Genomic DNA, 72,089 nt, shown 5'->3' on the forward strand with positions numbered 1-72,089 from the left:
CCCCTCATTGGTTCCTTTTCATTGTAGACATCAGTGCCCTGGATGGAGGACACTGGCTCCAGCTGGGTCACGGCTAGTGTCATGGCTCTTAGAGAGCACTGGGCCCTAGGCATGGCTGAGCCCAGGTGGCCCTCAGTGAGCAGAACAGGGCGGGGGATGGGGGGAAACCATGGATACCATGTGGCAGCAGAGGACTAGTTCATGAAGTAAGTTCATGTAACATACACCTTCTTCACACAGCCAGAGGTCCCCAGATTTCCCTGGGATGTGTGTGAGAGGGGCTGGACTTTCCTAGGAGCAGGAGGAGATCCAGGCACAGAAAGACCATATTGGGTGACTCACTGTCATGCTATTTTCCATGCCAGGCTTCTGTTGTCTGGGAAATGTGCCTTCTCCTAGCTGGCTGACTCCTGATCTCTGGGTCCAGGCTTGCTTTCTCTCCTGGTATCCATACCTCCCGGGCATCTTGGCTCTGGATATTCAGGAGCTCAAGCCCAACATGTCCCATAGTGAGCTCTTCTTCCTCTGCCAACCTCTCTCTGTCCTTTCAGTCTCCAGAACAATACCATCACCCAGCCAGCTGCTGGCCAGACCCTGGAGTGAAACTTGACTCCCTCTTTCCTTTTGTCTGTCACACCCAATTAATCATCTGGCTCTATGTGCCACCTCCTAAACACCTCGATTCCCTCTCCTTGTTTCCATCCTTGCTGCCCGGGCAGAGTTCTAGGGTGACCCCTGGCAGACTACCCTCCCACCCTCCTCACTCCACAGTGCCCAGAGTGAAATTCCTAGTCTTCCTAGTGCTATCACCACCCTGCTCACCATTTTTCAGTGGCTCCCCATCACCTTCAGGGATGAAGCTCTCCCTCACTGCACACCATATGAGGCCTTGTGTGGCCAGCGTGGCCTCCCTCTGCAGCACTTCCCATGGCAGCCACTCTGAACACTACTGGGATGGGGTGGGCTGGAGTGGGGGCAGTTATTCCCAAGGTCTTCTGTTTCTATAGACTGGAAGGAGTTTCAGACTCCCCAGAGGGAATGGTTTAGAAGACTTACAGCCCTCCCCTCTGTTCTTCTGGGGCTGGGGTTGGGCCATTTGTTGACTTGGGAGAAAAACAACACTTTCAGCCAGGTATCTTCCCTTTCCTGTCCTGCAGAAAGGTGCATGTGGGCATGTTTTCCAATGTTTGTTGACTGAGGTGGGCTTTGCTTTGGGAAGGGGGAGGCCTGTGGTTTGGGGTGGGAGGAATTCACTTTATGGAGGACCCTTAGAAAGCCTACTCATTCCGGAGTGCTATTTATTATTCCCCTAAAACACTTGCTAAATTAGGCACTCTCAAACCCTCATGCTTCAGCCTCTGCCCTTCCCTCCCTGAAAGGTCCTGTCCCTCTTCACTGTGAATTTCTTTCTTGTGTGTAATCTCACTCAGGTTCTGCATGAGCTGTGGTGGTCACCCCCAACCCCTTTCTCCAGGCCAACTCCAGGATCCTTCCTCTTGTTTCCACCATACTTTGTTAATCCTTCCATCCTTACAAGTTCCTAATTCTACTGCAATGTCTGTATGTCTAATGCAAGTTTTTAAAATTTCTGTTACCTCTTTTTCATCTTTGTAGCTCTTGTTCCTAGCACAGGCAGGGTCTGGCATGTTGTATTTTGCTTGGTAAAAGTTTGCTGAATAATTTAGTTCAATATTTGGTATAAATTATGTTCTAGGCAATCTAAGCATTGGGATACAAGAATGAATAAGATGGGGGCCCCTGGAGGTGTATGGTTCAGTGGAAAAAGCACCCATACTTGCAGTTAAATAATTATCAAATACGCTAAATCCTAAACCAAATCTATGAAAGATGCAGTTCCTATATGGTTAAGTACTGGATCTGGAGTTATGACCCAGGTTTTTCTTTCTTTTTTTTTAAGTTTACGTATTTGTTTTTAAGAGGGAGAGCACAAGAACAAGAGCGTGCACACAGGGGATGGGCAGAGAGAGAGAGGGAGACACAGAATCTGAAGCAGGCTCCATAAGCACAAAGCCCAACAGGGGGCTCAAACCCAGGAACCACGAGATCATGACCTGAGCCAAAGTCAGATGCTTAACTGAGCTACCCAGGTGCCCCAGGACTCAGATTTAAATCCTAGCTCCACAACCTCTGTTTTCACAGCTGTGAAATGGGAGCAACAGTACCTCTCTCAATAGACTAAGGATAAAAGGAGATAAAATATGCAGAAACATCCTGAGGGGTTCCTGGGCCCATAACGGATGTCCAGTTAGAGTTTGCAGAATTGTCTCTGCTGCATGATGTGGGAGCCTAGTGTTGGGCAGACTTCATGGAGGAGTGACACTGGCACTGGTCTCAGAGACAGCGCTCTAAGTTGCATTTCTAGAGAGAAGTGTCTCTGCGAGGGGGGCTGTCACTCTGTGAAGCCTCAGGCAAGGCAGTTTCCAGGGGAGAAGTGAGTGCACAGGAACAGTAATGAGATCTGGGGTAATGTGTCCCCAGTCTGCCTCTGAAGTTGCTGAGTTAGGCCCAGGCCCAAAGGGCTCTGTTTTGCTCCAGGGAACTTGTGGCTGAAGGAACAGGCCTGGGCAGGGCCGGGTGAAGGGACTTTGTGCCCAGTTGTTTCCTGGGAGCAGCTCAAAGTCCTGCCCTGCTAGGCCCCTCCCCTTCCTCCCACCCCTGCAGGCAGCAGCCTCCTCCCTCCCCACCACCCCGGGAGCCTCAGCCCAGATTCCTAAAGTGAGTTCCAGCTAGGATTTACGGTGGGGATGTTTTTGGCCTGGGTTTTTGCCTGGGTTTTTTTTTGTTTTTTTGTTTTTGTTTTCTTGTTTTTTTGTTTTTTTGGTTTTTTTTTGATCCAGCCCCCGAAGCAAAGAATTCCTGACTGGAAAGGTGGTTTCAGCCCGGGGTTAAATCCCAGTTCTTTGAGTTTGTAGCCTCGAGCGAGTAGTCTTGCCTGGTTAAGCCCAGGCACTAGTCTGTAAAATGGAGAGACTACCACCAACCTCCCAGGATTGTTACCAGAATTAAGAAAAGCTGTGTTTTCTTACTTTGCACAAAGACCTTCTTACCGAACATTTATTATTCTCAGGGGTCATTTGTGAGAGTGAAAGAAATGAACTAGAGACTCACCTCTGATCTAATCAAGCTTGGAGTTGCACAGAAATCAGTTTCCCAAATGTTCATGCCGCCCAGAGATCTGCACTATGGATTCTGATCCTGCAGGCCTGGGGTGGGAGCCGTATGTCTGTTTTTCTAACAAACTCCCAGCTAACAAGGGCTTCTCACCTCCTTCAGGGTTCTCTACCCTCTTCCTCATTGGCCTGGCTGTCTCCAGCCTTCCCCAACGCCCAAGTGGACCACTCATGGTTGCCAGACAAATCTTACTGAGGCGAAGGAGGAAATTTCTGATGTACAGCCATGAACGATGGCAGAATTAGGGCATCTTTGTCTCAGGAGTGGATGGGCTTTTATCTAGCAAAACATTTCGGAGGCTGCTTGGGCATGGGAGGTGAATCACCCAAGGCTTGTTTTTAAGGAGACCTTAAGTGGTGTGAGGCAGAGCAAGAAAGGTGGCTATTTTTTTTTAATGTTTTATTTTTGAGAGGGGGGTGCGGACAGAGGATCTGAAGTGGGCTCTGTGCTGATAGCGGAGAGCCTGATGTGGGGCTGGAACTCATGAACCTCAAGATTATGACCTGAGCCGGAGTCAGATGCTTAGCCAACCAAGCCGCCCAGGTACCCTGAAAGGTGGCTATTTCAAATGTGACCTTTCTCCAAGTGGGGGATGGTTGCTGTTAGGCTTTTTGCTGGGACTCAGTTTCTCTGAGAAAAAGGCTGAACAGGTTTCTGGAATTCCTGGATGATTGGCAGTGAAGAAAACCTGTTCTAGGAGAAAGGCCAGATGCAAGGCCCAGAGTCAAATCTTTCTGCCCCCTCCCTGTTGAACTCCAGTGCCTCTCGGTGGGAGGAGGAGGAGAAAGCTTGGTTTAGTTCCTTAGCCTTTTAGAAACGATGATCACATAGGCATTCAAACAGATCAAGGCCTGCATTAAAAAGCTGGCGGATGTGGGGCGCCTGGGTGGTGCAGTCGGTTAAGCGTCCGACTTCAGCCAGGTCACGATCTGGAGGTCCGGGAGTTCGAGCCCTGCGTCAGGCTCTGGGCTGATGGCTCAGAGCCTGGAGCCTGTTTCCGATTCTGTGTCTCCCTCTCTCTCTGCCCCTCCCCCGTTCATGCTCTGTCTCTCTCTGTCCCAAAAATAAATAAAAAACGTTGAAAAAAAAATTAAAAAAAAAAAAAAGCTGGCGGCCGTATCCACAGTGTGCTTGGAGATACTCTGGAGAAAAGAAGAAAATGGGCAGGCAGGTGCTGGGGAATAGCGTAGGTGTCTCTGTGGTGTGGTTCCCAGCATTGCCAGGTTCTGGATCCCACACAGGCCTTCCCCTCAGCTGGGACGACTTCCCTGTTTTCTGTTATCTGTAGTGTCACCTAACAAGAAGAACTGTGCTGCCTTCACATAGTTCAAATGTCAAGAAATATAAAATTGAGATTTAGTAAACTGCACAACACTGAAGGAGGAGTTGTGCCTGGGCAAGGAGGGGGGTGGCGCCTGGAGTTGTAGCCAAAGATTCCGCCACCAGGGGTTGGAGTGGTTGATTTCTAAGGTCAGATTCTAAGAGCAGATCCGGAGGAACGTAATTTTCTAGCTGACGAATGAGAAAATGCAGATGGCAATTACTGCATATAAACTGCATTCAGGACACTGGGGCCCCTGTGAAGCTTTATGCACTTTTTTGGTCTCCTTGTATAAAAGAGATGATTGGCGTGAGCCTGGCTGGTCTGTTAGCTAAACACAGATGTGTGCTTGCAGCTGCAGCTAGACTTCCCGGGGCCGTCAGGAAGAAATTGCGTATTGTGCATTAGTGAGAGACTAATCAAGGAGAGGAAGCTGACGGTCCACCAGTGGTGGCTCTGATTCCACTCTAACAACATGGACATAAGATAAGGAAATGCTTTAAAACACGGGAGGGCCTGGAGTTAATCTGGCAAATTATTTTACACCCATGGTGGCTCTGTGAAAAAAACAAACGAACAAAAAACCAATACAAAACCCAACCAAACCCATTTCACAATCTTCTTCTTCCATTTATTTATTAATTTACTTCCAGAAAGTAATGGAGGCAACTTATAATTAAAAACACATATATAGCGGTGCCTGGGTGGCCCAGGTTTAGCATCCAACTTCGGCTCAGGTCATGATCTTATGGTCTGTGAGTGCAAGCCTCGTGTCGGGCTCTGTTCTGACAGCTCAGAGCCTGGAGCCTGTTTCAGATCCTGTGCCTCCCTCTCTCTCTCTGCCCCTCTCCTGCTTGTACTCTGTCTGCCTTTCTCTCTCTCAAAAATAAAATAAACACTAAAAAAAAAAAAAACCACATATATGAACTGGATAGCTTAAATAGAGAGGAAACAGGGAGAAAATTCTGCCCAGAACCTAAGGTAAGGATTTTAGACATTACTTGCTTGTTTTCTCCACCTTATATATGTGACCCTGAAGAAGTTGCATTTCCCATGGCTCCCTCCCAAAAGAAGTTACGAAAAATTTCTCAAGGAGTTCAAAGCTGGAGCCTGGATCAGCTCTCAGGAGCTTTCAGAGCCCAGGGAGAGAGTTCAGGACCATCCTTTTTGATTCTGTGGCCCAATGCTGTGCTGCCTTCTCCTTGCCCAGAAAGGTCACTGCCCCATGTTTGTTCTTGACCACAGATCCTGTGAAAGTCCCTGTCCTGGTCTCAGCTCACAAGATGGAAGTCCATTTGAGAGGCAGCCTTGGCAAGTACAGGGAGGACAGGTGCTGCACCTGACAATAGGTCTTGAGGACAGGCCCTTGGCTGGTGCTTGCACCTGGACCAATTCCCCTCTGAATGCTCATCTGAGTTGGGGGTGTAGCACTAGCAACGCAGGGAGAAGCCAAGGTGGGAGAGACAGGAGGCTGGAGAGTGGACAGGGCACTGAAGGTCATGGTGAACATGGAACTCTGTGTTTTAAGCAGGGAATTGACCTGGGCAGATTTGATCCTCATACTCACATAGCACTGGGTCCCCAGGTACTGTGATGGATGACAGTCCTCAATGCTCCCGTGGTCCCTGTCATTCTTCAGGCCTGCTCTCTGAGATTCTGTCATATTGTAAATCTTTAAGTTCCTCTAAGGGGCTTCATTCTTTCCCATCCCTAGGCCTTTCCATGGGTTTCCCCTCCTATGAATATGAACCCACAACCTTCACTTGGCTGATGACTTCTCCTTCCTTAGGGAATATGTCCTTGATGCTTTGCCCTGGGACAGGTGACCCATGGCACCTTGTAGTTTCCCTTTGAAATATTCTCCTCACTTGAATTACATGGATAGGGTGGATAGTGCCTATTTTTGTGGTCTAGCAGCCTATTTTGCATGTGTAGCTACTGTACCTTTGTTTTATTTTGGGGTACCACCTCACCTCCACTCTCAACCTATGTGCTTTGGGTAATGTTGACCCCTACCCTGGGCTCTGAGAGTGGAGCATTTGACCTAGACTAGACCGATCAGTATAGTCCATCCCCCTTGGTTTCAGTGATTGGCTCAGGAATGGGCAGGTGACCTAAATAAGCCTATCGGGGCTAAGGGCACTCAATTCCCGAATATTTGAGTTTTGGGGATCATTGACTCACTCACTTCTAATGGCCTAAGGTGGTAATCATATGAACCTCAGGTTGCCTGGGCCACCATTAATTGTCTGAGAATTGAACCAATTGAGAGGGAGCAGAGCCAAGATGGCTCCTAGTGACATCATTTAAGCTCTGAATCAAGCTGTTCCTAAAGCCAACTCTATCCTTCTAGGCTTCAGGTATAGGAGTCAGTCAATTCTCTTTTTAAAGATAAACCTGTTTGGGTTGGATTTACTGTCAGTTGCAGTTGAAATAATATAAATGAAAACTTTGGTCTATGTTGTCTTCCTTTTGCCCTGAGTGCAGGGACTACATCTGTGTCTCCAGGGCCTAGTTTAGTGTTTGGCCCATAGGAATGTTCAACAAATGAATCAAAGAATAAAGAAAGGGGTCTCAGAGCTTCTCCAACTCCACTCCTCTTCCTTTCAGACTTGAAAATGAGGCAGTAGGTTGTGGTTCTCTCTGGGTGATGATCTTATTACAAACTCCCATTGGAACTAATTTTCATTAGAGCAGGGAACATGGACTACAAGAAAGCAGCTGCTTATAAGTCATGTCCAAAGCGGTTTTGGGGAAGATCTGTTGCTCAATGAGATTGTTAGAATGTGTCAAGTTCTACTGTCAAGATTTCTCTGGATTACAATTCTGAGAATTCTTTTAAGAATTCTCCATTAACACATATCTGTATCTGCTTATATGAGTACAAAGAAACTCTGAAAAGGTATAGAAATGGTTATCTGCAGAGTCAAGATGGGAATTGGCTCAATGGAAAGTAGGCATAGGAATGAAAATTTTTATATTGTTTGAATTTGAGCCATATGAATTGAGCCTTTCCAAAAACTAAGAAAAAAAAAAAAAAAAGAATATCCATGAGTGCAGAACCACTAGGAGCCATTATCAGCTTTTAACAGCTGGGATGGGTAACATTTATTTATCACTTGTTTTTCAAGTGGGAGAGCTGGTTTCGGTGGAGGAGGCCACGATAGTCTGGATAGGAGTGGTTTGTCTTGGTTGAGGGAGGGGAGGTAGAAAGAGGGATGAAGAACCTGGGGAACCATCTGGTGAGGTCCAACCTAAGCAGGCCGCCCATCTGACTAGGTGAGAGTTAGGAGAATTAGATCAAAGGGAGGGGTAGGGCATCAAAAATACTCTTTCCTAGGGGCCTACCTGCCTCTGGCTGGACTTGATAATTTCCAAGACTCCTCTTATCTAAAAAAGTTCCTGATGCTATTATCTGTATGTCTGTAGGCAGGTCCTCTCAACTTTCTGAGATTGTTAACTTATCTATAAAATGAAGGGGCTGGATGTCTGATGTCCTTTTCAGTTCTGATGCTCTCATTCTAAAATGCTGTCTTCTCTTCTAGCAATCTGTTCTAAAGCCCTGCCCCATCCAGAAAAGACACAGGTTATAATCAGGGAATAATACATGTATCTTCAGGACATGCTTATAAAATGTTTTTTTAGCGTTTATTTATTTTGAGAGAGAGAGTGAGCTGGGGGAGGAGCAGAGAGCAAGGGAGAGAGAGAGTCCCAAGCAGGCTCCGCTCAAACTCACAAACGATGAGATCATGCATGACCTGAGCTGAAATCAAGAGTTGAACCCTTAAGTGACTGAGCCACCCAGGCAACCCTAGGACATGCCAAGCTTAACCACTGAAGAGCGTTTGGGATTTATAGTATCTAGCAAGGACATTCACAGTTCCTTCCTGTATGTAAATGTTGCTCATGGAGGTTAAGTGGATAAGTGAGCATGTGAGCTGACTGTGCTGTTGACACGCTGCCCGCCATGCTCACCCTGCACCTCTGAGTTTCGCTTGCAGACCCTCTAATGCCCTCCTGATGCAGCAGACTCCTTCATTGGCTAGCGGACTTTTGCAGAGCCAAAAACCTGTGCTGGTGACCATAACCCTAGAGAGGCTGCTGTCCCTCACCTCTGAGAGAATGGAGAAGGCCCTTACCTTAGAAGCGTAGCAGAGGTAGTTGCTATGGTTGTCTGTCAGTGGCCAGGGGGCACCAAAGAGGGTACAGGTAGCATTTGGGGATGACTGGAAGACTGATGTAGGGTGATGGTGGAAAACCCAGGCTGGTTTGTGAGACTGGAAGATGGATGTGGACCCTTTGGCACAAGGTCTGTTAAGGGATGGAAAGACAGGAGGCCCAGAGGGCACATTCACCAAGTGCTCAGGTTTATATTTCGTTATTACAGCCATAAATATAGGCACAGAGATATAGGGACAGGACTGGAAGGTGTCTGGCAGCTTCTGGCCTCCAGCTCTTATGGTAAAGCGAGAACAGCAGGAGCTGTTCACAGGTAGGAGAACAGAGCAGGGGTAAAGACGTCAATCAAGGCATGCAGGACCTACTGCCTATAATGTGCTGTTAAAAATAAAAGGAGGGGGTGCACCTGGGTCTCTCAGTTGGTTAAGCATCTGACTTCAGCTCAGGTCATGATCTCATAGTTCACGGGTTCGAGCCCTGTGTCAGGCTCCTACAGCTCAGAGCTCAGAGCCTGCTTCAGATTCTGTGTCTTCCTCTCTCTCTCCCCTCTCCTGTTCGTGCTTTGTCTCTCTCTGTTTCTCAAAAATAAGTAAACGTTAAAAAATATTTAAAAAAATTAAGAATCTGCAACTTACACTAAAAAATTAAATAAAAAACATAATTAAAAAGTATATACACACATACATTTTATATATCATATATAATATATATGTGATTAAATTCTGTAATAATCTTGTGTGGCTTGTACTTTTGTGTTAATATAGTAATTTGCTCAATGTAATAATTTAAATGATATCAGAATTTTTGTGACCTTGTTTTGAGCGTTCATTTTCTGACTGACTGGGAAGCATAGCATATACAGGCAGGCCAGGCTCTTCTCTGCCAGGAGGCCCTGTGGGGGAAACCGCTGTCCCCACTGAGCCCTCCTCTGCAGATGGTGGGCTTGAGTTTGCCATGTTTGTCTTTGTTAAAAAAAAAAAAAAAAAAAAGTCAGTAAATATCCCTATTCATCCATCCATCCAGGAGGATGGGCACCAGATGAACAATGTTTACCTCTTGGAATGGTGGTGGGATGTCTGCATTTTTATACATTGTATTTCAATACCCAAAAACGTGAGAGTTACAAATGATTTCTTTTTCTTTTTTGTTTTTCTGTACATTTAAATAAGCAAAATTAAAAATAAAGCCAGATCCCGGTATTCTGGGAATATTTGTGCTGAATAATCATGCTCTAAGGTCATGAAGATAATGGTTTCCCGGTCTCAGAAGGCTAGTCAGCACAAACTTGTTCACCCCTGCAGTCTCCTCAATGGCCTCTGCCAAGCCTGTCATCTGGATTTCCCATCTTTTGTTGGTGGTGAGGAATCATTTCATTGCTCCTCTCTAACTTTCGGCCCACTTAGATTCCTTGAAGTACTTAAGGAGTCTTTTTTTTAATTAAAAAATTTTTTAAAAATGTTTATTTATTTTTGAGAGAGAGAGAGAGAGAGAGAGAGAGCGCACAAGTGGGGGAGGGACAGAGAGAGAGGGAGACAGAATCTGAAGCAGGCTCCAGGCTCTGAGCCCCAAGCTGTCAGCACAGAGCCTGACGTGGGGCTTGAACCCATGAACCTTGAGATCATAACCTGAGCTGAAGTTGGATGCTTAACTGACTGAGCCACCCAGATGCCCCAGGGAGTCAATTTTTTTAAGTGAATTATTTACATTGTTCCAATTTTCTTCTAGAGGTGGGGCCACAAGTTCAAGATGACAAGGGCTTCCATGTAGAGAGGGCTGTTAAACTTCCTTGGTAAAACATCTAGTGTTTAGTGCCCACTCTTTTCTCCTAAAAACAGACAGATGGTTTAGACTACAGAGGATTTCTAAATTCGGCCAGAGAAAAAACACTGAACTCCACCACTGCAGGATATCATTAACCACAGCAGGCAGACTGATGAAAAATGGAACGGATGATGTTTTAGAACAGTGTTATGGGTGCTTTTTCCAGACCACAGCCCAACAAAGAAATTTTATCCCATTCTCAGTGCAGGTCTGCCCCCTATTGGCTAGATTCTCAATTTATTAGTTTCATGGCTTTTCTTAAATCCCTAAGTCCCCAGAGTAAAATTTGTGTCTTTCTTCTCCACTGTAACTAGCTGTAGCTCCATAAAGACTTCTTCAGGACCGACCTCCTTCCTTTGCTGGGTTCTTCAGGCCTCAGGCATGGCCAGAGTTGGGTTCAGGATGTGACCCTATGACTCAACAGCTGACCTGAAATTACAGTAAGAATTTTAGACTATAAAAGGGGAAGTTTAAGCAAAGTGCTTTCCTTTCTCCTTGCCTGGGAGAAGTATATGTTTCTAGAACAATTACTGGCACATAGATTAGCAGTTTCCATTTGGTCACATTATAACCAATGATGAACAAATGGCAGGGGGTGTCCTGTGCTGAATTTCACTAGGTTGTGAAATTGCCTATGTGTACCAAGTCTGCCTGTAGATGTCTGTATTTTGATGTTTGGTATTCACCAGTCAGACACTGAACATAAAAGAACTCATTATTACAGTTCCTTAAGAAATAACCCACTTTTGGGGCGCCTGGGTGGATCAGTTGGTTAAGCGTCCAACTTCGGCTCAGGTCATGATCTCACAGTCCGTGAGTTTGAGCCCTGCGTCGGGCTCTGTGCTGACAGCTCAGAGCCTGGAGCCTGTTTCAGATTCTGTGTCTCCCTCTCTCTGACCCTCCCCTGTTCATGCTCTGTCTCTCTCTGTCTCAAAAATAAATAAACGTTAAAAAAAAAAAAAAGAAATAACCCACTTTTTACCAACTCTACTCCTGGATATGACCAGCAACTCTGGGCCTGCTTGCTGCTAACCCAGCATAGTGCAGGTGGGCACTTTAAGTTAAACACACGTGTGATTTGAGGCTTCCTTTAAGTGGGTCATTTTGGGTTTCCGTATAAGAGGAAGCTTGGTGGTGGTGATACATGTTTAAGGCAAAATAGGAAGAATGCCAAAGGAAAAATACCTATCTAGAATTGTGGCAGAAAGTAGTGTTTAAGGTATGCACTTTTACATTGACAGAACTCAGCAAAGAATTCACACTTACTAAGCACTTACTATGCGCCAGGTGCTAAAAGCTAAAAGCTAAAAGCTTTCCATTGATTATTTCATTCGTTTCCTCCCACTAATTCTGTGAGGTAAGCGTTCTTACAACCTCTGTTCCACTAGTCAGGAAGAAGAGTCTCAGGGAGGATAAGTGACCTGCAGAACATCACATGCCCTGAAGTTGCACGTGACGAGATTCAAATCCAGGCAGTCTGACTACGGGTCTGTGCTCCTAACCTCACCTACTATAGCAGCTTATTTAGGGTTCAAGCTCCTGATTATCGGGGGCAAAGGCATAAGGGGCATCTGGCTTCTTCACTGAGGACATGGTGCATAGCTCCGTTCATGGACACATCTATGCCTTTACAGGCGGGGTCATGCAAATCCTTTCCTTCTCAGTCCCTGGGTTTATCACTGGACCTGGCATATTTCTGAATAAATTTGTGCTTGTAATTAGATTAAATATCCAACATTCTTCCATAAAAGCCAAGTGCAAAGTAAGCGGTCGAGGGAAACCAAGGCCAGAGATAAGGGACTTGGAAGACATTTGTTGGATCCTTCCGGGCACCAGATGTTGAGGCTGAAAATGATCATAATATGATATGCCTCCATCTACTGGGAAAAAACCTTGTTTAATCACCCATCCCTCAATAAAAATGTAAAAATAAGGCAGTACATTCTTTGAGAGCAGATCTTTTATAATTCTCCCCACACATCTTGTGGATGTCAATTAAAAAAATCTTCAGTGTAAGAACTTACGATGGCTTCTAAGTTATGTAAAATTTCTCTATTGACTTAAAATTCTTTGCTATCTACTTTCTAGAGTCCCGGTTTCTACTTAATATTAGTAGCAAGGGCTGCTCTTTGCAGTGGAAGATGGTGCCAGTGACTCACTTTCTGGAGGGCCACATGCTCGGAGTGTCTTCTCCTCGTGGGAAGGATTTGCATCCTTTACATTTGGAGGTTGATGTTCTTCCCCATGTAAGGTGAATAGGTCATCGTGGGACTCAAACCTTAAACTCAGCATTGACACCACACTGTTTCCATGGACTAAGAAAAACACTAATGACAATATATGTTGAACCCTAAATGAAATACCTATTTTAGAATGATTATACCATGAAAAAGATTCATGAACATTTAATCCCAGAAGGGATGTTGAAAATCACCTACTGTAGTCACCAGGGGCACCCAGGTGGCTCAGTTGGTTGAGCATTTGACTTCAGCTCAGGTCATGATCTCGTGGGTTCGTGAGTTTGAGCCCCACTTGGGGCTCGCTGCTCTCAGCCTGTCAGGGCAAAGCCTCTGTCCCCCTCACTCTGCCTCTCCCCTGCTTGTACTCTCCCCCCAAATAAATAAATATTAAAAAAAAAAATCACCTACTGTAAGCTTATATTTTTATACTGGCAGTAAGAGCTTTTAACAAATAACTCTTTTTTACTTTATTTACTTAAGGATTTTTTTAAAGCATTTATTCATTTTTGAGGGACTGAGACAGAGCACGAGTGGGGGAGGGGCAGAGAGAGAGAGGGAGACACAGAATCTGAAGCAGGTTCCAGGCTCCATGCTGTCAGCACAGGGCCCAACATGGGGCTCGAACTTGTGAACCGTGAGATCATGACCTGAGCTGAAGTCGGACACTCAACTGACTGAGCCACCCAAATACTTCTTTTTTTTTTTTTAAATGGGTGAGAACAATAAGCACCCAGAGGAATGTGATGTGCCCAAGATCCTATTGCTACTAGTAATCAACCCTGACTGCACAATGGAGTAACTGGGAGAGTTCTTTAAAAATACTGATGCTTGGGCCACACTGTAGACAGATGAATCAGAATTTCTGGGCCTCCACCCTGGGTACCGGCACTTTTTAAAAAGCTCCCAGGTGTCTTACTCTGAAGCCAAGAGTTGAGAACCACTGAGCTAGGCAAGAACCTAGAGTAATCAAATCCACTGTAGTCTGTCATTCCTCATCCCTGAGCCCATGACAGACTTGCTTAGTGGATCATGGAATGCTTTCCTGCTGTGCCTCACCTGGCCTCCTCCTCATACTGTTCCTGGAAGCTACCACCTGCCCATCGGCATTGGGTGACAACCTGAGACCTAGCTATTTCTGGGCACTCACGGTATCTTGCTTCCTCTAAACAAAATTCTAGAAAATATCTGAAGGTATTATTCTGGTCAAACCAGGATCGTATATTCTCATAGTCCAGCGTGTTCATCTGTTTGTCCCTCAGGGCTCCGCTAGGGCATACCAGGGTGAAGGCCCTGGATTACTCAACTAAGGTTCTGCTCTAGCTCATCCTGTGGAAAACAATTTTCCCTTTCCCTCCACACACAGATGCAGTTGGGTTGATCTAGGTTTTTAAAAAATTATTTATTTTTTATTTATCTTAGGGAGAGAGAGAGAGAGAGAGCGTGAGTCGGGGGGGAGGTGCAGGGGGGAGAGAGAATCCTAAGCAGGCTCCATGCTCAGTGCAGAAACCAATGCAGGGCTTGATTCCCATGACCCTGGGACCATGACCTGAGCAGAAATCAACAGTTGGATGTTCAATCGACTGAGCCACACAGGCACCCCAGGTTGATCGAGGTTTGAATCCTACTCTGCTATTTACAACCCATATGATTTTGGGCAAGTTCTTTATGTGTCAGTTTCCTCAACCCTTAGTAAGAATAATGATGAAACTGTCTCATGGGTTCATTCTTCTTGCCTCTCTTCTGGTATTGGTCTCTAGCAAATTGAGGCCTTCTTTATCTATCTGAACCCTCTGGGCTCCTTGATAACAGCTTGTTCTGACGAACATATTCTTGACAAGAAAGGATTGGTGCTTAGGCCTCACTCCCTAGTACTCCAAGAGCCTATAATGGCCTTCTGAAGACAATGACTATGTTTCAACACATTTTTTTCTTGGGGACTTTGTACTCCCCTAGCCAGAGATAAGCTTCGAAATTTCCTAACAATCTGGATTATTTGAATTGATTCTATTCAAAACTGAGAGCAAAGGATGCAGACTTTTGATCTGGATGCAGGAAACAGCAGTCCAGCAGCCTGGGTCACCACTCAGGGCCATGAGAGAGTCATGCAGACACTGCCTTGTTTCTAATTGGAACCAGAGTTTCATTTAGATCCTTGAGGCAGGCCAATCCCCCAGGGCTCTGATCCCTATTGTTTTTCGGTTGAAGTGTGAAGTTCCTTCCAGCCTCTGCTTTCAACACTGCTCCATTCTTGGCCAACTCTGTTCACCACGAGTTCTGGAACTCCCGTTCTATGTAAACTCCACATGCTCTCCCTCTGCCTTCACTGAACATAGCTTTCCTGGGAATGCCTCCTTAAGGTTCTTTCATTGTCAGGGTGTGGGATATCATTCTTAACCCTCTGAGCTCAACAGGTGAGGATGTGCAGTCCTCTTGGAGGGAGGGGAAAGAGTAATTGTGAACAAGAGCACCACACACACTCATGTCCCTTAGAAAAAGTGTTTGTCAGCTTTCTCTCTCAGCTGCTTCTCCCTGTTAGTTCAATTTCTATTCCATGGGACTGTAAAGGACAGGTTTCCTCATTCAACCCTACTTGCCTGGGTAGCCTCAGATCTTACTGCTGCATTCCTCCACCCACATTCACTACAAAAACATCAAACCATATCAATTTACTTGTAATTCTTCAAACACGTCAAGACAGCTTGAGAATAATCTTCTCCAAGGAGGAAGAACCTTCTTCTCTCCCAACCTGATTTAAATGCCCGTCCTCTGTAAGGACCCTGTTTACTTCTGAGAGCAGTCATGGTCTCTGTAGTAAGTGGTTCACTTGTTTCCCCCACTGACTGAAAGCTCTAAGAGGATGCATAGTGTCTTTTTGAAACCCATGTTTTTCTGACCCTAGAATCTGGGTACTTATCCACTACAAGTACTGCACCTCTCAGTGTATGGATGGTACAACACTGGGTATCCAACTCTTATTTTATACATGGGCAAAGACACAGTGGCTTCCCCATGGTGCCCCAGGAAGTTAGTGGCACAGCTGTCTCAGACAGTTCCTCATATACCAGTGAGAGATCATTCAAGACTTTAAAGAACTTGAAATCTAATCTTCAGGATGACTACAGTAAGCCACAAAAAATACAAGGCATTATATGAGAAAAAGAAAGTTTGAAAGCAGATGAAAGGGGGAGAAATCATACCTTCAGGCTGGCATGGGGTGTGGGTAAGGAGGATACAAAGGATTTGTAGAACAGCTCTCAACCTTTTTGGTCTCAAGACCCTTTTACACTCTTAAAAATTATGTGAACCCCAAAGAGCTTGCTTTTTGCAGTTATATCTATTGATATTTATATTAGAAATTAAAACTGAGAACATTATTAAAAACTATTTAAAAGTAACGAACAATTATGTTATTATATTTTTATGAAAATAACTATATTTTACAAAACAAATATAGTTAGAAGAGTGGAAATTTGGATTAATGGATGGCTCAGTTGGTTAAGCATTCGACTCTTAATTTTGGCTCAGGTCATGATCTTACAGTCATGGGTTCAAGCCCTGTGTCGGGCTCTGCACTGATAGCGCAAAGTCTACTTGGGATTCTGTCTCCCTCTCTCTTTTTCTCAAGATAAATAAACTTAAAAAAAAAAAAAGTGGCATTTAATGTTTCTGCCAATCCCTTTAACTCTGGCTTACTAGAAGACAGCTAGGGTCTCATATCTACCACTGCCTTCAGTCTCTTGAGATCTTGTTTTGGTTGAAGACTTAGACGAAAATTCAGCCTCATGTAGACATGTATTTGGAAAAGGGAAGAGTATTTTAAGAGCCTTTTCAGGTAACTGTGGCTCTTCTTCAATACTACATCAAAACTCGAAAAGTGCTAGTTTCTTAAAAGCCAGTTACCCTGTGGAAACGGAAATCCTATCGAACTTTTAGTACTCTCTTACATTAAAATCCATTGGTCTATCTTGTATCTTATTTGTATGTATGTATGTATGTATGTATATATGTATGTATGTATGTGTGTATGTTTATCTTTGAGACAGAGAGAGCATGAGCGGGGGAGGGGCAGAGAGAGAGGGAGACAGAATCCGAAGCAGGCTCCAGGCTCTGAGCTGTCAGCACAGAGCCCGACGCGGAGCTCAAACCTACTGTGAGATCATGACCTGAACCAAAGTCGGAGGCTTAACTGACTGAGCCACCCAGGTGCCCCATATCTTTCATTTTAAATGCATAGTTTTGTGATATCATGCGTTGGCCATTTAGCAATGTTGATTTGCTGAATTATACAGATTTTCCAAATATTTTCACATTTCATTACATAGTATGGAAAAAAAATCACTTGTCTATATCACCACTAGTCTCGTCAGGAAAGTCTTTAAGTATTCAGGATGATGTCATACAGTGCTCAATACCTTTTCCAGAATTCTTATTTTTGCTTTGAAGACTTGAATTTTATCATTGGCAAGAAACACTGTCAGTTATTTTTTGGAGGTGACTCACTCAGTTTATTTTTGAGAAAACATATGCCAAATATTCAAGTCTGATTTTGCAGTGTTCTTTCACGCAAAAATGAATTCGATGGAAAAAGTGGTTTGTTCAGCTCACAACTCAATTGCACCAGTGCTTTTGGTGAACTCCCCATTTAGTCACACAGTGTATTAAAAAGATACGTTCTTGAAGACCAAGATTAATAATTTTTACTGCCTTTCCCAAGGACATTCTTAAGTAAAACTGGCTTTTTCTACTGCATATGCCTGTGCCACTCACTACTTTATATCACGCTCAATAAGGTGTCAGGAGGTGGGCCTACATTTGCACCGTCAGTATGAATGTCAACACAAGGAAAAGGGAAGTTAATGTCTTCGCGTTATGAAAATAGGTTTGACCGTGTGGACCCTCCCCTGAGAGTGGACAAGGCTCTGACAACTATAAAAGGTACAGACTTTGAAAAATGAGTCAGATTTTGATAGGATAAGATGAAGGAGAGTAGGAACATCAAGAGGCTGTAAAACGTGAGGCGTATCTAAGGAATAGTGGGTAGGATATATGTCTGGTTGGAAGAGGAGGGAAGCAGAGGCAGATAAGCTGAGGAGACACCCTGAAAGGCCCAGATGCCTTCATGACAGTTATTTAGGTTTAAACCCGACAGGAAGAGGAGGCTAGGGTGAGTGGTGTTTTTCTTTTGTTTCTGAAAGCTTTAGTTTCAAGTTATGTAAAAATAAAGCTTGCCATGTTTACATTTGCTAGTTATGAAATAAAAATGAAAGCATAGTTGTTTTCCTCATAAGTAATGTTAGGGAATGAAAAATAAACATGTGGTCAAACGCTTTGCTGTACAAAACATGCTGCACTATTTGATTTAGACAGTATTATTTTCAGAAGGAAAAAGAATGAGAACATTTATTAAGCACTTATTGTGAACTAAACACAATGCTAGTCACTTTTTGTATAATTTAATCCTTACAACAAGCTTATAAAAGAGAGATCATTCATACAGATGAGGCAAAAAAACCCCAGAGAGTTGAGTAACTTTCCAAGGGACATGACTCAACTCTGATTTAGTAACATTTCATATTGTCACCTATTATTTCAACACATTTGGGGAGAGTTTGAAAACAAATTAACAACCACATACACATCAATATATCCATATATCCATTCAATCTTTCAAAATAGGGTATAAAATGGTGTCACAAACCCAAATAAATACATTAAATCTTTAAAAAGATGCATATTTTGAATTTTTCTTCCCTTCAAAAACTGTTTTTTAAACAATAGGTAAAGCTGTATTACTAGTAGTGTGTTGGCTGACGGAAGTTTTGTTAAAATGTAGCATACGAGGGGTGCCTGGCTGGTCAGTTGGTAGAGCATGCGACTCTTGACTCTTGACCTCTTGACTCTTGATCTCAGAGTTGTGAGTTTGAGCCCCATAGTGAGTTTGAGCGTGGGGATTGCTTAAAAATAAAATCTTAAAAAAATAAAAAAGTAACAACAGAGAAAAGTCAGCATTTGAAAGTTACTGCTAAGCTTTACCATAGGACTTACTGGATGCAAACACCTTTTTATTCCATATTTTAAAATATCACAGAGAAAAGGAGGGAAAGCAATTCAAAATCATAGTCTGATGCAATCTTCTTTGGCCCAAGAGAAAAAAGACGCTGAGTTCACAGACGTCAACAAGGGTGTAGACGTATACCACCATACCAACATGGCTTGTTCTTGTACTTGGACCTGCTCCTTTGAATGTCAATGCTCCAGAAGCTCCCTGCACAGTGTGGTTGTGTTTGCAGCCTGTGTGAGGAGGCACTTTGGAACCAGTCTCCTGGTGAGCAGCACACAGAAACCTGGAGCCAGTGGAGCCCACACCTAACCTGGAGCCCAGAAGGCCGTGAAGACAGTACCATTTCCTCAGTGGTGGACTGCTGCAGTAAGAATGTCTTTCCCCTGTCATTTGAGCTGCCCTCCCATGGGAATCCCAGCACTCCCATCAGGGATCCCGCCCCTACAGTTCCTGGCTTTCCTCCACCTGTACCTCCAGGGACTCCAATGAGTCCTGTACCAATGAACATTATGGCTGCTGCTGCTCCAAAGGTCTTAGTACCCACTGTGTCTATGGTTGGAAAGCATTTGGGAATAAGAAAGGATTATCCAGGCTTAAAGACTAAAGAAAATGATGAAAACTGTGATCCCACCACTACAGTTTTTTTGGTAACACTTCTGAGTAAGCCTTGGACATGCTTATAAGACAACTCCTTGCTAAATGTGGCTTGGTTTTGAGCTGGAAGAGAGTACAAGGTGAATCTGGAAAACTTCAAGCCTTCAGATTCTGTGAGTATAAGGAGCCTGAATCTATCCCTATGGCATTCAGGTTATGGCATGATCTGCAGATTGGATGGTAGAAGCTACTTGTTAAAGTAGATGCAAAGACAAAGGCACAACTGGATGAGTGGAAAACAAAGAAGAAAGCTTCTGATGGAAATGCCAGGCCAGAAACTCACTAACGATAAGAAGCCTCAGATGAAGAAGCAAAGAGATCAAATGGGCCTTTGGGCGTTTGAACTTTTAATACTGAATACTCCAGTGAACTAAATGCCCCCCTCACAAGAATTTGACTCTCACCCCATGAAGAAGAAAAGAAGCACATTTTCCTCAGACTTCCAGTGGCTCCACTAATCCCTTACCCACTCACCACTAAGGAGGATATAAATGCTATAGAAATGTTAGAAGACAAGAGACCTGAGATCAGTAAATTCAGACACACACACAAGAAACTGGGAGAAAGGAAAAAAGGAAATGGAGAGACAGGAAATTGACAAAGGACAGAGAGAAGGAGAGAAGGAATGTGAAGGGGAGCAAGAAAGGTGAGAGTGGGCATGAAAAAGGGAGAGAACGTGAATGAGGAGAGGAGAAGGAATGGGCGAACAGGATAGGGACCGTGACTATGATTGGGAGAGGAGCTCACATAGGAATAAGCATTGGAGTTGATCAGGAGAAAAGAGCAGAGATCCTGAAAGGCAATGGGGAGAAAGAATGTAGAGAGAGAAAGGAAGTGGGAGTGCAGGGGGAGAAGACAAGAAGCAGGACTGTGAAGAGGGTGAAGATGCAGATGAATGAAGAAAACCTGAAAACTTTGAGAGAAAGAAGCTTCTTACCAAGAGTGCCTTAAGAATTGGGAATGCAGAGACTGGAAGAAAACCCAGGAGTATGAGAAAGAGGCTGAAAGAGAAGAGAGAAGAGAAATGGCAAAAGAAACTGAATGCCTAACGGAATTCTTGGAAGATTATGATGGTAAAGATGACCGAGTATTACAGAGGAGCTTCCTTCAGAAAAGGGTGCATGATAGGGAAAAGGAAATGGAAGCAGATGAACGGGATTGAGGAGAGAGAAGGAAGAACTAGAGGAAATCAGGCAGGGCCTTCTGGCTGAAGGGCGCCAGGACCCAGATGCAGAGCTCCAGAGGACGCAATGAGAGGGTGAGAGGGCGCAGACAAGTACAAGAAAAGCAAGAACCGGAACCAGAGGAAGGAGAAAAGCAAGAACAAGAAGAAAAATGAGAAGAACCCATGAAAGAGGAAGAGCCAGAGCAAAAGCCTGGTCTCAAACTCACTCTGAGGCCATCAGTTCTGCCCCATCTGTTCCCTCTGCCAGTGGCAATGCAACCCCCAAAAGTCTTGGGGATGAGTCTCCCTGTGATATTATTATTGCTCATGAAGACTCCCCAGATCAACAACAACCTGAAGAACATAGGCCAAACAATAGGGCTAAGTCTTTTTTTTTTTTTTTTAGTATTAATGTTTACTTATTGGGGGGGGGGGGAGGGGCAGAGAGAGAGGGAGACACAGAATCGAAAGCAGGTTCCAGGCTCTGAGCGGCCAGCACAGAGCCCCACGCGGGGCTCAAACTCACAAACCATGAGATAATGAAATGAGCTGAGGTTGGATGCCTACCCAACTGAGCCAGACAGGTACCCATGAGTAGGGCTAAGTCTTAAATGGGGTACTTCCAACAGTCTGGTCAGTCTAATTCTGTGAAGGGAGAGAAACTCCCCATAGATGGTGTCTTAAACAAATTTGAGGATGAAGTCAGTGATGATATACTATGAAAAAGGAAACTTGGATTACCGTGAGGATGACAAAATGCTGCCCAAGGGCATGGTAAACACTGAAGAAAAGCACAAACGTATAAGAGTCTCACTGAGAAGATCCTTACAACCAAACCTGAGCTCTCTGCGTATCTCCCAGGTTGGTCTATTGTGGATTCTCTATTGACAGAAGGACAGATTAGACCATTGATTAATAAGAAAATCATAGAAGGGGCACCTGGGTGGTTCACTCAGTTGAGTGTCTGGCTCTTGGTTTCGCCCCAGGTCATGATCCCAGTGTTGTAAGATCGAGTCCCGTGTTGGGCTCCTTGCTGAGCATGGAGCCTGCTTAAGATTCTCTCTCTCCCTCTGCCCCTCTCCCCTGATCACTCTTTCTCTCTTAAAAATAAATAAATAAATAAATGAAAATCATAGAATACATAGGTGAAAAAGGAGCTACATGAGTTGTTTTTGTCTGTTCCAACGTTATGGCTCACAGTTTACCTCTAAGTATTTTCGATGATGTTGCCATGGCACTTGATAAAGAAACAGGAAGTTTTTATATCAAAACGTGGAGATTACTGATATATGAAACAAAAAAATTGGTCCCGTGAAGTGAGACTCTTTTTCACATTAGAAAAAAAATACCACTGCTCTTTTATCATACATGTACACACACACTTAAACTTATGTTCTCTTCTCCAATGTAAATAAATAAATTCTCTTCTCCAATGTAAATAAATAAATTATCTCATCAACTGGATGGTTTGAAACTCTTGTTATCATTTTAAAAGAAATTACTGAAATTATTTCAAATTAATCCCCATATGAATATTTTACTATAAAATAAAACAACTAAATACAGAAAATAAAGCTATTTATTATTTATAGGCAGGATTTATTATTTACTTGTTATTCTAGGCAGGATAAGGATCTGAGAGTATAATACAGCTCAAGGAAAGTAGCTACCTAGCTTGACAAAAAATAGGTAATTGCTAAAGTAGAAAATGAGAAATATTGAAAACAAATAGGCAAAACATCTTGAAAGTTTTATAGACTTTGCATTTTAAAATTATAACTTAGCAGAAACTATACTTTTCTTATGCATTGTTACTAAAATAGTTGCATTTTGGCTTAAATTATTTATCCATCAGTATACAAACATAATATTCTTTCTACATTTTAGATTACAGATTGTACAACTGCCAACAACAATGTGAGCTCATATATATATTTCTGACATTGGGGAATTATGTTATGGAATGCCAAACATGAGCAATGTATCTAGGATATAGAATAGGTATGAAACAATAAAAAAGAAAAAAATTTTCAAATTAATGATTTAGTAAATTTGCACATTTGAATATAAAGAAAACGTCATCATTATGACCAATGGTTTCTCAATCAAATCCCCTTGTTTCTCATATAATTACACACAGATAAAATTTTAGGGAGTAAAAACTTTTTATTCAAAAATAAAGTAAGTAAGGTCTGTATACATTGTCAATACAAAAATGTAAGCATCTGCCACTATGAGTTCCGTTGCAATGCTAGACCTACTAGAGTAAGTTTTACAGGTAAGCAAATGTGTCACGGCTAGGAAAAGGATTTTAATGGCTGATCCTTCTTACTTGAATCAGGTGACTGGAATGGATTCAGCTTAAGACTAAGCAATCACAACTTTGCTTCAATTACTCTCTTTCAGCATACCTTGTGTCATACATTTGAATGATATCTTAGACACATGCAACAAAGAGCTTATGGTAGATTGGAAAGCCCCCAAAATTTCTTGATGGTGCTGGGAACTGATAGTTTTTAGGTAACTGACTTCGTGAATGGGCTGCTATTGTAGGGTTTCTCAAGTCTCAGTGATGTAAAGGAGAAGCCTAACAGATCACCTGTTGGTTCAATTATGCTTTATTTCTCTTTCATGCACTCCTGTAGTAAATAATATATTAACCTGATCCTACCAAAAAATCAACAGGCTGCCTGAGAAAATATCTTACTTGATGTTCACTTGATGGAATTTTAGGCACTGAAGGCTAGAAAGTACTGGGAAAAAATCTAACAATGATCTATCTGTATTAGGATTTTTCCTTGTGATTTTAGGTGCATCAAAAAAAAATTTTTTTTATATATAAATGGATTATTTGTTAAAATAGCAAACTAAGTAACTTTTGATATCTAAATCAACAAAAGAAGAAATAAGTTAAAACTAGTAATACATATTTATCATTATTATGCATATCACTGTGAGTTGTTGAGGTAAGGTCAGATATAGGCAGTGTTTTCATTTACAGCATACCAGTACTCCTAAAAATCCTTCAGTGAGCCACTGATCACATGGTTTCTGCCATGTATAAATTATGATTTTTGGCAACAATAGATTTGACCAGAGGAGATGATGTATACACCCCTCAGTGACCTCTCTACACTGGCTGGCTTTATCCCCTTTAAATATTATACGTGAGGAATATTTAGCTAAATGTATTAGCAGTGACTAATACTGCAGTTGCTAATGAATGGCTATATGTTTGTATAAAACGTCATAATTAAACTTCCATTTAACAGGAGATAGGTTAGCAAAGAATTTGGATGAACTGCTATCTTATTTACTAAGTAAAATGCCCATATATCGAAAAGAAATAATTCCAAAATTATTGGACACATTATCTTCTCAAGTCCATTTGGTCTTTGAAAATCTGTGCTGTATAGCCATTAAATGAAATTTCCTGTCTTTTTCCACAGGGCGTGATACTGCTATGTACCTTTACCTAAATATGATGATGATTAGTGGAGATTGCTCTCACGGATACATTTGTTTAAACACAAAAAGTTTGCATTCTTAATGTTTACCACAAACCCAACGGAGCTGATGTTCGCTCTGAAGGTCAGTCAGTTCTTCAATAGTTCTCCAGCTGCACTGGCAGGCATATGCCCGTGTTCCTTTCTTCTTTACCAACTTGGTTCTTAATTTGTGGAATTCTGGCATGTTGTTCCTATTAATAAAAAATGAAGATTTTAGCATAGTGGCTTTGTCTTATCAGAGATGACATGATATGAGCAGAGAGTAGGAGGGATGGTGGTTCATCTCCTACCTCAAATACTCACCTATACCATATTTTTAAAAGCCTGCAATATGGTCAGTGGAAGGCACATAAGAGGCATAAAGACAATAGGCTTCTGATGGGTTAGCTATAGCAATTTCTCATTAATAGAGAAAAAGTGCCTGTTTTTTCTATTTGTTGAACTAATACTGTATCTTTCGTTTATCAGCAAGATATACTATTAGCAACAGAATAAATGTCTATGCTGCATTAATGTTTATTCATTTTTGAGAGAGACAGAGAGACAGAGCATGAGCTGGGGGAGGAGCAGAGAGAGAGAGGGAGACACAGAACCTGAAGCAGGCTCCAGGCTCTGAGCTGTCAGCAGAGCCTGACATGGGGCTCGAACTCACGAATTGTGAGATCATGACCTGAGCCAAAGTCGCATGCTTAACTGACTGAGCCATCCAGGAGCCCCTGTCAGTAATGTTAAAACAATTAAATCAATGGGCAGAACCATTATAAAAAATGATAACTATCTGACTTGATGCTACTATAAAAAAAAAGAAGTTAATTTAAGTTTAATTAACTGAAAATCAATTATGGTTTTCATGATAATCAATGTATCAAATTTATGTAACAGAAAAAAAGGAAAAATTCAAAATGAAGTGATGAAAAAGTACAAAGCAAAATTATGAAACACAGTATAAATATTAAAAAAAGAGACAAAAAGTGCTATTACTTTTGAGGTCACTGCAATGGAAGGCAGGCTACAAAGTGCCCTCTGGTGGCCAGTGGGCACCATATTCAGTACTGTATTGTACTAAACCCAGGCATAATTTAGGTTTGAACCTAACAAAATCTCAGAGATTTTCCTGGCCAACTTTGTTTTCAGGAAACTGACACTTTGACTAGGTAAGTGTTACAGCAAACTAGGGGAAGAAATGAATAATCTAAGTTTTATCAGAAAGGAAAAAACTCCACAAAACTGTGTTTAATGAAAACTAAGTGGTTAAATGAAGAAAACAAAGTTCTTTATTCAAGCTGTAATATATTGTGACAAATTTAACATTTGATACTTGACTGAATCCTTTTTTTTTTTTTAATTTTTTTTTTTTCAACGTTTATTTATTTTGGGGACAGAGAGACAGAGCATGAACGGGGGAGGGGCAGAGAGAGAGGGAGACACAGAATCGGAAGCAGGCTCCAGGCTCTGAGCCATCAGCCCAGAGCCCGATGCGGGGCTCGAACTCACGGACCGCGAGATCGTGACCTGGCTGAAGTCGGAGGCTTAACCGACTGCGCCACCCAGGCGCCCCTTGACTGAATCCTTAATTGGAGATTTTATGAGCAGGAATCATGAGTAGCCAGGAAACTAATTAATGTATTCAGAATTTTTTTAAGGAAGCACATATCTTAAAAGCTTAGAGGGGTCCCTGTTGGGGGGGGCTCAGTCAGTTAAGCATTCAACTTTGGCTCAGGTCATGATCTTATGGTTTGCGAGTTTGAGCCCTACGTTGGGCTCTCTGCTGTCAGCACAGAGCCTGCTTTGGATCCTCTGTCTCCTTCTTTCTCTGCTCCTCCTCCACGTGTTCTCTCTCTCTCTCTCTCTTTCTCAAAATAAACAAATAAAAAAAAGCTTAGAAATATAATTTTCTGTAAAGAAAATGATTTAGTAGAAAAACAAAAGCATTTTATTTAGCTATTATGGCAGGATGATCAAGTAGAGCTTATACTTCTCTTTGAAAATTCCAGAACTTGTCAAAGCTAGAATACACTATTTCTCTCATCTACAAAATAAGGACAATAAAACAAACCAAGGTACAGACTGACACCACTATAAATGGTTCCCTGTGTTGTCAGGCAATTAACGGCATCCTGCAAACGTTTTAACTTGCCTTCTTTGGTGACCACCTACTTGTGCTTTTCTTCAGCTGTGATTCCCTACCCTCCTCAAATGTTTCATCTTCCCTCCAGTCCTTTACTTTCTGTAGATCACATCCTCATTCAGACAGCTAGGCCATCAAATGTGAAAAATCTTCCATTTCCTAGCTTTCCCCCTGAATACATCACTATTTTACCTCCCTCTACTCAGTCACAGAGGGCTCATCCCAGCATTGATACTACATGCATTCTTTTATTCTACACTAGTTTTATAAAAGTTTATGGTTTATACTGGTGACATATGGGGGTTACTGACCACTCATTACATTAACCGGAAATTAGTATAGAGCAGAGGATTGAGAAAAGTCAGAAATGGCAAAACGGATCTGAAATCACAAGCTAAGTTTTCCAACTCTAGAATTAACAAGTGGGCTAACCTGATCTGGGATTTGGGGACTTCACTAGGCTTTATTTGGGTTGGGAAATGTGAAACCTCTCAAACTGTAATTTTTCCATGTACTTGTATATTTGAAGTTTTGTGAAGCGGATTCAAAGTTTTCATAAGATTTTGAAAGCGGTTTGATGTGAGACAGTTTAAAAATAATTCAAGTAGAGAAGATTCCTATGGATTTACATGAGAATGGCTGTCAAAAGAGGTGCAGAAGAAACTCTCACCTTTTTCCTTCTCTTCACTACTGGAGACAGCTGCAATATATTCTGATTACTTGTATCAGAAAATACAATTCTTATTCAGGCCCAGGTTTGGGCGGGGGAGAGGGGGTGCAAAATGCATGCCTTATGCGCTTTTATTAGTTTTTAGCTCTTAATTTTTATTTGAAAATATGAAGTACAATTCAGATATATTTTTATAACTTACATCATCTTAAAAATTTTAGGTATGGTGTAAGTATTCAAGAATTTACACACTGTGGGGCACCTGGGTGGCTCAGTCGGTTAAGGGTTTGACTTGATTTCAGCTCAGGTCATGATTTCACGGTTCATGAGTTTGAGCCCTGTATCGGGCTCTGCACTGACAGCGAGGAGCCTGCTTGGGATTCTCTCTCTCTGCCCTTCTGCCACTCACACCAGTGCACTCTCTCTCTCTGAAAAGAGTCTGCCACTCGCACCAGTGCACCCTCTCTCTCAAAAGTAAATAAACATTAAAAAAAAAAAAATGTGCAAACTGCAAAATATGAGTAAGACACTATCCTGAGCACAAGGAGGAAGGCAGACGTATACCAACTAAGATTTTCAATCTTCTATTCCAGTGAGTGCTATGATAGGTACAAAGTGCTGTGGAGACACAGGAAAAAACGAAATTACTTCCAAGTTGACAGGAGTGGTGAGGGAATCATGGAAGACACGCAATGAACTGTACCCTGAGGGGCAGTTCAGGTTTAAGTAGATAAATGGTGGGATGGTGGGAAGGTGTCCCAGGACGGGAAGAGCTCGCACTGTCCGAAGAAATGGCAGTACTGAGTATTCTGACGCAGCAAAAATCTTGTGAAGGTGAGAAGTAAACTGGGGAAGGACAAGGTGGATGACAGACAGATGGGGGCTGGCTTGTGAAGGGTCTTGCTCTGTACTAAGGAACCTGGACATGCTTCCATAAGCAGAAGACTTTTGGGCAAGAGAATGGCACCCTCAGAGTTATGCTTTAATTCTCAGCAAGGAAAGGGTGGTCAGAAAGAAGAGAAGGTAGGCAGAAAAATCAGTGAGGAGGCTCTTTCTACACTCCTGCCAGAAGTAACAAATCATCACATAGCCTGGCAGCAGATGGAGAGATGAAATGGTCAAGAGGTGGAGGCTACATGATCTTGCCAAGTCCACCAAGAGACGTTAGAGCAAAATAAGAAATAAAAAGGTATACTGGTACGTTTTTTCACAGAGGGAAGTTCTCTGGAAACATACCTGAAAAACAGATAATCGCATGATTTGTCCCACATAAAGTCGTCGTAGCTTACTACCCAGAAATCACATGCTACACAACGCAGATGGTCACAAGCTCTGTTCAGAGAAAAAGAACAGTACATTAAAGATTACTGGTAAAATTAAATAGGGAATTCTGGTGATTTATTAATAGGATACACCACATATTAGAGATGACTGAGTAAACAACAGAAAAGTAAAGATTAATGTGATTACATCTTATTTTTTAACTAAAGGACTGATTATTTTTCAGGTAAAAATTTTCAGGTTAAATTTCTGCACAAACTTGCAGGTTTGATTTCTGTACAAACCTACATATTTTACTAAGATCTTACATACTGATACAGACACACACATGCATACTGTACAGATATAAGTCAGACAAAAGGGATGTGCAGATCTTTTAGTTCAGTGGTTTTCAAATTGTGTTTGAGGGAGATCTTCACTTAGGATAACTTCTTTAAGTTGCTTCCCTTCCTATTGAAAATTCCAGGGGCGCCCCTATCACAGAATTTGCCACATTATATGGAAATGAATCTATCACCCCATAAGCTACTTAAATGCTGGGACAGTATCTTACTTGCTTCAGTTGCCCCACTATTTGGCATTAATGTATTCATTCAGTCACTTAAAAGATATTTACCCAAAGAATACTATGTGCTGGTAACACTCTGTCTTCATGGAGCTTAGATTCTAATGAGAGAAGAAATAAACAATACTCATAATAACTAAATAATATAGTATGTTAGAAGGTGAAAAGTGCTTCCAGTTTTTGAAATGATAAGTAGAGTAAATAAAATTGGGAGTATCGGGAGGGAGTGGATTGCAATTTTAAGTAGTCTGCACAGGCCTCACTGAGAAGTACATCTGAGCAGGTTCTTTAAAGGGAGTGAGAGGTGGTTAAGAAAACGGGTTAAGAGAAGGTTATATTTAAGAAGCCAGGAAAAAAAGCGTATTTTTATGTTGATGGTAAAGATGCAGAGAAAAGAGAAACACTGATGATACAGGAGAAAGAGGGTAGAATGACTGGAATGACACTTAACAGGTACTAGGTACTTACTGAAAATGTGAGGAATTGAAATGTCACATGTTTCTCAAAACTCATACTACACAGTAAGTTTAGGAGTAAAATGACAATATGTGGAAATACTTATGAACTGCTGCTGCAAACAATTTGATTTGTATAGTGACTGTGATTTACTTTAAAAAAGAAGACATTTCCTCCACTGTTTGAAGTATTTAAAAACTAGAATCAATGTACGGGGTGCCTGTGTGGCTCAGTTGGTTAAGCGCCATACTTCAGCTCAGGGCATGATCTCACGCCTTTGTGGGTTCGAGCCCCGAGTCGGGCTCTGTGCTGACAGCTTGGAGCCTGGAGCCTGCTTTGGATTCTGTGTCTCCCTCTCTCTCTGCCCCTCCCCTGCTCATTCATTTTCTCTCTCTCTCTCTCTTAAAAATAAATAAACATTAAAAAAAATTAAACAAACTAGAATCAATGTAGATACACATTTGATCATCTAAAAATTAAAAGGAAATAAAAAGAGGCTTTAAGATACCAAAAACAAAGTGAAAAGACCAGTGGTGATAGAGTGGAAGAAAATATTTTCAACACATTGCTGAATACTTAACGCTATAAAAGAGTGCTTACAAGTGACAACAACAACAACAAAAAACCCTTAAAAATATATTCAATCTCTCTAATACAGGCATCATAGTATAGACGTGGAGATAGACTGCCTAGCTTCAAATGTGATTCTACTATTTACTAGCTGTAGTCAAAAAACTTCATTGTGACTGTTTCCCATCTATAAAATGGGGGTAATAAGAATACTTCTATACCTCCTAGAATTATTATTGGGACCTAATGAGTTAATACCGGTAAAGTGCTAGTAACAGTGCCTGGCATAGTGTTTGTTAAATAGTTAAAAAATAACATAATTAAAATTTAAAGCAACACAAATAAATGTTTTAATCTAGCACTTTCAGACATTCCTGGTGGGTATGTATATTGCTATAACCTTTTGGGAAAAATCTTAGCACTATTTTAAAATCAAAATTACCGCTAGCTGTTGCACTAGCAATCCCATTTTTGGGCACCTATTACATATAAACAAAAACATCAGTATATAAGCATTTATCAGGAATCTGTACTGAACTGCAGCACTGCTGAAGTGGCAAAAACAGGATAGCACCTGGATACTTATTAAAAAGGGAAAAGACTGAACAACATGAAATATATTTATACTATGGAATATTAGGTAGCTGGATGATAAAGAGAATTAGATTTATCTATTGACCTAGAGGGATGTCTAAAGTAAGGTGCACAGTTAACATATATGGCATGATCCTATTTTTGTAAAAACAACTGAAAAAATTTCCTATATAGGTGTTTGCAGGTTTGGAAGAACCTGGAGAAAAGTGTGGAAGGTTATATACTATGTAACTAACACTGGCTGCCTCAGGGGTAGTGGGAATGGAGGGGAGAGAAGATTATTACCTTTCTCTTCATACATTTTTAAATTTCGTTTTTATTTTTTAAAATAAGCATTCAAGACATCTGCAATTAAAAAATAATAAAAAAAACCCCCATCATTATATATATTTTTCACTTCTCTCTAAAATTCAGATGTGGTAACTTCAAAATTGCGAATATTTTTTGTGCTGACAATTTCTTTGAAAATAAATGCTTTTATTTTAAAAATGATTACTCATAAAAAAAATAAACCCTCAAAATCTATACAAGTTTCATAAACAATTCTGTATTTTCTTTCAAACTGTTAACAATTTATAGGGTTGTATTTGTACATATGGAAATTTAACACAATTACATTCGTATGTATTTGAACTTGGAGTTTGAACGTACAAGTCAGGAAATGCAAAATGATGATTCCCAAAGCTGCCGTAACTTGCCTTCTTATGCATATGTAGTTTATTACATGATTGCACAGAGTGTTAACTTTAATGCCTTAATACATATGTGCAATTTGGCTAAATTATTGCTGTTGCGGGAACTATAATTTAGAATCTCCTGACATTTTGTATGTGTAAAATCTCAACCATAATGTTAAATATAGCTTTTTAATTTAATTTAAAATTTAGTAGTTTATTCAAATCTACTCACACTACCACATTTTCCTACAAACACTGCCCTGTGAGAAAAATAAAACTAACTTGCAGCTAAGAAATCATTCTGCTGCTACGATTCACTCTATTAGATCATAATTAGTAGCAGCCTATGAAATAATCCAGTCTTACAAGTAGTTTAAAAAATAGGAGAGTAAAATTCGATCTGGCTTGAAAATAACACTTTGGTTTTATCTATACTTTACTAATGCCACCATGCTTCCTGCTACTACTCTTTCTCCTTTCCACCAACTGGGTAAAAGACTCAAATCTTTACACTCTAAATTCATTCAGCATTACTCCCAAACCAGAGCTTCAGCTAGAAATCAGACAAATAAAACACATGGAAAATTAGACCCAATTTCCTTTATGCCCTTGGCATGTAAATAAGTGCTTATTTTTAGGGCTTAAATACATTTCTCTCTCATAACTATGTACATATTAGAGCACCTCTAAAAAAAAAAAAAAAGGCATGATTCTAATGAAAGATAAATTGTCAGGATTCTTCCTCCAAAATGTGGAGGCAACGCAAATACCAAGTTGTCACCATCAGCTTTGTCCTTTTGTCCAGCTAGTAAGTATAATATTTACAATTTTAAAGATGTTCATGATGGGAATACCCAAAATACAGTCCAATATAGTCTTCTGCTTAGACTCTGGTTCTCAGTTAAATCCTGTCAGATATGCACAGTGGACTAGGAAGCCTTGATGTTTGGCAGTTGGAAAATGACAGTAGCAGCAATAGAAAAAACATCTAAGATTCATCCCTTTTGCATATATTACATGGTCTGCTGCAAACTGGTATACTAGAAAGCATCATAGGCCAAGAACACGTTACATGTTTGAGTCCTCGATTTGTAATAATTTTTGTGACCTTGGCAAGGCACATTACTTGGGGTGTCATTCTTGACAATGTTCTCTCCTAATTCCCATAGCCATTTAAACACTGAGTTCTGTCAGTTCTAGATTCTAAATAGCATAGACATGACACCTTTTCCCTACAGCTACTGTCACTACTCAGGTTACAGCTATCATCACTGTCTCTTTCCTGGGGCACCATAACTACTACCTGCTGACTGGTCTCCCTGTGTCCTCACCAGTCTTGTCCCTCCAACTTCTTATCTATGTTCCATTCAGCAGCCAAAATGACTTCATCAATACAAATATGATTGTCACTCCATCTGCTAAAAACAAAATCCAGTCCCCCCTTCCCCAAACAAACAAAACAACTAATGGCTTCCACTGCATATATCAATACATTTTCTAAAATCCTCCAGAGGGCTACAGGACCCCAAACAAAAATGTCCCTCAACTACCTTGCCAGCTCCATCAAGAGCCATTCTCTCCCCCACTCACTATGCTCCAGCTCACCTGGCTGTCCTGTGCTACTCCAAAACTCCTTCCCAGCTCAGGGATCATCTAACACCATGTGCCCTCTGGCTCTAATGGTCCTCTCTTTGCTAATTCATTTTTCATGCTGTAGTCTGGTTAAATGTTATTTGCTTAGGGAAGCATTCTCTAACCCTTCCTATTAACTGGGTGCTAATTATCTACGCTTATAGTACCCTGCACTTTCCCTTCAAATTATGTATTATATGGAAATTAAATACTTATTTGTGGAATTACCTATTTAAAGTCTCTCTCCTTATCTAGACTGATAACTCACTGAGGGCAGAGAAGTGTGCATTTATTTATCACTGACAACCTAGGACCTAGTAAACAGGTGGCTAATATGTGTTCAATGAATTTGACACCAGTGTCTCAATTTCCTTATTTATAAAATGGGGTTAAAAAATCTTGCTCTATTTGCATCCTGGTTTTTTTCCTGTGGAGTTGAACCAATAAGCATATTTAAAACAGTGCTCTGGACAGCATAAAGTACTTCACACATAAAATGTTTTACATGCATATGAACAGGTCTATCCTTACATTCCTGTGGGTATAGATCTGTGTTATGAAGAGGATGGTCTATGAGGGTATCTTTGTAATGGTAAGGAAGAAAAGATCCACGAATATAAACATTTATCTATGCATATATATGCTAACAGTATGTGTTTTTTCCTTTTGTAGCTGTGCAGAAAGTAGGAAGGGGTTTGATGGATACTGGCATGCTCATGGGTCAATATTATCTAATAGGATCCCCCAGGTATAAAAATAGGCTGTTCTTTTGTCTACTTAAATTCCATCTGGAGCAAGACTCTTCTGTGCTAGAACCAAAGTACATGTAAAAAACACCATATAAAAGAAAATCTTCATGAAATATTTACTTTTTGGAAGTGAACCAGAATGTATTATCTTAGAGACCATTTGTAAAATCAGAAGACACCTGTAATTAAACACTGATACATATTTCCTGAGATAAAATGGAAAAGTAGTAGGAGAATATAGGACTAGCAGCACTGCCATTTGAGAAAGACCCACAAATAATTGCAAACTATTACTCAAAGTATCTTAGCTATGTTTTGCACCATCGGCATACTCTAATGTACCATTGCATTTAATCCTCACGATATCTCCATGGAGTATGTTCAGTTTTTACACGTGAGGAAAATGAAGTTTTAGAAGATAGATCCCTTCTCTCAAGGCTTCCCATCTCGCAAGTGGCACAGTGAAGGATCTGAACTCAGGCATTCTGCCATCAGGGCCCTCTCTCTTCATGCTCTGCAGGGGTCATCATTTGCTTCTTTACCAGTTCCTCTCCTGGATAGGGTTGTATGTATGTATGTATGTATGTATGTATGTATGTATGTATTTATTATTTTTGGCATCTAGTATTTAGCATAAGGGCTGGGACATGATGGGCATTTTAAGAATATCATATAAAGAAAAGAAAAAAGCAGCTCAAATAGAATGAGAAAAAAATTTGTAGATAAACAAAGACAGCAAGGACATACATTAGAAAGGATAGTCATTCTAGAAAAAGGAATAAATGTGAAAAACATTCAGAGACAGAAAAATGTAAGTGGAAAGTAGAGGATAACAAATGTTCTGGTGGAAGTGAAGTATCCTAACCCGGCTTTCACTGGAGGTGAAGCCAGGAAGAACACGATCTGGCAAAGCAAATAATGACTCTAGAGTTAATGTGAGATGAATGGTAGCTTTCATTTTCCCTCTGAACAAGGGAGATGTGCTCAAAAGAATATGTTAGGGATATTATCCTTCATGTTATATATGGGCGAAGCTAGAGAAGAAGGAGTGGGTGGTAACGGGGAAACTACTGCAGTTCCTAGGTGATCTGAGAGAAGCTGGGGTTGGAGGGGGTGTGGTCTGGAAACACGGAGACAAGTCCCAGTGGCTCCACATGGGTAAGTAAGGACTGCCAGCAAGCAGACTGTACTCTTCTGTGAGGGCCAGCTTGTGTTTCTAATTCTTTGAATAGATGGCCCTCAACGCACAATGATTCAAGTGCTATTAATTGTTATTTACAGCCCTTACAGCAGACAGCACCCTGGGGGACTTCTAGTAGCCCATCTGAGCCATTCTGCTGCCTGTTGTTTCCAATACAGGGTTCCCCACACTCCCAACCTCCCTTCAGTCCCATGGCCTTTCTTTCTAGGCTTCCTAGGATCTAGGCCAGCACCACTACAAACCCTCCTACAATGACGTTTTAGATCCCACTTCTATTATTCAATATAACCATTATTCCTCCTAAAATGTGGTCAACATGCAATTATATATCTCATTCTTTTCTTTCTTAAAAAATTAACAGAAAGTAGAAAAGTGTTTTAGAAATGACTAGACAAAATATAATAATCTAGACAAACAGGCCTCTGCAAAAACAGAATCAACAGTCTCAGGACAACAGAAAGATATGCTTAAACCAATTTGTTTCCCTACATTATGACAATGATAATGGACTATTCTAGCAGTAATGGGGTGGGTGGTATCAGGACCATAAGACTGTCCTGAAAGAAGTAATGAATGAGACAGTGGGTGTAAGGGGTGGGGAAGAGACAAAGAAAGGAGGGTTTCTGCTTTTTAAGCATGTAAAATCAAGTGACTATGTTTGAGAACTTTCTGGGTACTGAAGACCCAGCTTTCTTATGCTGTTTGGCCAAGACAGTGGGTAACACATCATGTAGCTGCACGGCCACATTTGCCGGTCTCATCCACTGGCTTCTACTGCCCAGAAGGCAAAAATGGCAAGGCAGAAGCTCTCTCTTGGTGTCCTGTGGAAAGCAGACTTGGATGGGAATGAACCAGGCACTTCACGTGGGGCTTAGAAATGGGCATCAACACAATGAACAGCACACACCCAACATCACAGCTTTCAACAGCTATCGCCCAGAATAACAAACATTTCAGTACAGTGTTCTTAACCTGGCTAATAAAATACACCTCTCATTACAAAACAGATGGATGCCAAGATGATAAGAGCTACATTTTAAGGACAGGGTATCAACTGGGAAAAACCTAGTTAAGAAAGATAATCTATTTCTGACCTCCTACCTCTGTGAAGTATTTGTTCCAATTCCACATGGAGCAGTGCTTCCACCAAGGTACACTGGGCTGCAGCTAGACGTGTTCAATAGATGGGAGAAAAAATTACAATAAAAAAACATGAGAAGTGAGTTTGGCCTCACTGACTCTATATACTTGTAATCAAACAGTATATTTTCCTGATCAGGCTAACTTTCAAAGAAGAGGTATTTATTCCAGGATCATTGTGTTATTGGATATAACCTGTACATTCTGGAACACTCAAAGAGTTAAAATGAGTCACAGAAAAATGTGTTTGCCAAATAATATAAGGGACAAAGTAAACACTGAAGAATATAACAGAACATTAATTTTGAGGAACTGTTCACACTTATTTTTTTTTCATGTGGCAGAAAATTATTTACAATGCAATAATCTTCCATTCAAGTTCTTTTACACTGTGGGGGTCACAGACCGTAAGAACACCGAAGATATTGCTATTGGTCTTTCTCTTGAAAACCAACCAGTGCTTTGTTGTTCAATGTCACTGTTGTTTAAATGGTTACAAAATCTACTAGACTATGCTCATAGTGTTTGCTCACTAGTGTGTATAATTCACTAAAGCAATCTCAACTTACCTTTTACCAAGGCCTTGAATGGGAGCTCTGACAGATGTGTTACCTGAAGATTTAGATTTTAATTTCTGTTAAAAAAACAAAACAATAAAGGCCAAGGGTAACTTGAAGAATTCTAACATAAAATCTAATATTCTTTATTTTATAACAAGAATATTTTTTAAATGACTTAAATACAAATTTTGTATAATTTTAAAGTTACTGAAATAAAAACAATGATCAAAACCTTTTAAAGGCAAAAGGGAAGTAGACCTCCCTAAGGAATTTGTAAATTACTCAGCTTTTAGTCTAGGAAACTGATATACTGCCATTATTAGCATGCTAAGATTTAGAGTCACTTTATAACTCTTCAGTTAATACTAAGTTCAATGATTTAATATGAAGGACCTGCTATTTAAAACTTCATCCTGGAAAAATTCAATTGAGGAGGAAAAAAAACCTCAGACTCATTTTTAAAGGCTGTAAATGGTACTCACCTGAACTGAAAATAAACTAACCAAACTCCTGGGTAACTTCAGAAATATTAATTTTGATCAAATGGAATGGTACCAACCAATAGACATTCAAGGAAATTGTAGAACTACCTAGTTACAACCATACAGTAGTTCCTATATGGTTACATAACATCATCATTATTAGCAAGCATTTATTAAGTGTTAACTGGTATATGGTACCAAACAACATAAACCAACCACATGCCAGGACCACCGCCAAGGAAAGGAAGTAAGATGGAGAAAATGCAATTTAAACTATGCAGAGACATGCCTTTATTTTACCTAGTAGGTGAGGAAATTTAACGGAGGCAGAAGTACTTTGTTTCACTATTTCTTTTTTATTTGATGTTAAACAGAACTGGAAAAATTTTTGATGCATGCCTAAAGATAAAAACGTGGATGAGTCTTTTTTTTTTTTTATTGGGGGAACATGTTTCATGTACCATCCAGGCTTGCACGCACAGTATTTGTTGTTCTTGGGCTTTCTTGTGTGGGTCTGAGAACAGTTCAGAAATTCAACAGGAATTAGCAATGGGGGAGGAAGCAGTGCTCTCTTCTCTGGAAGATGAGCTGCTAAGATAAGAATAAGGTGGCACAGATACCTCTTCAAAGACACCTCTCTTCCTCACCCAATCCATGTTTTACATAGATCTGCTCTCCTCCAGAAGTTTATTTAGATTGTTTTTTCCCCTCACGATCTGGAGAACTGAATACAATAACTAAAAAAAGGGAGTATCAGAAAAAATGCAAAGAAGTTCACCTACCCACAATTGTAGAAATTATTATTTCAATTTAGTGTATTTTAAAGCCAAAGCAGAGAAGTATTTCCGTCTCCTTCTGAACTGTCTTGAACTAAAGAGATAGTACCTCACATACAGATACATGCCCTATGGTACTTCGTAACAAATTGTTCAGATCCTTGAGTAACAAGAACATCATGCAGTTTTATCCTACTATTGCTTAAATTAGCATTGCTATTTGGCATTTATGATGCATTCTTGTTTGCAGAGTACTCATCATTCTTACTCTGGTAAGGTCATCAGCCTATTAATTTACCATCTGCTAATGAACAGAAAATGTTAAATTTAGAGAAATAAAGATCTTAAGCTCTATACTAGTCATTTGATTTTTAGTCTGGCTACCAAAAATAAAAGTGGCTCTTATCTCTATCCTTACCACCACCACTGCCTAGTAATTTTCCCCCTTAAAAAAAAGCCTCTTTGAAGGGCGCTTGGGTGGCTCAGTTGGTTGAGCGTCTGACTTTGACTTTGGCCTGGGTCATGATCTCACGGTGTGTGAGTTGGAGCTCTGCACTGACAGCTCAGCGCCTGGAGCTGCTTCAGATTCTGTCTCCCTTCCTCTTCCTTCCTCAGCTTGTGCTCTCTCAAAAATAAATAAACATTAAAAAAGCCCTCTATGATAATATATTTTTCTTTCTTTTTTTTATGTTTATTTTTTGAGAGCAAGCAAGCGAGCGTGAGCACACAAGCAAGGGAATGGCAGAGAGAGGGACAGAAGATCTGAAGTGGACTCTGTGACTGATAGCAGACAGCCTGATGTGGGGCTCCAACTTATGAACCATGAGATCATGACCTGAGCTGAAATCAGGAGTCAGATGCTTAACTGAGCCACCCAAGCGCCCCTGGTATTATATTCATCTCCTAAATTTTTTTTCCCTTCGTGGTCCCCGTAATTTAGACTTCCATCTGGCCTCCTTCTCTTAAATTTCACAAATGTATTTTCACCAAACCAGTAAAAATTAATGTATACAGACTCTCATCCACTGCTGGCCACAATAGAAATGGTATAGTCACTTTAGAAAACGTTTTGGCAATGGGTAGAAAAGTTGAAGATAAGCACACCTTATGACCTAGCAATTCCTCCTCTAGGTTTGTACACCCTAGAGAAACTCTCGTACGTGGATAAAAGAAGCCATGCAAAGAAAATTTGAAGAAGCAATGTTCCTAAATGCAACAACTGGTCACAATCTAAAGGTCTATTACCAGGGAAGTGGGTAAACATACTGTGGCAGAATTACATAATGGACTATTGTACATCAGTTAAAATGGCTTAGGATTATATAAGTATGTAATTAAAATATAAAAGTATAGATGGAAAGGATAGGTTACCTGTGGGAAGGAAGGCAGTAGAGTAGGATTTGGAGTTCTTAAACTATAATTTTTATTTCTTTAAAAATAAATCCAGAGAAGCAAATATGACAAAACATTAAGATATGTTCACTATGGGTGGTAAATATATAGCTGGCTGTTATTTTATAAGCTTTTTATAAAGTTGATAGATACAAAAGCACTTAAACATTAAAATACAAACAATGTACTCATTGGTTCATGGGATAACAGCAATGTCATTGCATCTGAAACATTAAGCATATTTCTATAATTAAAGCTGTTTTCAATCTTTTATTTATTTTTATTTTGTTTTTAGAGAGACAGAGCACGGGTAGGGGAGAGGGGCAGGGAGACAGGGGTAGAGGGAGAGAGACAGACAATCTTAAGCGGGCTCCACATGGGGCTCAATCCCACAACCTCGGATCATGACCTGAGCAGAAATCAAGGATCTGATGCCCAGGTACCCGTTTTCAGTCTTTTAGAAAAGCGTTCTTAGAGTATACAAATAAATGTAAGAAACCTATTTCATCTGTGAGCTGACTTCTGCTCTAACAGCTTTTCTAGTTTCATTCTTGCTGAGAAATGAACAGCAAAACACATACTGAGAGTTTTTAATATTTTATTTTTTCTATAACTCTGAGTAGAATAATTCCTTTAAAATAATTGTATTTCTCAGAATTCAAAGGACTACAGATATTTGTGCATTCTATACATTTACAGACTGTTCTAAACATGTCTTGAAATAATGAAAGAATTACTGCACATTTATAATACTTGACTTACAAAAGGTTTTTTGTCAAAGTTGGGCTCTTCAAATATTTCACTAATAAGACTGTCAAGATCATCTTCTTTTGCAAATGTTTCTGTTGATCTGAAAACAAAACAGCTGAAGCTTAAGTGCAGATAAAGTCAGTCAGTATCAGAAGAATTTTGTCTAATTGGTTTATTATTAGAGTTGATAACAGGAGGATAAATGTGATGTTAATTATTTTCCTTCTATAGACATAGTTGAAGACTGTTGACACAAAGATGCAGTTTATCAGGTACAAATTCATATATGTACTTTACTATTTCACACTTAAAATAAAACATTAAAGCTATATTCAAGAGAAAGCTGGGCATTACCTTTCTAAATTACATCAACCACTTATTTAAAGAACACAAGATACGTACAATTATAAGTAGAACCTGAGAATTATAAACAAAGATAATTTTAATTAGTCTTTCTAATTGTTTCCCTAAGAGTTCCATTGTAAGTCAATAACCGTATCTCTTAACTACAGGAGCTGAATGTTATATAATCAAATGATCTATCTATCTATCTATCTATCTATCTATCTATCTATCTATCTATCTAACAAGAGCATTCACTTGACAGAATATCTCAACTACCTTTCTACTTTGTGCAGGGAAAGCCATCACAGGACTATTGATATGAACTGTTACTGCACAAAACTCTTTAATAGCTAACTAACATTTACTGAATACTTACTATATAGATGAAGAAGCAGGGACTGAGAGATTCAGAAACTCACCCAAGATCATACAACTAGTGGAAAGAGAGGTTGGGAATTCAATCTAGGGCAGTCCGCACACCTAATGCTAAACAAGAGGAACTCTTTTTAGAGTTTGTTATAGATGCTTTATATCAACTTCATAACTTAATTAGACCATTAAAGTATATATTTTAGAAGATAAGTTTAGTCAGACTGATTTCAGAAATGTATCTACTCTGAAAATTCTTTTATTTATTTATTTATTTATTTATTTATTTATTTATTTATTTATTTTAGAGAGAGAATCTTCAGCAGGTTTCACACTCAGCACAGAGCCTGATGTGGGGCTCAATCACATGACCTGTGATTGAGCTGAAATCAGGAGTTGGATGCTCAACCAACTGAGCTACCCAAGTGCTCCTGAAAATTCTTAACTTCAGGATTATAATCCTTCTTTGTTATTGCCTGGAGTAATTAACCCAATGTAAGAAAATCCAGACACTGAATGTCTGATTCCATCTATCTCCAGGCTTTGCCTCTTCAGTTGTTCCCTCTATAACTTTTACCCTTAAATTCTTCCACTCTATACTGGCTCATTCCCTTGACTTACAAGTATATACAGGACTCCAAAAATTCTCTTGAGCTGCCACCCTCTCACTCGCTCCTGAAGTCTATATCCATTATTTCTACTCTCTCACAAATATATGGGATGGTGATCTGGGTGAGGGTTTCTCAAACATAGAACTTCTGACATTTGGGACCACATCATTCTTTGGTGTGTGTGTGTGTGTGTGTGTGTGTTTGTGTGTGGTGGTGGTGGTGGTGGTAGAAGCAGGGCTGTTGTGCACTGCAGGATGTTTTACAGCATCCCTAACTTCTACTCAATAGATGCCAGTAGCATACCCCTCCCCAGTTGTGACAAATATGCCAAGACATTGCCAAATGCCCTTGAGTGGTAAAATCATCACTGGTTGAGAGCTACTGACCTAGTTTAAACTTTTTAACCTCTCTGAACCTCAGATATTTTACCTGTAAAAATGAGATCTAGATAACTATTTAAGACTTTTTCCAGGTTTAATATACTATCTCTGGCCTCTACATCCCTCAACTGTAGTGAAACTTTTCTCTCAAATGTCAACACTGCCTACATCACTGAATTTAATAGCTGCTTTCAGTTCCACCCCCCTTTAATCTTTCGAAAATGCCCAAGGCTGTGAGGCACCAATTCCTTCAATTTCTTTTATAACAGCAGATTGCTAAGTTGTTCTCCTGAAATTCTCTCCTCCTTTAGTTTTTAGGATATTGACAATTTCAAGAATCAGATGCACTCAAACTTTATGAACCCAATAGAACTATTAGGGATCCACACTTACATAAGATTCTGGTCTGTTATACCATTTCATGATGCATACAATTGCCTATGCTTTATTATAGAAATGAAAAAAAGAAGAAAAGAATGCCATTATTTCAGTGAGAACTCATACAAATTTTAATGGACCCTATAATACTTTTTTTTGGTCTTTTGATGCTATAATAATCTTTTTTTTAGTTCATTTACTTATTTTTTTAGTAATCTCTACATCCAACATGGGGCTCGAATTCATGACCCCAAGATCAAGAGTTGCATGCTTTTCCAACTGAGCCACGAGGCATTCCTATAATACAATAATCTTAATCAAAGGTTAATAAACACTTATTGGTCCCCCCCAACTTGGCTTCTTATATTCTAATCTTGATTAAAGATACAGTTTTTGTCAAAAGTAAAAGGCATACTCTAAAATATATATACATATATATTTAAATATATAGTATATATATATATATAGTATATATATATATATATACTATATATATATACACACACACACACACACACACATATAAACAGTTGAGACCCAAATTAAATGTAAACGGTATATATAAAAGCTTAAATCTAGATCTACAATATCCTGGTAGACCTGGAAATATGACCTTGGGCAAGTAACTTTTACTTAGTTTGGTCAGTGAAATGGGGATAATAATATTATTTACCTCACAGGGTTGTGGATATTAAATGATATGAGACATACAAAGCACTTAGCATATAGAAATGACTCAATAAATGTTGGCTATTATTATAGCTATCATCTAGGAGGTTATGATATTATCTGTAAATATTCCCATCTGTATCATCCTGAACCACTTTAGTCCTATTGCAGTTCAACCGAGTTTTTTTTTTTTTTTTAAACTAACCAGTCCTTCTCTTTATCATTTTGAATACTTCAACAAATTGTATAGGTTTTGACCTCTTACATAAGCAGTTGTTCCTGGTATCCAGATGTAGCATGGTCATTTATTATTTGTGGAGCTATCATTTTAAGAGACAATTTCAGTATTTTAACTCTTATAAGGGGAAGAGATACTGGCTACATTGCTATACAATTGACAGGTAGTCTGTTAACAAATTCATAAAAAAATAGGTTCCTAATTTTTTTTAAACATTTAAAAAAAATTTTTATTTATTTTTGAGAGAGTGAGAGACAGAGTGAGAGCAGGAGAGGAACAGAGAGAGAGGGAGACACAGAATCTGAAGCAGGCTCCAGGCTCTGAGCGGTCAGCACAGAGCCTGACATGGGGCTCAAACTCACGGACTGTGAGATCATGACCTGAGCTGAAGTCGGACGCTCAACGACTGAGCCACCCAGGTGCCCCAGTTCCTAATTTTTAGTATCAGTTTTGGCTCATGATAAAATTTTAATGTTTGACCTCATATACCAGGTAGGGACTGTATTGGTTTTAGGTTTAGGGCCTTTGCTGCTGTTTTTTGCATAATTTACCTTTACAAGTACATGGCCAAATGAAAAGTTTTAACACACAAATAACAGCAGTACTTGTTTGCTACAGCTTTTATAAAAGTATTACTTAAAAATCTGATGTAGTAAGATGGGATGGGATGCTAGAAACATTATGGGTGGATTTTAGTAGTGCAAGAACAGGCCATGGAGAGGCATAAAGGACCCGTTTTTAAAGAGGATCCACCTCAGCAGCCCTTTCTATTTTGAGCAGCATGCTCCAAGACATCCTATCCATCCGCATGCTAGCTCTCCTAAGATGAAGGCTTTGGAAAGCTCTTTGATAAATTCTCTCCATCCCCCCAAGGAATGAATAAAAAGAACCAAAGAAATTGTAAAATAACATTGCTGTGGAATGTGGACGGTGGGATGTACTGGGAATGAATACATAAGACCTCCAGCATACAAGGCAAAAATATATAAATTAATGAGTGATATTTGCATAACTGTTCAAATAAGTATTAGCTCCTTCAAAGTAGTCATTTTAGTTGGCTCTACATTTGTTTTTTTAGAATACTGCCCAGTACTTAACTAATTTTTAGAATTTGTTTCTGAACTTTAGAATCTTTTCAATGTTTTTTATCTTCTGAGGGTCAATTTTTATAAACAAATGTCACTAGAGGTTAGGTCGGGTAATTTGGGTACCAATGTTGGGTAAATACTTCTGGGAAATCATGCACCTGTACATCAAGGCCAAACAAAACCAAACTACAGACTCAGTCATAAATTGACAAGAATGACTTTCTTGAGTTGTTCCAAAGCTGCCTCTGTGTAATTACACAAACATTTCCAACATAGTCACTACAGAGATTCCCAGGTCATCACTCTGAAGGGCAATATTCATTCTGACACAAAAATTTTGACTTTTTTGGGATTGAGGAAAAAGAAGTCTTATTATCTCATGATTATACAGAATCAAAAAGATGGACAAATTTGAAAGGTAGTTTTTAGGATCAAAACCCAGAATACTTAAGAAATCTCCTGAAATTTCAATTTGGATGCCTGAGATTCCCTGAGACCCTTACCTGGGGGCCACAGGGAGAAGATAGGTGGCTGTACTAACATTGTATTCACAATAATTAACTATTTATCCAAAATTTAATATTACTCACTTCTCTGAGTTAAAAAAAAATTAGCTAATGATGACACAGTATAGAACGGAATCGTTTTCTCGAACAACCGGCCCAAGGATTATTCTGCCTGGGGAATTGGGTCAGAGGCGATAGGCTGAGGTTCTTTGTGCGAACGAATCTTACAGTGGGATGAGGACTCACGCTAAGGCAAAGACCCTGGTCAGAGTGGCCCTCTAGGGCGGGTCTCAGGAGAGGACCCCAAAGCTGCACCTCGCACTCCCCCGCCCCATTTGAGCCCCCGGGACCTGTCTAGGTGAAAGAGACTGGCTGAGGGCTCTCACGGGCGGATCGCTGGTCCTTGCTAAGAAATGCCCAAATCCTCCCGGACAGGGAGTTGACGTGTATGCTGCACTAGGAGTGGGAGCTCAGGATCTCGGCCCGACTAGGGAGAGGAGCTGGAGATCGTGGGCAGCGGGCGGCTTTAGGGCGTGTAGCAGGCTTTACCCAGGACAGCTCACCCCTCCCGCCTGTTAACCTGAGATTCTCTTTCGCTTCGGCTTGGTTCCGGTCGTTGCTGAGGATGCCGCCGACGCAGCCTCTGGGCCGCTCGACCATGCCCAGTCTGAGTGGGTCTGGTCTGCAAAACTTGGATTCGACCTCATCCAAGAGCTCGTCCAGGTCCTTCGCCATCTTGAATCGTTACGTCTTTCTCCCGTTCCCGTCGCGACACCGCCGGGTGGTTTCCAGGGGCAACGCGAGGATATTACAGATCGCGCTCTCGCTCGCGGCCACTCCCGCGCATGCGCTTGTCGTCCCGAGGCAGCCCAGGCGTCCGAGAGGTCCGGACGCTGACGTGCTCGCGGAAAAGGGCGCAGGGGGTCCGCGAGTCCTGGCGGAGCTGGCCAGCCTGCGGGGCCGGAGGTCGGAGCTGTCCCTTTTTGCGCGACCTCGCGACGCTTTGCTTTTCTTCGCTCCATATTGGCGTGCTTTGTTCCGTCTCCCCCTCCTGGGCTCAGGTTGTAACCACAATCACGCGACACCCTAGCTCCCTCACGCGCTCATTTTACGGTCCCATTGGGGTTCCCATTGTATTCCAACCGTTCAAAATTCCTTAAATAATCTGCGGGAAACACTGGGAAGAACTCTCCGAAACGAAAACAAGTATCGGCAGCAAAAGTTCACCTTCCCGTAGTCGGCAGGATTCGAACCTGCGCGGGGAGACCCCAATGGATTTCTAGTCCATCGCCTTAACCACTCGGCCACGACTACTGCTGCTGTTAATTTTGGCAGTGAGATCTATGTAGACTCTTCACACGAGTGTGTACAGTGTAACAGGTATGTTTGGATCAGGGAGAAAAACCATTCAAAGCTGTTCTGTCAGATAAAAGCGTATTTGAATGTTATGGTTCTAATTTATCTTTTTGAGGGATTCTTAGAGGATATCCCGTCCAACTCTTTTCTATCAGAAAAAACTGAGTTCTAGTCTGACTTCTTAAGTTAGAGTCAGAAAACAGGAGGGAGCTAGGAAAGCCTGGTACTAACGTACACCTGCTTTCTCAGTAATGGAGCCGTTTCCGGGACGGAATCTGGAACCTAGGGGCTCTGGCCAGCTCTAGGCTTCCTTGCCTGGCTCCCAGTTCCTTCCTTACACTTCTCTCTTGTACGGATAGCTCCCAGGAATTTCTTTTCATGCACCAGACACTAAAATGCTATTATTACTCAGCGATTTAAATTCACTACGCAGGATCAGACTGTCCCATCGTGCCCTAAACTTGAAGAGTGTAATGCGTGATACAAATGTAAGGTGTTGTCATTTAATGGTATCCCTGTAAATACTACCCACAGTGTAACCCTTGGAATCCCTGAAAATAGTTTGATCCAGGTGATTTAGTAGCTTCATTTATTTGGTTTGTTGTTTGTTTAAAATGTCTTTAATGTCCCTGAAGAACAAAATGCAGTGGTGTGCTGGAGCCAATGGTACCTGCTCACTAGAGCCCACCTTTATATTTTTATGAATTTTGGGAGCCAATTGTTAAATGCAACCATTAATTAGAACTAAATTATATAAACTTACAATTAAAATAACGACACTAAAAACAACAGTAATGCTCAAAATTCACCATAGTCTAGTTATTTCCCCACATTTTATTGTAATTTATGCTGTTGAGATTAGTTATGTCTTTGTGTCTGAAATATACAGAGGTTGTTATGGTGAATTTCATGCAGGGATATCACTTTGGGTAGTTTGAAATCAGCCTTCATGGGTGTAATAACACCAGGGAAATTGCAAATGCTATAAAACATGGCTTTTTCTCCATAAGAGCTGATTGTCAAGCATCTACCAGCAACTACTAATGTTACTATCAGACCAACTGAATATTCCCAGCAAGGCAACACTCCTCTTATCTGTAGGGCTGCCCTGCTTATTCTCCCTGCAGCTTTGTTTTAGCCATAAGAATCCTGACATACTGTCTGATTTCCTACTCAGTTCTTTAAAGTTCCCCTCCCTTGCCCCCCCCTCCAAGTTGCCTTACTGGGTGATTGTACTCGGAAATGGCCTCCAGCAGAAAGACAGGAGTAAGCCATTTGATACTGAAGTTGCCCTTGCAACGTGGGTTCCAGGGGGAGTAATGCACAGTCGCCATCCAGTTTAACAGGCTTAAATTAATGATTTGATTTTTCTCTAGAAATGATGACATCTGAGGTGGTATGGCCAATAGTTGAAAGATCTATTAGCATGTAGAAGATTTGCATGAAGGACCGTGAAAAGTTAAAAGTGGAAATGCTTGTAGTTGTGTGTTTTGTTTGTTATGAATATTAGAAAAAATTGGACCTTGTTTCCATCTTCTTCCACTCACATCCTCATTTAAAAAAATTTTTTTTTCAACGTTTATTTATTTTTGGGACAGAGAGAGACAGAGCATGAACGGGGGAGGGGCAGAGAGAGAGGGAGACACAGAATCGGAAACAGGCTCCAGGCTCTGAGCCATCAGCCCAGAGGCCGATGCGGGGCTCGAACTCGCGGACCGCGACATCGTGACCTGGCTGAAGTCGGACGCTTAACCGACTGCGCCACCCAGGCGCCCCAACACATCCTCATTTTAATAAAATACCACGTATGGATAGATCATCCAGAGGTTGGTGCTTTCAGAATTTTGCTTACAGCTCATTCAACTCTCCATTGGGTCTCTTGACTTTAGTCATGTTGTCTTTCTGGTTTGCCTTAGAGAAAAGTTCAGTGTTTACAAGGAGAAATGTTACATGTCACATATGTGTGTGGCTATGTGATAAACTGTAAATCATAGAGACTAGACTATTAAAAATCTTGGGGCGCCTGGGTGGCTTGGTTGGTTAAGCGTCCGACTTCAGCTCAGGTCATGATCTCACGGTCCGTGAGTTTGAGCCCTGAGTCGGGCTCTGTGCTGACAGCTCAGAGCCTGGAGACTGTTTCAGATTCTGTGTCTCCCTCTCTTTCTCTGCCCCTTCCCTGTTCATTCTCTGTCTCTCTCTGTCTCAGAAATAAATGTTAAAAAAAATTAAAAAAAAAATAAAAATCTCTAGGTGTCAGGAGTGATACCAGGTGTGCTTCAGTGGACTGTAAACAATGGAAGTGGATGTACATGATGAATGTATACGTAATTTTAGAAGATTCTACATTCATGCAAATCATATTAGATTAAAAAAAACTTGGGGCGCCTGGGTGGCGCAGTCGGTTAAGCGTCCGACTTCAGCCAGGTCATGATCTCGCGGTCCGGGAGTTCGAGCCCCGCATCGGGCTCTGGGCTGATGGCTCAGAGCCTGGAGCCTGTTTCCGATTCTGTGTCTCCCTCTCTCTCTGCTCCTCCCCCGTTCATGCTCTGTCTCTCTCTGTCCCAAAAATAAATAAACGTTGAAAAAAAAAATTAAAAAAAAAAAAACTATTATATATATATTTTTGGTATTTTCTTTTTGTTTTCCAAAGTGAGGAATCTTATTTATTATTTCTATAGTTGTTAATATGTGTAGACAGTTATGTAAATCCTTGTCCCCTAAGTCTTTCCCAGTTTTGGAAAGCGTAGTGTCAGATGTGTCGTAAGGGAGAATAGCCAAGTGTCTTCAGATGATACAATTATTAAACATGGTAAAAGGAGCATGCTGTGTATTATTACATTACTTAGTATTCCAAGGAAGTATTTTAGGAAAAAAGTGTCCAAAATAAGAAAATAAAGCCCTGTTGGCTTTTCCAAGTAACTGAAGAAAGCTCTGAGCCTGCCTTCTTGCTAGCACTGTTCTAAATGAGTTAGGGGTGGTGATACAGCTGGTTCTGTTGTCCCACACAGCTCCAGGCCAACCTCTTCAGTTACAAGGTGTTTTATAATCCTCCTGACCATTCGCATAATGAATTGCAAGGCCTCTTTAAATTCCCATGTACTTGAGTTTAATTTCCCCAGCCCTGCTTTTCACCCACACACCCACCCAGACCTTCTAAATGAACATCCACTGTTGCCCAATGACAGTGGTGCGAGGGGAGGCATCCTCCCAGAACATTTGCCAGCCCCCCAGCAGCTGATGCTGTGGAAGAAACAGAACAGCACTGAGGCAGCTCCAGTTCTTTTAAGTGGTCCCTGAGTTAGGCCTCGATGTCGTGTAGGTAAATTCAGTCCAGAACACGCAGGATCTTTATTGGAATTTGCCCATTCTACTCTCACAGCTGTGGAGAGTTTAGACTAATCACAACCCTCACTGGGATACTATCATCTTCATAATTTGAAAAAGGATCAGGAGCCTGCAGGCTTGGAACATCTTGAGAAAACTCTGGCCCCAAAATACATCATCACACGTGGGGGACACTACTCACAGCATCATCGCAGAGGGCTTAAGAATGCTGAAATCAAGTATTTCTCTGGCGTGATTTCAAATGGCCTGAGAAATCTGAGAACTGCTTTTTTTTTTATCTTTAAATCTTTTTTTACTGCAAAACAGATTCTTTCCTCTTCCATCAACCCTGTTGCTGTCAATGTGTCCGATGTTAGGTGCCAGAAATGAGCATAGCCTCTTAATGATAACAATGCCAAGGTTAACATGGCCGCCAGGGGCTCTCTCAGAAATCTGTTAGGGTGTATTTTGATCCACAGACACGTTCGGAAGGCGTGCACCTCCTTAGTCTTTCCAGTCTCAGTACATTTCTCTTCAGCAGCCTGGATAAAACCTGTCACTTTTTGCCAGACCTTCTCATGCTTGGGGGCCCTTGGACACTATTTTTCATTGACCCCATGTGTCCGTATGGCAGAGCTAGGTTCAAAGTTGGTATTTGGGAAGCAGCCTCTGACAGCACAGAAGCCTGGTGAACTATGGGCATTTGTTCAAAAGGCCAGTATTCACAGATGTGCTGTAAGGGTGTAATACAATTTTTGACCCCACCCAAATAGATATTTTATCACCTCCATATAGCAACCAACCAACAGATCAGTCTGAGGAGGCCAGTGCTAATGTATGTGGCTCAAACCACTTAGCCCTCTGAAGAGTCAGTAGTCCAGCCTTTCTTTTGAGGCTTAAACATTAAAATGTTCCTTTCAGTTCTACAGTTCTCTGAGTACAGCTCCCTTTCCCCCAATTCCTTGTTTCATATTGGTTTTTTCTTTATGATTTTCAACCTTCAGAAAGTTAAACCTGACTCAAGAAAAAAAAAAAAAAAGGATCGATTGGAGAACTATGTGGGAGGGGGAGTAGGGATTACAGCTGGGTGTTAGAATGAAAGCAAAGTGAGAACCAAACTGACGGAGGCAATCAGAAATGTCTCAAGGCCAGGGCTTAAGTTTTGTGTCTCTCAGTCTTCCATTCCCTGATTGGCCATATTGCCTTTTAGGGAGGAACCCAGAGTTTTAAGCAGACCTGTCTGCTCTGTTTTCTCAGTCACATTTCCACATGTCAGCCATTCTATGGCCTTAAAAAACAGATGTCTGTAGGTTTCTGAAAATCCAAAAGTTCTCCACATCCACAAAAAACTCGTGGAAGTCCCTAAGGATAAAGCCAGCAGGGCTATCTCTCTTATGGTAAACTGCCCAAAGAATATTTGGAAGCTGGAAAAGACTTTGGTGATTATGTATAAAACTCCTCCATTTTATAGAAGGAGCAATCAAGGCCAGAGAATTGAAACAATCAAAAAAATTTTTTTTGATTAAAATTTTGATTAAAATTTTGATTTTTTTTAATGTTTATTTATTTTTGAGACAGAGACAGAGCATGAATGGGGAGAGGGTCAGAGAGAGAGGGAGACACAGAGTCTGAAGCAGGCTCCAGGCTCTGAGCTGTCAGCCCAGAGCCCGACGTGGGGCTTGAACTCATGGACCAAGAGATCATGACCTGAGCTGAAGTCAGACACTTACCTGACTGAGCCACCCAGGCGCCCCTTAAAAAATTTTTTTTAACATTTATTTATTTTTTTGAGAGACAGATAGAGGCAGAGCATGAGCAGGGGAGGGGGAGAGAGATACAGAATCTGAAGCAGGCTCCAGGCTCTGAGCTGTTTGTTAGCACAGAGACTGATGTGGGGCTCGAATTCATGAACTGCACGACTGTGACCTGAGCTGAAGTTGGACACTCAATCGACTGAGCCACCCAGGCACCCCGAGAATTGAAATAATTTAGAAATTCTTTGATTATTAAGAGTTTTTCATTGCAGCCATTACATTGTCTTATTTCATTATCATGCTGGGTTATTCTGGATAAGACTCTTTCTGGTGGCCATGAATGATGATACAAGTTTAATATCAGATTGCCACATTTAGGAACCCTTTCATGTCTGCATTGATATATCAATAAAAACATCTCTTATCCCTTCAAGTTCTTTAATCTCTGATTGTCTGTGTCACTCTAATGTACCCACTGCTTTATAGTTTAGTGGTTATGTGTAGACCTCATATTACATATGAGAGCACAGGCTCCTTGAAGTACATATCTGTTGTACATATCTGAAGATGCATATCTGTTTGTATGCAGATGTAACTGATGCATATCTGTTTCTTTTGTAGTGCCTAGGAGGGAGAAGTACAGCTTTTGAGAAAATCTAAGCTGAAATCCTATTATAATGGTACTTTTTGGGGTCAGGGAATCCTGCTCTCTTTTAACAATAAGACAGATTCTGTGACTTGTGACTTGGAAGCCTATAGAGATGGTCAGTTATTCCTTTCCCTGATTCTTCTTTCTTGCTAACATGGGCATAAAATGCCACAGAAACTTTTGGCTGACTGAAGGAGAATGAGTCTTGTCGCACATGCAGGGAGGTCTTGTTCTAAGAGAGACTGGGGGAGGCTACAGGGGGGCACTGACCGGAGGTGGAGCTCCGGAGGGCAAAGCCTGGCCTCAGCTCTGTGCCTCTAGTGCTGACATGTGCCTAGCATGTGACTTCTCCATTGTAGGAGAAGCATGTTTTGTGGCTTTTTTTTATCCCTCCGCCGAAACCAACTCATCTTAGACTGCATATGACCAGGTTCTACAAGATATTTATCATTTATTAGCAGAACATCACTGATTGCTCTGTCCGTTCCTGTTTGCCTGCTCTCCTGTGGGTACTGAAATATCTCACCTGAAGGATGAACTCCACCAGCCTGTGAGTCAGCTCAGCACTTGCTCACTCTTCTCCATCAGGGTTCAATCTGGAATTGGTCTGGAGAGCCTAACTCTGGTATCTGGTAAGTGAAAGGCCATGCTGCTGTCTGCCCCATGAACTCCTGTGTGATGGACTTCTCTTCTACCATTAGATTGAACTCTGTTTCTATTCTTGGGCTTGAACTTCACCCAAACCTCAAACCACTGTCCAGGGCTGCAGTAGTTTGCTAGTGCTGCCAATAACAAATTGCCACAAACTTGGTGGTTTAAAAGAACAGAAATTATTCTCTCAGTTCTGGAGGCCAGATGTCTGAAATCAAGTTGTGGGCAAGACCACACTCCGTCTGAAGGTTCAAGGAACAATCTATTCCTTGCCTCTTCCAGCTTCCCATGGCTATTAGCATTCCTTGGCTTATAGGCTCATCACTCCAATCTCTGCCTCTGTCTTCACACTGCCTTCTCCTCTGTGTGTCTTCTCCTGTGTGTCAGTTTTAAAGGAGATATGTGATTGCCTTTAGGCACTCCCAGATAATCCAGGATGAGCTCCTTCTTTCAGGATCCTTAACTTAATTACATCTGCAGAGACCCCCCCCCCTTTTCTAAATAAGGTAACATTTATAGAGTCCAGGGGTTTAACATGGATAGGTTTTTGGGGGCCATTTCTTTTTTTTTTTTTAATTTTTAAAAATGTTTTTATTTATTTTTGAGACAGAGAGAGACAGAGCATGAGCAGGGGAGGGGCAGAGAGAGAGGGAGACACAGAATCCGAAGCAGGCTCCAGGCTCTGAGCTGTCAGCACAGAGCCTGACTTGGGGCTCGAACTCACGGACTGTGAGATAATGACCTGAGCTGAAGTTGGACGCTCAACCGACTGAGCCACCCAGGCACCCCTTTGGGGGCCATTTCTTAGCTTACCACAGGGACCCTGACAAACTCCTGGCCCATGCTGACCTCTTGTCTCTTGTGGTTATGACATTCAACATGAATGAGTCTGTCTGGAATCAAATTCTGTCATCCACTTAACTATGAATATCTCCACAGCTCACACATTCTTACTGCCTTTCCAGGCCTCCACTTCCATCCTCTTGGGTATCAGTGTCAGGCTGGATCAGATCCAAGCTTGCCTTTGAATACTATGATTTTTTCCTGGTGGACTCCTTTTCTACAAATAAGTCCAGAGTCAGGTCAGTTCTTTTAGCCTCAGCCAAACTGCAATGGTTTTTATCCTCTTGTCAGCCTGGCAGTGAGGTGTCCACATGCCTCAGGGCAGTGATTATTTGGGTGTAGTAGTCTCATGTCTATAATATAATTTATTATACGTACACTTACCATTTTCTGATGTCTTTCTATAACTTATTTTATTTAATTGTCACAACTGAAGAACTAGGGACAGAGAGGTAGAGTTACTTGCCCAAAGTCATATAACTTGGGTTTTGAAATTGGGTCTAAGTCATGTTCATTTTACCATGTCATACTATAGTTTACATGTTTTCATTATTTATTTTAAGGTTATTTTTTCTCCTCCCCATTAAAAAAAGAAACTGAGGCAAGGGTAGGAATTTGCTTTCTTTTTTTGTTTTTAAAGTTTATTTATTTATTTTGAGAGGGAGAGAGAGAGACCATGCGCGTGCCAGTGAGGGAAAGGGCAAAGAGAGAAAATCCCAAGCAGGCTCTGAACTGTCAGTGGGGCTTGAACTCACAAACCATGAGATCATGACCTGAGCCAAAATCAAGAATCAGATGTGTAACTGACAAAGCCACCCAGGTGCTCCAGATAACTTAATTCTTAAAAAAAATTTTTTTTAACATTTATTTATTTTTGAGAGAGAGAGAGCGCAAACAGGAAAGAGGCAGACAGAGAGGGAGACAGAGAATCCAAAGCAGGCTCCAGGCTCCCAACTGTCAGCACAGAGCCTGACGTGGAGTTCAAACTCATGAACTGAGAAATCAGGACCTGAGCTGAAGTCAGACGCTTACCTGATTGAGCCACCCAGGCGCCCCAGGCAATTTAATTCTTAAATTTTGTCTGTGGGAGATCTTTTTAGTTCAGGGTCTTTGAGTGTATGTAAGTTCATACATCTCTTCCTAGTTGACATTATTCCACAGTTATTGCGATTCCCCACTGTGTGTAGAATCTGTCTGTACCCTCTTAACATTCTCCAGCAACCATCCTGTGTACACGGAGAGGATGAGATGTAGTGTAAAGGAAAATGCTAACAAGTTCAATCAGCCAGAAAGAGTTTAAAAGTGTATTTCAGGGAAGAAGTTGTGCAATGAATTTATACACTGGCTTCTGACAAATTCAGACCAATGTCTATGCTCTGAGTACAGTTAGATTAAAATTCTTTGAACCAACAGCTGTTTGTCACTTAGCCCTGCTAGCCTTGGTCTTGGATCTAGCTCTGTCACTGGCTTATGTCTTAGACGAGACATTGAAACTTCTTGTTTTTTAGTCTTCCGATTGAATACCCGATATGCTTCTATACCTTAGCTTTCTGTGGTACAGTACAGTAAAATCAATCTTAAAAAATTTAAGCTTTCCTAATATAAAGGAAACATAATCTAATGAAAGGCAATGTGTCAATGGTAGTAAACACGTGACCTTAGAAGTCACATGGACCTGGGTTGCAATCTCATTTCTCCTCTTTACTAGCTGAGGGTGGTGGGTACTTGAAGACATTGCTTATCTTCTCTGTCAGTTTCTTCATCTGTTAAAAAATGGAGTTACTAATATAGTACTTATGTGGCAAGGATGCTGTGAGGGCCGAATGGGAGCCCAGGGTGGAGGCAACAGAAGTGCAGAGCTACTGAGAGAGTCAGGAAGGCCTCTGATGATGAGCCCAGGAGGAAAAGACCATCTTCAGGGCCATCCACCTCTCTGGGCTTGTCTAATGTTTTGTCCCCAAAGCCAGGATACATTTTGTAACAGACAGGTTACTGGACCAACGAGAGAGAAGTTACTTTCGTTATTTTAAAACAACCCTACACGTCAGTGACTGCTTTGCTTGAGCTCTGGGGAGGGGTGCAACGTGGAAGTTAAGTTTTCTGCTAGGAAATAGGCAGGCAAGTCAGAAGGGGCCTTCAAAGGACCCCTGTAGAGGGCACAGAGAACAGGAGAATGAGGTTGAGTGTAGATGAAGTCAGAGAAAACATGCATGTATTACACAAAACCCTTTCTGTTGAATTCAGCTGCTATCACCCAATTCAGTCTTCTCCATGACTAAAATATCTACAAATATCCTCTCACTGGTTTCCCTGCCCTCAGACACTCTTCCTCATCAGATCAGTTTGCTTGCACTCCTGGCAATCTTCTTAGAGCTGATGGCTTCCCACTTTTGGACCCTGACCTACAGTAAGAAGGATGGATCTATCTATCCATCCATCCATCCATCCATCCATCCATCCATCCATCCATCCAATCACTTACTTACCTGTATGTTACCTATCTAAAGTGAGACAGAAGTTTTATAAAATTGTATTTTAGTCAACAAGAGATGCATTCTAATATTTTCTATTTTAATCTGTTCTTTTTATTAAAAAAAGGTGCTAGTTAAAACCCACTTAAATAGATCCCATGATGTACTAATAAATAGTAACCCACAGTTTGAAGTATTCTGTTCTTAGAGCATTGCTCTGATTATGCCCTTAGTTTCTTACTAAATCTTTGATGTCCTTACTTTGCCTGCCATATGAAGTCCAGGCATCTAGTACCCCCTCAGAGCCATTTCCCATTACTACTGGCAGGTGACATTAGAGTGTAGTGGGGCCTTTAGAGTCAGATGGGCCACAACTGAAGGCTGGTCAGTGACACTTACCAGTGCTGTGGCCTTGAACAAGTTAACTTAATTTTTTATATCCTGTACCCTTACCTGTAAGGGAATAATGGTGTCTACCTCGTCAGGCTGTTGTGAGGATCAGATGAGAATGTACACACTAAATACTGAGTAAATGTTAATGGTGTCATTATTCTGCTCAGTATATGCTCCAGTTTCTAACATACTCCATTATTGGCTATTTTCCAGAAGCATTTGGTGTTTTCCATAACTCCTTCCCTGACCATACTGTCTTTTTTGGGAAATCTTATCAATCTTTTATTATTCAGCTAAAAGAGACCACTACTTTAGTCTTCCCTGACCAGTCGATGAGAAGTATTTCACTCCTCTCTTGAGTATCTGTACCCCTATAACTACATTGTGGCACTTATTATTGTTGTCTGTCATCGTTATTTCTTTTTTTTTTTTAATGTTTATTTTTGAGAGAGACAGAATGTGAGTGGGGGAGGGGCAGAGAGAGAGGGAGACAGACTCTGAAGCAGGCTCCAGCCCGATACAGGGCTCCAACCCTCGAACCATGAAATCATGACCTGAGTCAAAGTCAGACGCTTAACCAACTGAGCCATCCACGCACCCCTGTCATTGTTACTTCTGATGTCACAGGGATGTGAGATCCATGAGGATGGGGAATGTTTTCATCCCATGTGTGCTTCCCTAGTGTACACCCCCTCAAAACAGCTAGCACAGATAATATGGTGAACGATCATATAGAATTGCCACTTGCTATAGGAGGCTGAGGTGAGCATGGCTCCAAGTTTTCCAGTTAAAATAGAATGTCTGATACTGTGTATCTGAGGATGTCTTGCTTACCCTGTATTTTTAATTCCACTAGAAATAAAGTAAAAATAATCTTTGGTTGTCTGAACTTTTCATATAGACACAAACTACCCAGGTAAATGACCAGCTTGTGGCTGCTTTTATATCAATGATATCAATACTGTCAATACTGATTGTCATTCCTAGAACTGTCTTGTGTGCATGTGTATATATGTGCTCTAACTCTTGTAACAATGCATGGTGGGGGAAATGAGTTAGCAAAACAACAGAATGGCACAGTTCTGGAATGAATCCTGGCTTAAGAACACAGGGTGGTGGTTATGGGTTAGGCTCTGGGCCTAAACCTCCTGAATTTAAACCCTATTTTAAGGGACATCTGGGTGGCTCAGTCCCTTCAGCATCTGACTTTGGCTCAGGTCCTGATCTCATGGTTTGTGGGTTTGAGCCTGTGTTGGGCTCTGCCTGGAGCCTGGAGCCTGCTTCGGATTCTCTGTCTCCTTCTCTCTCTGCCCTTCCCCCACTTGTGTGTGTGCGCTCCCCCTCTCTCTCAAATAGGTAAACATTTAAAAAATAAACCATATTTAAATAGAATTCATCTATTTACTGGCTGTGTTATTTAACGTATTTAATTTTCAGTGCTTCTATTTCCGCTTCTGTAAAAATGGGGACCAATGATATCACTCTCACTGTTAGGACTGTTACGAGGATTCAGTGAATTAATACATGTGAAGCACTTAAACCGTATTTGGTTAGTGTCTGCTAGTGGAACAATGCATATCGTATGTCCTGGCAATTCCACTTCTAGGTGTATATATAATATATATGAATACATGTATTTACCAAAAGACATGTTCTAGAATGTTCACAGTTGCAGGATTTATAATAGCCTCAAACTGGAAGCTACCAAATGCCCATCAACAGTGGAATGGATAAATAAACGGCAGTGTATTTATGTAATAGAATATTATATGGCAACAATAATGAATAAACTGTATGTACTTGCAAAAAGATAAATGAATCTTGGGGTACCTGGGTGGCTCAGTCGCTTAAGCATCTGACTCTGGATTTCGGCTCAGGTCATGATCTCATGTTTAATGAGTTTGAGGCCTGAGTCAGGCTCTGTGCTGACAGTGCAGATCCTGCTTGGGATTTTCTCTCTCTCTCCCTCTTTCTCTGCCCCTCCCTGGCTTGTGCTTTCTCTCTCAAAATAAATAAATAAACTTAAAAAAAAATTAAAAAACATGGATGAATCTCACAATGTATTGTAGAATAAAAGAACCAGATACAAAAGGTAAATGCAGTGTGATTTTATTTATATAAAGATCAGAAACAGGCAAAACTAGAAAATAGGATAGTGACTGCCCTAGTTGGGGAGAATGACTAGCTAGTGGCATGAGGAGGGTTTCTGGGGGTGCTACAAATGTTGTGTTCCCTGTTGTGGTACTGACTACGTGGGTGTGCTCAGTTTTTGAAAATTCACCAAGCCGCATATTTGTGATTTGTGTACTTTTCTGTATGTACATTAATTAAAAAAATATTTTTAAAGTACATGGTGATATAAAGTGCTTAATGCACATTAGATATTATTATTATCAGCCAAAAAGCCCAAGTTTCGAGTGCTGACTTTGTGGTTATTGAGATGGCCCAATTTTTTATTTAAATTTAAATTAAATTTAATTTAATTTTTAAATATAATTTATTGTCAAGTTAGCTAACATACAGTGTATATAGTGTGTTCTTGGTTTCGGGAGTAGATTTCCATGATTCATCGCTTACATATAATACCCAGGGCTCTTCCCAACAAGTGCCCTCCTCAATGCCCATCATCCATTTTCTCTCTCCAACCCCCCCACCCCCCGCCTTGTTATACGAATCTCTTATGGTTTGATTCCCTCTCTGTTTGAAACTATTTTCTCCCCTTCCCTTCCCCCATGGTCTTCTGTTAAGTTTCTCAACTTCCACATATGAATGAAAACATTTGATATCTGTCTTTCTCTGACTGACTTATTTCACTTAGCATAATACCCTCCAGTTCCATCCACATTGCTGCAAATGGCAAGATTTCATTCTTTCTCATTGCCAAGTAGTATTTCATTGTATCTATAAACCACATCTTTATCTATTCATCAGTTGATGGACATTTGGAGACAGCCCCATTTTTTAATTCTTCCTTTTTAAAACTCCTCCTTTAAAATTCTTTTAAATTCTTCCCTTCTAAAACAATAAACAGAAATCATGATTCCTGTCTTGAGGAGATTTAGGTGCTATTGAGAACTAGTGAGATGAGATTTTTACACACTTTTAAAAAAAGTTTTATTTATTTTGAGAGAGAGAGCGAGAGAGAGAGGGAAAGAGAGAGATAGTAAGCACACATGCAAGCAGGGGAGGGGTAGAGAGAGAGAGAGAGAGGGAGAGAGAGAATCCCAAACAGGCTCTGTACTATCAGTGCAGAATCCAACAGGTGGGGCTCAAGCTCATGAACCGAGAGATCATGAGCTGAAATCAAGAGTCAGACCCGTAATTGACTGAACCACCAAGGTGCCCTGGTGAGATGAAATTTTTAAAATGGAACCAGCCTCTAACGTCCACCAGCAGCCATAGAGCCAATTTTTATTATAATAGGAAAAGTCATGTGAGTGCCCCCCTTAGTTGTGAAAAAGTAAGGCCAGTAACCTCTTAACCGTGAGGTAATATTATTAAGGGATTTTTGTTTATGGTTTGACAAAGGTAGCCCCCTCACCATAGAACTTGGTAAATAGAACTGATCTTGAGTAGAAGTTGGTGATTTTTGCCAATGTTTAGTATGCCCATGATATAGCCACGAAAGCAATGGTACCTGGTGAGCTAGTAGAACATTCTAGTTATTTCTCTCATCTGGCATTTGGAAGTATGATTGACCTTTCATTTTACTTATTTTATTTATTTTAAGTGTTTATTATTTATTTATTTATTTAACGTTTATTTTTATTTTTGAGACAGAGAGAGACAGAGTGTGAATGGGGGAGGGTCAGAGAAAGAGGGAGACACAGAATCCTAAACAGGCTCCAGGCTCTGAGCGGTCAGCACAGAGCCCGACACGGGGCTCGAACTCACGGACCGTGAGATCATGACCTGAGCTGAAGTCGGACGCTTAACCAACTGAGCCACCCAGGCGCCCCTAAATGTTTATTTTTGAGACAGACAGAGACAGAGTGGGGGAGGGGCAGGAGGAGGGGGAGGGGCAGAGAGAGAGGGAGACACAGAATCCCAAGCAGCCTCCAGGCTGTCAGCACAGAGCCCGAAGCAGGGCTTGAATTCATGAATGGTGAGATCATGACCTGAGCTGAAGTCAGACACTCAACCAACTGAACCAACCAGATGCCGCTGATTGACCTTTTAGAACTGAAAAAGGCCCTAGGATGTTGAGCCGTGTAAGGATGGAGGAATGGGGAAGGCCCTAAGGAAGGAGTTCCAGACTTCCTGCTGATCTCAAGCAGTTCTTTGGGTCTACAGCAGTTCACTAGAAGGGTAAAATGTATTCTGAGCTAGTAAAGCATACATACTGGTTAAGAATAATAGCTCTGGGGCACCTGGATGGCTCAGTGGGTTAAGCATCTGACTTTGGCTCAGGTCATGATCTTGTGGTCCATGAGTTCAAGCCCTGTATTGGGTTCTGTGCTGACACCTCAGAGCCTGGAACCTGTTTTGAGTTCTGTGTCTCCCCATCTCTGCCCTTCCCTGCTCGCTCTCTGTCTGTCTCAAAAATAAGTGAACATTAAAAAAATAATTATAGCTCTACTAAAAGCTATCATTTATTGAACACTTACTGTGTGTCCAGTATGGAGACTGATTTTTGTTCACCACAATTTGTCCTCTCCTCCTTCCTAGACATGTGACTAGACTAACTTTCTCAACATCCTTTGAGTTACCTGTCATTCTGTGACTAATTTCAGAGGAGCAACATTGTATAGTACTTCTGGTGTTAGACCTCAGGGCAATTGAAGGTTCTTCTCTGGTGCTCTCTTCTCCTGCTGCTGTTTGGACTCCATAGTTATCCAGGCAGTAGTTAGCAATGTCCTAGGGATGACAACATAAAGGAAAGAAGCTGGGTCCCTGAATGACTGTGTGGAGTTAGGCTTCCCTGCTACTCTGCACAGGAACTGTTATGAGAGGAAAAGTAAATTTCTTTGATTTCTGAGCTTGCATTTCCCAGCTTTAAGGGGCACAAAAATTACTTGGGGATCTTGTTAAAGTGCAAATCCTGATTCAGTAGGTCTTGACTGGGGGTTTGAGAGTCTGCATTTCTAATGAGTTCCTAAGTGATATTAGTGATATTAATGATGTTGGTAGTCCATGTGTACTTTAACTCCTTCCCCTGGGAATTCGGATTTAATTCGCTGGGGTGGGGTTCAGGGACATATGGTACTAATCGCCTTCCACCCCACCCCTCCCCAGGTGATTCTAATTTACAGACAGGATTAAAACCCACTGGATGGGAGGAATATTTTCTGAGGGTTCAGGAATCCTTTTCCGTTCCTGGTGCCCTTCAGAGGAGGAGATTATTCCTTATAGCTCTTCTAAGCAACCTTGTCATCCTATCTTTTTATTAACCACTTATGGGTAATGCTTCTGGTTACTTGTCTGCACTGTTGGGAGTACTTGTCTTCCTAAACTTCATTTCAGCCAGAAACTTCTTTTTTTTGACATCTTCTTGTTTGACATCTTGTTTTGGATGCTCAGCCTTGTCTTTGAACAAAATAATTCAAGATGGTGATGTACAGAGAAGCTGATTGTTGGCTGTTCCCAAAACCTGCCTTTAGGGACCACATATTGAGCACTGAGTCTTAAACCCTGCAGCAACAGTCTAACCTGGGATCTCAGTGCTGAGACAGACACTCTCCATTACGGAGATGGATGATGTAATAATTAAACTACTATTTTGTGCAATCAGTTTCACCTGAAGGTTCTAAAGCCTTAAGAACATCTGGTGGCAATTTGTAGTTAACACAACATTATTTTGCATTTATTAAGTGTTGATAATGCCCTAGGTGTTGTTACAGAATACAATCCCTGTTCAGAGGTCAAGACAGAGGGCAAATATGTCCCATAAGAAAGGAGGTGAGGCTCATAATAGTTAAGGACTTTTCCTAAAAACCCCTCTATCTAGGTTAGTTGAAACTTTATAATTTTTGAAAAGGCTGCCATTTGTATAAATTTTCTGCAGTTTATAAAATGTTTTTACATAGATTATCTAATTTTAGGTAATGTCTATTTCATAGGGGAGTGGGAGGGTGGAGGGGTGACCTACAGTGACAGGCTTGGGTGCCTGAACCAATTACTGGCAAGGAAGGATGGGATTATTATGATTGGCATAGACTATTCAGGATCCACTCTTGGAGCTGAGCATGGAGTTCATTACCCTTGGGTCACATGGAGCAGGGGAGATGAATGAATAAAGTCAGGGTACTGATAGGAAATAAGCAGGGGGGAATGGTTGCTGGTAACTCTCAATGGGGTGTTGTCCAAGTATTTGGTGTCACTTTATAGAGGAAAAACACCTGGGGTTATGGAAGTTGAGTGACTGCCCAAGTTAGGTGGGTGGCAGAACAGAGACTTATTACAAACTGTTGTCCACCTTAATGGTAGAACCAACACAAGGTGCTCCTCAAAGCGGAGGTTTGTCTGAAGTGCCTCCTTTCCTCCTACTCTCTCAACCTGTTTCCCTTACAGTTTAGGGGGAAAAAGCATTTACTGGCATTGTTGTGTCCTCCCAGCCTGTACAGTGATGCTCTCAGCTAAAAATGCCTGAGGTATTTGCCAAGCCCCTGCAGACATTTCCCTAGCCTGGGCCGATGCTGTGGCTGTACTGGCCCTTGTGGTTTTTATTATGATTATGGCATGCACTCAGCAAAACCATCAGGGAATTTTGAGGATCAGGGTTTATTACTCATGAGTCCTGAAGGGTACACGGCACACCCAAAGGCCACAGTGAAGTGAAAAGCAAGAGGGTGAGGTGGAGAGAGAGAGAAAGAGGGTGGCGGGGGTGCAGGGAGGGGAGAGGAAGTGAACCTGGGATTTTGTTTTGGTTAGGGTCTGAGGGTAGGATGTCCAAGGTTTGCAAGTTCACTTTTTATTGGCTAATTTAGAGCACAAGAGCAGGAATTAGGGTGTGGGAAGGATGAAGCAAGGTCACTCGGGTGGTCAGTTATTTGGGTTACCCAGGGCTTTCTGAAAGATCAAACTTCATGGTGGGGGCAGCCTAATTCCTTATCTGGTTGTTTTGCTGGTACCTGTTTCACACAGCTGATACTATATTTATTTAAGATGGATGTCTTTTAAAATGGATGCCTTGGCAATCAAAAACTTAATGTTAGGCACTCACAGTATAGGCATGAAGATACCAGTATCTGCACTGTCATGAACCCTAGACCTTTGGGCACATTATTTTGATTCTTTGGGTTTCCATTCTTCAAGGAGAGCATTAGAACTATTGTAGCATTTGCTGAGAATTCCAGTTTTCATGAATTTTATAATTCTTTCCTCCCCCATCCCCCATTTCCCCTGAAGCCTCTATTTATGAGTGGTTTCAGACTTTCTTGGTAAATACACATGGTCAGGTGTGTATTTTATAGGAAGACTTAGTGCATGTGTGGACACACACATATACACAAACGCCCCTGAATTAAAAACTTCATTGAACAATATTTATTCTTAGTATAGAATGTAATTCACTCTTCTAGTATAGTCTATTTTAGTTTACTTTATATCTTACCCTGTCTTAACCTATTCTATTCCATCTTATCTTATTACTATTTTTTTTTAATTCTGGAGAAAAATGGACTACATTGATTTCATGACCCTTCCATGGATCTCAAGCTGTAGTAAATCTTTCAGGGTCAACCTTTGACTCTTTGGGCCTTGGACTTGGCAAGTCTGTACTCTCTCAGTCTCCCTATCCAGTACCTGACACTTGACACCAAATTTCTCAATCTTGCATTTTATTTCCTTGCCATTATGGCTCCTGCTTTGCCCTGTGACAATTTGTTAGATACACTGGCTCACCATTGTGCTCTAACAATCTTTATTCTGCCCAACCCTCTCTGGCCCAAAGTATTATGGAAGCCACTGGTTAGATCTGGTTGAGTTCTCACAGGGCATTTAGTTACAGTTGGGTCTCTCTTGACTTCTGATAACTATAAATCATAAATGAGACAGAAAGAAACTTCTTTTTTAGAAGAGATAAAAGACTAAAGCATTAAGAAAAGTGAACCACTTCTTTCCTCAGAATTCTGTAAAATCAGCTCCTCTCTTTCTTCTTTTTCTACTTCACTCCATGCCCTTCATCTTTTCCTCTCCTCAGAGTGAGGTGGTCAAGTCTAAGACTTAGTAATGGTTTATCCCACCTAAATATTGAACCTCATCACCATGAAACTTTGATGTTTGGTTTGCCTGTAGAACTGTAGCTCTGCCTAGAATTCCTGCAGAAATGCTGGATTCGTGCAGGTTCACCAGCAACTTTCACCCCCAGAAATCAAGTCCAGTCTAGCTATTCGTAAGTACATAAATCATTTTAGGGAAGGTGAAAGTTCATCTGGCCCAATATTTCTCCTCTGTTTTTGGTTTATCTTAATCCCGTTTCGCTATTTTTTCACCACGCCCTCAATCTTCTCTGTCTCCAAAAGAAGCATAACTGCCCCTCCTCAACTTTTACAAACTCTGTTAGAGCCACTTTCTTCAGTAACTTATTCCATATGTTGCATCCGCGAGCTCCATCAGGATCCTCCCTCCCCCGCTCTGCTTCCCTATTTTGGTATGGCATCCCTCAGTGTTTGAATCATTACAAGTAAGGGTAGAAAATACTCTCCAATCCCACAGCAATGGGACCTTTCTCTTTGGTGTGTTCAGTCATTTAAAAGGCTTTGTGGAAATTTTTCTTTTTTTATTTAAATGTTTATTATTTATTTTGAGATAGAGACAGTGTGAGGGAGAGTGGGAGTGCACACGGGGGAGGGGCAGAGAGAGGCTCCACCCTCAGTGAGGAGCTGTATGTAGGGCTCTATGCAGGGCTTGATCTCATGACCAGGAAATCACTACCTGAGTAGTGATATCAAGAGTCGGAAGCTTAACCGACTGAGCCACCCAGGTGCCTTCACTGTCCTCCTTCTTCCCTTAAAAGCCACATGTGGCTTGGGTGGTGCTGCTCCCTGCTCAGGACACTGTGCTTCCTAGGATAAAGGACAGAATAGGCCTCCCTCTTCCTTACAGGGGTCCAATAAGAACTCTGAGCAGACACAGGACACCTCTCTGGTATTCCAGTCAATTCCTTTTGTAAACATACTTCCAGATTTTAGCTGTTTTTCAGAGCAAATGGGTATGGGACTGATGATTTTTTAAAACAGATTTTTTCTTTTTCTAAATAGCTACACTTCTTTCCTTTTGGTTCTTTTTCTGATCTGTGCCCAGATTTAACTGTTCCAGGAGAGACATGCTCTGTTGTCTCTCTGCTCCCAGAGTATTCCATTGTCTTCTAGTAATAATTACTTTTCCCTTTCAGGTAGATATAGTTTCTGCTTGTGATGAGATCTTTTCTGTGCACAGCAGGCTTTATCACCCTTTATCTCCTTCCAAATCTCTCTGAAACGGGGCTTTGCCCACCCTGCCCTGAGGCCAGGGCCCCACAGGTGCCAGGAGCTGCCAACAGTTCACAGGGCCTGGCAGGGCTGCAGGCAGAGAGTTGCACTTCATTATTGTTGATTTGTAAGTCTGACCTTTCTTCTATACTGCCAGGAAGCTACTTTAGAGTATTTGCCATGCCTCAGAGGCATGGCACCCTGTGGATGTGGTCAGCCTATAGAGGCTGTACCAAGGTTTATGAAAGGGAGAGTGATGAGTGGTATTTTTTCACAGTACCAAATTCTTCCTTCCTTTTCCCCTCAGTCTTCTATTTGTTAATTTTTAAATGTTTATTTATTTTGGGAGAGAGAACTCGTGAGCAGGGGAGGGGCAGAGAGAGGAGAGAGAGTCTCTGAAGCAGGATCTACACTTTTAGCACAGAGCCTGACACAGGTCTCGATCCCATGAACTGAGAGATCATGACCTGAGCCTGAGCTGAAATCAAGAGTTGAATGCTCAACCCACTAGCCACCCATGTGCCCTGCCCCTTTTCAGTTTTGGTTTGCTCCACGGGTCCAAATGACTAACCTCTTTACAAACACTGCGCTTATATGTGCTGATGCTCATTGTTGGAGGCACTTTAAAGGCAAAGGGGATTTGATAGATTGCTTTCTCATTTGACCCCATAGTGCATTTATTTAAGTGGATTCTTTTGTTTAGCCCCCCTAATATAGTATTTAAATAAATAAACTCTGACACCATACTACCTAGGTAAAATATCCCAGCTCTGCTACTTACTGTGGATCTTGGGGAAGTTACTTAATTTTTCTGTATCTGTTTCCTCACCTGTAAGATGAGGCTGATTACACTACTCTCCTGAGATATAAAGGGGTTAATCTATGAGAGTGCTTAGAAGAGGGCCTGGCACACAGTAGGCATCCAGCACATCTTGGCTATTGTTATTTGGCATTTCTGAGTTCTAGCTCCATTCTCCAGCCCATCCCTCCAACCCCCCGACACATTCATGAATGGACAGTTAGGAGAGCTCTGTTAGGTCACAGTGGTCCCTGGAAATGTATTATTTTTTCCTATCTCTGGTTTTATTTTGCTAACTTCTGAGGTTCTAGACTTATGCATAGTTTGGACACAGGATTTTTGCATTTGTGACTCCCTGTAGGGAAAACAAAAGAAGTGTTCAGCCAGTCTCTGTCTCTCCAGGGAGGCAGTTATATCATTTCCCCAATTGACTCAAGGGAATCAGTTCCATCCAGGTGTCTCTGCCTAATTACCCTTATTACCTGCTCTGATTCAGCTGTAACTTTGGTATTTATTAATTATGCTGTGACCAGTATGTCTTTTGTTTATGCAACTTAGCCAGGATCATGTTTTGGGGTGGTAATGATAAACAGCTGCTATAGCTTGACTCTCTAAGCTCTTTCCATACCTAACTTTTAGTTTATGTTGGTAATTTATGAAATAATGTAATCACTTTCTAACCCTTGTGTATTTCCCTGGGTGAACTGCCATTTTAATTGGCAAGTGAGCCATAGGTAAAATCTGTGGTTATCACAAAGCGTGTCGAATACCTTTGACTGAATTGAACACAAAGTTAACTGAATCTTTTACTAAATTGGCAAGTTAATTGAATGAATTAATTGATTTATTAGTTTCTGCAGTCAACTTTCTTGAGTAGTTGGTTTGTTATCATATACATAGAACCTGAAATAGTTTTACTTCCCCTAGCTTCTTGTAAACACAAGTATTGATTCGCTGTAGTTTCTCAAGCAGCACTTCTCAAAACCCTGCTTCAGGGGATATTTTCAGATACCATTACATGGATTGTCTTTGGAACTCTTCTTACTCCATGTGTGAATCAGTTCATCAGAATAACAGATTTGTCTGAACCACCAGGCAGTTTCTCTGACTTGAATCATTTGTCAAGTCATTTTGACCTTGAAGGGCAAAACTTAGCATTGGCATGTGTCCTTTCTTTATCACCAAGCAGACCAATTCTATAGGCACTTGGGGGCAAGAGAAGTCTCTGAAGATGGCTTATTTCTTAGCTTGGGTATGCTATTGTGTCAGTGTTTGTGGGTAACTCAGTTCTTATGGTTATAGGGTCTGCCTTCTAGCTTTATAGGCCTCAATATTTGTTAATTTCCAGGCAGTGTTAATAACTACAACATAACCCTTACTATGTAGGCACAGCTCTAAGTACTTTAGATGTGTTTGTCCTTTTTCAACAGCCCTATGTTTTCAACAGCCCTATGAGGTAAGTTCTATTATTATACCCACTTCACAGATGAGGAAACAGAAAGTGCCTCAGAGAGATGAGATTCTGCCTGAGGTCCTATAGCAAGTGAATGGTAAAATCCAAGGTTTCAGAGCTAGTGAGGGTAGTGCTAGGATTTAAACTCAAGCAGTCTGGGTCTGAGTCATATATACTATACTGAGGGGCTGATTTAACTCCTGCTGAAACCAGAATGGAAGTTGATTTATTTGCAACAGAAGATGTAATAAGTGGTTATTTTCTCTGGTCACTTCCTTCCATTGAGAAAATCCACTTGAAAGTCCAAGTCATGATCAACTGTTGCAAGATGAGCATAAAATCAGAACAAAGACATTAAAAAAATGAATTGGATGGATATGGAACCAGGGACCTTCGTTGGTCCCTCTGGACTCCAGGTCACAGGGCCTCAGCCTTCTTTTTTAGAGACATCAGTGTTTGGAGCTGAGAGGTGATGTCTGGGTCTTACTTCACAAAGTCTTAGGTCAGTGCCAAGAGTTTGGGGCACTGTTACCAGCTCCACCCTGGGAAATAAGCAGAGGGGGAGCCAAGGTGAGAAACCAAGAGAACTGAGAACCATGTGTGATGTGTGAGAAGGCTCCAGGCAGGCTATGTGGAGGCATTCTGAAAGAATTTCCTGAGGCCGAGTCCAGTGTTTGCCATGGCTTTTTATGTGTGCCTCTGGTGTGGGTATCCTGGGAAGAGCTAAAGGAGCTGCCAAGGATGAGGCTTGATTTCTAGGACTCTGAGGAAACTGCATGGATCAACCTTCTTCCTTCTAGGGATGTGCTTAGAACTCTGATGATGGTCCCAGAATCAGACCATCTTCTATCTTGGGTAGATCAAACTCACAAAAACACTCTTATTCTCAAATCCCTTTCCAAAAATCTTTTTATTTTGAAATAATTATAGATTCATAGGAAGTTGTAAAAATAGTACAGTGAGGTCCTTCACTCCATTTTCCCAATGGTAACATCTTACCTAATTAGAGTACAGTATCAACCAGGGAGTTGACACTGGTACAATCCACAGAACTTTTTCAGACTTTACCTGTTTTACATGCACTTATTTGTGTGTGTGAATTGCTCTTTTCAGTTTTCCCACATTTGTAGCTTTATGTAAACACCATAATCAAGATACAGAACTCTTTCATTACTGCAAAGACCCCCAGATTCCCTTTAAAGAGGAAGAATCCACTCCTGAAATCAGTAGCTCATGTGGCTGTAATACAATTGAAAGGTTGGAGTTTCCTTTATATCCTTTACATTTCATTAATGTTTTTGTGTAGATATATCCTGTTCACCTCTAAGGACCTAAAAACCCTTGGATCTTTTTGACTGGATTGGGAAATTGAGTCCCATTATCATCATAACCTTAGGCAAGCCACCTAAGGAGGCAGGCATTTGGTCTGTCTTTACCACTCTTTCCAGAAGCACTTAGGACAGGGCAGAACACACAGGAGGCACCCAATAAACATTTCTGAGATGAATTAACTCATTCTGTCTTGATTCTTACTAACTAATGCTCTTAGTGAGGGGACCTCCCTCAAACCCGTATAGTTCTGTCCCAGAACCTTGGTTGACCTTGATTTTGGGTCTGATTCCATCCTACAACTTTTACTACATGCTATTGTAATGGATTCTTGTCTCTAATGGACTACTATGCACTTTTAACAAAACTTTAATAAATTTTTTATAAAATTAAAGGATTTTTATTTAAAAATTTTTAAAAAATATATATATTTTTGAGAGAGAGAGAGAGACAGAGTGTAAGTTGGTGAGGAGTAGAGAGAGAGGGAGACACAGAATTTGAAGCAGGCTCCATCCAGGCTCTGAGCTGTCAGGACAGAGCCCGACACGGGGCTCAAACTCACAGAACACGAGATCATGACTGAGCCGAAGTCAGATGTTTAACCGACTGAGCCACCCAGGCGCCCCCAAAATTAAAGAAATTTTAAACAAAATTGCTGTTAAAAATTGTTAAGCTGAGAGTAAATTTGTTTGACAAATATAAATGGGCACTGCTTGTATGCCTGTCCATCTCCCTTCTCATCTGCCCGCTAGCCTGTTTCTTCTTACAGCTCTTTTTTATTTTTTTAAATTTTTTTAACGCTTATTTATTTTTGAGACAGAGAGAGACAGAGCATGAACGGGGGAGGGTCAGAGAGAGGGAGACACAGAATCTGAAATAGGCTCCAGGCTCTGAGCTGTCAGCACAGAGCCCGACGTGGGGCTCGAGCTCACGGGCCGCAAGATCATGACCTGAGCCGAAGTCAGCCGCTTAACCGACTGAGCCACCCAGGCGCCCCTACAGCTCTTGATTTCATTGAGCTAAAACATCTACCAATTCAATGACATCCATGCTCCCCTCTCCCCCAATATAAGTTCTAATGAAAAATCTCATTAGCAGAGAGGGTGGAGCAAATTACATTTTTTTTTTTTAAGTTCCAATGGTTTGAATTTCACGATACCTGCTCTTGCTAAGGTGATGCACATCCAGTCACTGGACAAATGGATCAGAACTTGTTTTCATGACTGGACTAGAGTTATTTTATAGTTATTGAATGTCGCAGGCTGAGTGACTGCTGGTTGCGAAGGGAAACCTGTAGGTGGAATGAGGAGAGGTGGAAGGCCAGAATGGAAAATCACTAATAGAAGGGCAAAGATACTCTTTAACCATGGAGATATATACCTGACTTCTCTCACTGATACTGAAAATACAGGCAATTTGTTCATGGTTCAACAAAGTGCAGGCCTCAGGTATTCAAATATACATTGGTTAAACCTGCCATTTAAGCTAGCTTTTCTTTCCAGTATTCTCAGTTTGGACAGAGGCTTTTTTTCCTGCTCTGATTTTGATATCTGATTGAAATTCTCTATGCTTAGTATATTAGTTCCCATTGGTTCTTCCTCTGACACTGCCTTCACCTAATGTCCAGACTCTTGAAACTGTGTGTCTAAATGGTATCCTGACTTCAGAAACCACCCCTCCCTGCTTTCATACCCATAGGTACTGCCCATTATTTCCAGCTTAACCTTTAAAAAACCCAGCTTTAATCAAGAGCCTTGGACCATTGGACTTCCCATTGGACCAAGTCAAGTCAAAATTCCTGTCATTCACAGCTCTCCTCTTTAACCTGACCCCCTACCCTATGTCCCTGAAGTCTGTATGCTCCTTTGATGGTCCTCTTCACACAGCATCTCACTCCTGTTAATATACACACCAAAGTGATGCACAATAGGTAGTAAATTTATAGTATTAATTTCCTAGGACTGCTATAACAAATTACCCAAACTTGGTGGCTTCAAACAATACAGATTTATTCTTTTCACAGTTTTGGAGCCCACAGGTCAAAAATCAAGGTATCTGAAGGGCTGTGTTCCCTCTGAAGGCTCTAGGGGAGATTCCTTCCTTCCCTCTTTCAGTTTCTGATGGCTGCATGTGTTCCTTGACTTGTGACTATTTTGCTCCATGGCCTTCTCTTTTCTCTGTCTCCCCTGAGTGTCTCTGATAAGGACATTTGTTATTAAATTTAGAGCCCACCCAAGTAATCCATGATGATCTCAAGATCTTTATAAATTAAATATATCTGCAAAGAGCCTTTTTTTCACATAAGGTCACATGCACATGTTTTAGGGACTAGGATGGGGATATCTCTTTTTTGGCATTGCTATTCAACTGGCTGTAATAAATAAACTCAAAGAACATTGATTCTGAGGTATCAACCAATGCAATTAAAATATTAGTAGCAATTTGGACAAAAATATAAAACATGCTTGTTAAATTTGTGGTTAAGATAAAGCTGGGTTGGGTAGTTATACACTTGGAAACAGAAGGAAGAGATTTTTACAGGTTATAAGAATGAATTAAAATTAACAAAACGGACTTTTACTTTGTACTTATCTCTATTATATTCTTATGTGGTTCTGCTCACCCATCTGACTGGAAGTTACTTGACGGTGTGTCTCATGCCTAGCATATCTGTTAAAAAAATTAATAAAGGAAGAAATGTGAAGTCTCAAATTGGGTTCAAATAATGAACCATAGAGGTATGGGCTATGGGGAAATCCAGCTTTTTAGGAATTTACATGGAGAATTATTCAGTAGACTTCAAGCTCAAAATAACAAAATAATGTGACATGGCTGCTAAAAAATGTTGCACAATCTTAGAGTGTATTATTTGAAGTCCAGAGTCCAGCTCATAGAGGTAATAATTATTTATAGTTTATGGAGGCTAGAAGACATGTGAAAAGTCTTCTGAACCACACATGGTAAGGACCCTTTAAGTTTTTTATAAGTTGATAGCCCCTTTTAGAGAAAGTGAAGATTTGTGTTGCCTTCTTATTGGGATTTCTGAGCACCTAGGGAAAGGGAAGTCAATGATGAAAGTTGAAGGAGGCAGAGCTAATCACTTGTCACACAACTCCTATTTTCATCAGTGCTCAGGTAAAGATGTATTGATCTGCTGTATGCTCCAGTTGAGCATAAAAGGGAAGGTGCTAGCTGTGGGCTCTATTACTAAGTCAAACATTCTCCGTGGTTGCAGTGGTTGGTTTTATGTGTTTTATGTGTCAATCTTGTACCTTGGTGTTGCTATGAAGGTGTTTTGTGGATGTGAT

At 41.1% G+C, this 72,089-nt stretch overlaps 1 protein-coding gene and 1 non-coding gene across 3 annotated transcripts; both read right to left on the reverse strand.

Annotated features, from left to right (window-relative positions):
* Positions 1-22,194: 22,194 nt before the first annotated feature.
* CFAP418 (cilia and flagella associated protein 418) lies at positions 22,195-45,133 on the reverse strand. 2 transcript variants are annotated; one of them, XM_040494033.1, is made up of 6 exons: positions 44,930-45,115; positions 39,778-39,865; positions 36,375-36,439; positions 35,767-35,832; positions 28,177-28,272; positions 22,195-24,333 (listed from the first exon to the last, which is right to left on the reverse strand). In XM_040494033.1, the coding sequence occupies exons 1-6, from the start codon at positions 45,082-45,084 to the stop codon at positions 24,180-24,182; spliced, it is 624 nt and encodes a 207-aa protein (XP_040349967.1). In that variant the 5' UTR covers positions 45,085-45,115; the 3' UTR covers positions 22,195-24,179. The 2 variants fall into 2 exon arrangements, with proteins under 2 accessions (XP_040349967.1, XP_040349968.1); XM_040494034.1 differs by lacking the exon at positions 28,177-28,272 and having other exon boundaries at positions 44,930-45,133.
* Positions 45,134-45,581: 448 nt separating this feature from the next.
* TRNAS-AGA (transfer RNA serine (anticodon AGA)) lies at positions 45,582-45,663 on the reverse strand. The gene has a single exon. It is a non-coding gene; the product is annotated as a tRNA-Ser (tRNA).
* Positions 45,664-72,089: the final 26,426 nt, after the last annotated feature.

This window comes from Herpailurus yagouaroundi, unplaced genomic scaffold (assembly GCF_014898765.1).
Source record: "Herpailurus yagouaroundi ecotype Mexico unplaced genomic scaffold, PumYag 186, whole genome shotgun sequence".
Classification (NCBI taxonomy): domain Eukaryota; kingdom Metazoa; phylum Chordata; class Mammalia; order Carnivora; family Felidae; genus Herpailurus; species Herpailurus yagouaroundi.

What these genes read in the sequence shown, in the direction of transcription:
- CFAP418 (XM_040494033.1), bottom strand. Translation starts at nt 45,084, where the DNA reads ATGGCGAAGGACCTGGACGAGCTCTTGGATGAGGTCGAATCCAAGTTT. An exon ending in ACTTTGACAAAAAACCTTTT is followed by an intron (nt 36,440 to 39,777) that starts GTAAGTCAAGTA and finishes TTTTTTTAACAG; the next exon opens with AAATTAAAATCTAAATCTTC. An exon ending in TGCGATTATCTGTTTTTCAG is followed by an intron (nt 24,334 to 28,176) that starts GTATGTTTCCAG and finishes TTTTATTAATAG; the next exon opens with GAACAACATGCCAGAATTCC.